Source organism: Panthera leo, chromosome C2, assembly GCF_018350215.1.
Source record: "Panthera leo isolate Ple1 chromosome C2, P.leo_Ple1_pat1.1, whole genome shotgun sequence".
In the NCBI taxonomy this organism is placed as follows: Eukaryota; Metazoa; Chordata; class Mammalia; order Carnivora; family Felidae; genus Panthera; species Panthera leo.
This window is the reverse complement of record NC_056687.1, coordinates 113,342,483-113,399,493: the sequence shown is the minus strand read 5'-3', so window position 1 is coordinate 113,399,493 and position 57,011 is coordinate 113,342,483. Positions and strand designations below refer to the sequence as shown.

General features: G+C 42.3%; 1 protein-coding gene and 1 pseudogene across 7 annotated transcripts; one reads left to right on the top strand and one right to left on the bottom strand.

Annotated features, from left to right (window-relative positions):
* Positions 1-10,300: 10,300 nt before the first annotated feature.
* ERICH6 (glutamate rich 6) lies at positions 10,301-46,021 on the bottom strand. Of its 7 annotated transcripts, XR_006207332.1 has the most exons (16): positions 45,539-45,783; positions 44,415-44,472; positions 40,094-40,185; positions 37,029-37,091; positions 36,698-36,753; positions 36,488-36,604; positions 34,028-34,141; positions 32,685-32,842; positions 31,482-31,552; positions 29,991-30,136; positions 27,417-27,502; positions 24,694-24,849; positions 21,347-21,575; positions 12,438-12,563; positions 10,873-11,133; positions 10,301-10,446 (listed from the first exon to the last, which is right to left on the bottom strand). XR_006207332.1 is itself a non-coding variant. In XM_042955889.1 (15 exons), the coding sequence occupies exons 1-14, from the start codon at positions 45,699-45,701 to the stop codon at positions 17,726-17,728; spliced, it is 1,530 nt and encodes a 509-aa protein (XP_042811823.1). In that variant the 5' UTR covers positions 45,702-45,783; the 3' UTR covers positions 16,941-17,025; positions 17,707-17,725. The 7 variants fall into 7 exon arrangements, 5 of the variants coding, with proteins under 5 accessions (XP_042811822.1, XP_042811821.1, XP_042811824.1 ...); XR_006207331.1 differs by lacking the exons at positions 10,301-10,446; positions 10,873-11,133; positions 12,438-12,563 and adding exons at positions 16,937-17,025; positions 17,538-17,706; XM_042955889.1 differs by lacking the exons at positions 10,301-10,446; positions 10,873-11,133; positions 12,438-12,563 and adding exons at positions 16,941-17,025; positions 17,707-17,746.
* LOC122199090 lies at positions 13,397-13,488 on the top strand (annotated as a pseudogene).
* Positions 46,022-57,011: the final 10,990 nt, after the last annotated feature.

Genomic DNA, 57,011 nt, shown 5'->3' with positions numbered 1-57,011 from the left:
AAAATGGTAGCCCAGTAAGTGCTGCCTGTGAATGAGTAGGTGGATGAATGAATGGGTTTTGTTAAGGCAGTGGCTCTCGACTGTGGGGGTTTTATTCTCTAGGGGACGTTGGTGAGGAGATACTTTTGATTACACAACTGGGAGGCAGGGTGTGTTGCTCCCGGCAGCCGTGAGCAGAGCCAGAGATGCTGCAGATTAACCCACAGTGTCCAAGGCAAGCTTCCACCACAACAGAGAATCTGGTCCAAAATGTCAGTAGGGCCGGTGTTGAGAACTCTGGGTTACAGTTAGGAGAGTGGGACAAGGGTGCTGGGAAATGCGAAGAAAAAGACTGAGCGACAGACTAGTCAGGAGACACGCTCGGGGACATCTGCTCGTGCAGAGTGACTCAGAATGGAGCCTCACAACCACAGCCTCCAGCTGGGACCTGGGAGGGGAAGTGCCTTAGCTCAGCCAGCCCCTTGGGGTGGGGGAGGACAGCCCTTTTCTAACCGAGCCTGAAAGGGATTTGCTGTCAGCGAGGCCTGGTGTGCTCTCAGAGCATCCCCTTTGCCTCTTTGAGATGTTTTCTGTGTTTACATTTAAAATTACCTTCACAGAGGAAGCCTTTCATTCCAATAATGAAATAAAGGCTAAATTGGAGGTGACAAACATTTTCATGGGAAAGACTGTCAAATGTAACAAGCCAACGAAGAAATTGCCCTTATTAAATCCTTTTTCTTTTTGAATAGGAAAAAATGTCACAGAACTTTGCTTACTGTTGGTAGTGGCCCACCCCGGAGGACAGAAGGGGGTACAGAAAGGCTTCAGTGTTTCCCATGGAAGTTCCTGTTTCCTTGGAATGTGTGCTAAAGCGAAGCTTTGAAATACATAACCTAAGGAGGTGGGGGGGTGGGGGTGCCCGTGGGCGGGGAGATTGATTTTGGGGAGGTTTCCCCCTCCTCCTCCCTGAAGTATTTGCATTAATTAGTTGGATGGTAAGAAGTGATAACATTCCATACCACTGGAGTCCAGAAATGTTTTCCAATAATTACAATGTATTTTAATCATCTGGGCCTCTACCTTTCCTTAGGCTGACTGAGGCGGGGGAAGTAGCTTTAGAGTCTGCACTGAGAGCCAAGCAAATCCGCACTTGTAAGTCAATCCTATTCTTGGAATTTTCCTGCTTCAGAATAACACTTCCATTTAGTCCCTTGAAAGCTCTTTTTGAAGGGGTTTCTGTGTGTTTGGTAACGTGAAGGATAAAAGTTGTGAAGATGTGTAACACAATTTCTACATTCAGGGAGCTTAGAACAGAAGACACACAAAAATGTTAAACATGGCAAATCCTGATACAAGAAGCCTCACAAGAGGGCCCCCGGAGCAGAGAAGGATGGGATATTGGATTTAAGCCCTTGAAGATAGAATTTTCAATACATGGGTGTGAGGGGGGGTGGCACAGAAGGAACAGCATTTTAGAGATCAGAAAGCACAGAGGCACAGGGTCTTTGTGGCTAATTCCTGTAGGGGAAGGGGTCCAGAGCATAGCATATGGAGGAGGGGCAGGGGACAAGGGATGATACAGTGGGAAATAGGCTGGAAAAGTGGGTTGGGGAAAGATGATTGAGGGCATTAAGAGCTGAGGAATTGGGCTGTGTTCTATGGATGATAGCCACGGAAGGTTTTTGTGTGGGTGAGCAGTGAGATCAGATCTGGATTTTAAGAAGTGAGTCTGGCTGTATTCCCACCAACAGTGCAAAAGTATTTCTCTTTCTCCACAAACTGACGCAGCCACTGTGGAAAACAAAAGTAGAACTACCAGGGCACCTGGGTGGCTCAGTCAGTTAAATGACCAACTTTGGCACAGGTCATGATCTTACTGTTGGTGAACTCACCAAAGCCCGCATCGGTTCTGTGCTGACAGCTCAGAGCCTGGAGACTGTTTCAGATTCTGTGTCTCCCTCTCTCTCTGCCCCTCTCCCGCTCATGCTCTGTCTCTTTCTCTCTCTCAAAAATAAACATTAAAAAAAAAGTAGAACTACCCTACAACCTAGCAATTTCACTACTAGGTATTTATCCAAAGGATACAAAAATTCTGATTCGAAGGGGCACGTGGACCCCAATATCTGTAGTAGCACTATTAACAATAGCCAAATTATGGAAATTATCGACTGATGACTGGATAAAGAGGATATGGTGACTGGATAAAGAGGACTGGATATATACTGATGTGTGTATGTGTGTGTGTGTATGTGTATATATATATATATATATACACATACACACACACAATGGAATATTGCTCAGCGATCAAAAAGAATGAAATCTTGCCATTTACAACAACATGGATGGAACTAGAGTGTAGTCTGCTAAGTGAAATAAGTCAGAGAAAGACCAATATGATTTCACTCATGTGGAATTTAAGAAATAAAACAGATGAACATAGGGGAAGGGAAGGAAAAATAAGAAAAACAGAGGGGAGGCAAACCATAAGAGACTCTTAAATACAGAGAGCAAGCTGAGGGTTGCTGGAGGGAAGATAGGTGGGGAGATGGGTTAAATGGGCGATGGGCATTACAAGAGGGCACCAGTTGGGATGAGCACTGGGTGTTCTATGTAAGAGATGAATCACTAAATTCTACTCCTAAAACCAATATTACACTGTACGTTAACTAACTTGAATTTAGATAAATTTTTTAAAAAAGGGATTCTGGCTGTAGTGAGGATACGGGGTGGGAATGGAGGGGAGGCTGGGAAGGGGAAAGAAATATCCAGAGGCTCTAACAAAAACATTATTCTGGCATTTTCTTAGCATCTCTTTAGACTTCTTTGACCTTGGAAATATATACTGTAATTTATTCAATTAAAAAAACCAGTGTGAGCTTTTGTGGTTACAGTCCCTTTGTATTCGAGTTTTCTTTTACTTTAGGGTTCCGTATGACACTGAAACTAGACTCCCTCAGAATTCTCCTCCTTTAAATCTAAAGTTTCATGTTTACAATACAGCTTTTAACCCTTGGGTATCATTTACATTCCTCTCGGTATCTATTTTCTGCTCATTGCCTAAGGAGCCTCCCTTCTTGCCCTGAGAGCATGAAATTCACTGTAATTAAAGTGCCTGGTGGTTTAGTGTGATTGTTCTTTCTTGTTTTTCTGAGACGTCATCCTTGCCCTCTGTGGCCCAGCCCAGGGTATAATCTTAATTAACATCTACAGTCCATGTCATGTGAGTACTGATTTCAGGAAGGACACTGAGCCTAGACCTTCACTTGGGGGGTTAATTTTTCTTATTAATTCCAAGGAAAATTGTATGATGGAAAGTAAACTGATTACTCCCTTGAACTGAATGAGAACTCCATGTCAATACAAGTATGAACAGGACCAGAAGTGTTATCTTGATGAAGTCTGAAATCTTGCTAGGACTCTGCTGGGCTGCCTGATACATTTAGGATCCTAACTCCCACCCCAATCAAAATGGCATAATGTACTTGTTTTTTTCCTGGAGAGTAGTGGGTGGTGACTGAAGATTTCTCAAGTGTCCCTCATGGTGGGGTTGTGACTCTCCATCTTTTTCTCTTCTCAGAAATTCATTTAATTGGGATTAACTGCAACTGAACCTTCCTGAATAGACTAGAGAAAGATGAGATATGTGAAATGACTATTTTCAGAAATTGGACAGCAGGCAGTGCAGGACCTTGATCCCTAAGAGGGAAATAACAAGGAACTACATACAATGGCGTAGGCTTTCTCTTGGAGGCCGTACTGACGTAGTCTGCTATAACAAAATACCATAGGCTGAGTGGCTTAAAAAACAGAAATTTATGTTCTTACAGTTAGGAAACTAGAAGGCCAAAATCGAAGTGCAATCAGGGTTGGTTCCTGGTGAGGCCTCCCTTCTGGCTTGTGGATGGCTGTCTTCTCACTGTGTCCTCACATGATCTTTCTTCTGTGGCCACATGGAAAGAGAGAAAGAGAACCCTGTGTCTCTTCTTAGGACACCAGCCTGGGCACCTGGGTGACTCAGTCAGTTGAGCATCCAACTCTTGATTTCAGCTCAGGATTGTGGTATCAAGCCCCATGTCAGACTGTAATGAGCATGGAGCCTGCTTGAGATTCTCTCTCTGTCTCCCTCTGTCGCTCTCTCTCTCTTTAACGGGGGGGGGGGGGGGGGGGGGGTGCGGAACCAGTCCTATAGGATTAGGACCCCACTCCTATGACCTCATTTAATTACCTTACCAAAGGCCCTGTCTCTAAATGTAGTCACATTAAGGATTAGGGCTTCAGTATATTGGAGGGAACACAATTGAGTTGGTAACAGAGGCACTTTCCAGACCAACGTGCAGAGATCCCAAGCAGAGCGCAGTCGTTTTACTAAGCTGAGGAGGCAGATTGGAGTTCAAGGAAGTGGCTAGAATTTTAGGAAAGAAACCACAGAGGTGGGAGCTATGTGAAGAAAGACCTCCAGAAGTCTCCATAGTTCTCTTGAGTGTAATGCTGAAACCCCATGAGGCTGTACAAAGAATGGAGGGTTGTAGGAGCATGATTCCCAGAGCTCAGAAAGGCTGAGAATCATTCATGTGCTGAGCTGCTAGAATGGAGATGTATACATGTAGGACATTCAGTCAAGACTCCAGAAGGTTACCCCTTGGCAGTAGGGCTGAACTAGCCCAGAGTAAAGACTGCCCTCAGCTCACACCAGTAAGCTTAATAACAAGCCTTGAAAGGCTCACCATGATCCAAAATTAACCTAATTGCCTCACAGAATGCTCCTAACGCCCTGTAAAGGAAACAATAAAATTTAACAATCCCCAATATAGAGTTTGTGATGCTGATTTAACAAAAAAATTACTGCGCGTGGAAAGACTCAGGAAAACGTGAGTCATAGCCAGGAGAAAAAACTGATAAACGGAAGCTACCCAGAAATGACTAACATGATGGAATTAGCAGACAAAGATTTTCATACAGTTTTTTTTTTGTTGTTGTTTTTTTTTTTTTTTTTTTACCATTTATTTATTTTTGAGAGACAGAAACCGAGAACGAGCAGGGGAGGGGCAGAGAGAGAGAGAGGGAGACACAGAATCTGAAACAGGCTCCAGGCCCTGAGCTGTCAGTACAGAGCCAGATGCGGAGCTCGAACCCACGAACCATGAAATCATGACCTGAGCTGAAGTCAAATGCTTAATTGATTGAGCCACTCAGACACCCCAATGCAGTTTTTATACACATGTTCAAATATTTAAAAACATGAATACAATCACAAGAGAAATTGGATGTATAAAAAAGGAACCAAATAGAACTTCTAGCAGCGGAACAATGCAATATCTTATGTGAATAATTCACTGGAGAAGCTTATAAGATTAGACACTGATGAAAAGGTCAGTGAATTTGACACAGCAAAAGAAACTAAACTGAAGGAAGAGACAAAAGACTGAACATCAGTGACCTGTGGGACAATATTATGAGAGAATTTTTGAGTAACCAAAGTCTTGGGGCAGAGAGAAGAAAATATTTGAGAAATAATGGTGAAAAATGTTCCCAAAAGTCTGTGTTTTGTTGAAATATAATTCACGTGCCACACAATTCACTCATTTAAACTATACAAGTTGATGTTATTTAGTATATTTACAGGCTTGTGCAACTATCATTGCAACCTAATTTTAGATCATTTTTGTCCTCCCTAAATCCCCTCCAATCACAGTCGGTTTTAGAGTAATTTCATCACCTTCGAGAGAACCTCCAATACGATTATAATTAGAACTGGCTGGAGCAGACATCCTTGAATATTCCTGATTTTGGTGGAAAGCATCTAGTCTTTCACCTTTAAGTCTGATACTAGCTGTGAAGTACCTAGAGATGTCCTCTATCAAGGTGAGGAAGTGCCCGTTTTTTCTGTGGTTATTAAAATGATATTTTCTCTTTATTCTATGTTATTGTCTGTTACATTAATTGATTTTCAGATGTTAAGCCAACCTTATATTCTTCGAATAAATTTCACTTGGTCACGATGTATAATCTTTTTTATATGTTGCTGGATTCGGTTTGCTAGCATTGGTTGAGAATGTTTACATCCATATTTCCAAGCCACATAGATCTTTAGTTTCTTTTCTTGTGCAATTTTTGTCCAATTGGCTATCAGGGTAATACTGGCCTCATAAAATGGGTTAGGAAGTGTCTATTCCTCTTCTGTTTTTTGGAACAACTTGTGAAGAATTCGTATTCTTCTCTGCATGTTTGGTAAAAATTTACCAGTGCTGCTCTTTTCTTTGGGCCTGAGCTTTGTAGAAAGTTAAAAATTACTGATTTGATCTCTTTACTTATTATAAACCAAGTCCTATTTTCCATTTCCTTTTTTGAATTTTTTTAATGTTTATTTATTTTTGAGAGACAGAGAGAGACAGAGTGCAATTGGGGGAGGTGCAGAGAGAGAGGGAGACAGAATCCAAAGCAGGCTCCAGGCTCCATACTGTCAGCACAGAGCCTGATGTGGGACTCAAACTCTTGAATTGCAAGATCATGACCTGAGCCGAAGTCAGACGCTTAACTGACTGAACCACCCAGGCGCGCCTCTTTTATGTCAGTTTCAGCATTTTGTGTATTCCTGGCAATTTCTCCATTTCATTTAAACTACCTGATGTTAGTATACAGTTGTTCGTAGTTTTCCCTTATAATCCTTTTTATTTCTGTAAGTTTGGTAAATGTCCTCTCTTCCTGTTTGAAGTAATTTGAGCCTTCTCTCTTTTCCCTTGGCTAGTCTAGCTAAAGTTTTGTCAATTTTGTCTGTCTTTTCAAAGAACCAAATTTTGGTTTCATTGATTTTTTTTTTCTACTGCTTTTCTACCTTGTGGAAACCAGTAATAAAGAGAAAAGTCTTTAAAACAGCCAGTGGAAAACAAGACACATTGATTACAGAGGAAGAGGTAGCCTTGCAATATAGGAGATAATATAATAGCACTACACTTAAAATGGATGCATTGATTCTTTTTAAAAGTTGATTAAACAAACAAAAAAATCACATTTTCTTTGAGTCTGAGGTTGTCAGTTTGATGTCTGCATGAGACCGTATGCTTTACCAGGAAAAACGCTTCTTCCGTCCCTGAATTCCTAGACAACCACTGTGTCCCTGAGTTCTTCATAGTAGAGGTGGTGATTTTTCTTTCCGGCACAAAGGGAGAGAACAGAACTAATAGGTCCTGCTGATACTACCCACAGTGTAGGCACAAGTCTGTGCTGATCATGATGCTTGTAAGGAAATTTTTTTCTCGCTTAGTTTAGCCCTAACCCAGTCATTATCAACCTTGGCTGTTCTTTAGAATCAGCTGGGAATCATTAAAAAAAGGCTGAAGCCCATCCACATACCAGACCAATTTAAATTTAGAATCTAGTGGTGGAACCAGGCCCTCTGGTTTTGTGCATGCATGTGTGTGTATAAATATAAAAAATATGTGTATATAAAATATGTATGTATAGGCATTTGTATGTTGTGGGGATTTTTTAGTGTTTTTATTTACTTTTGAGAGAGAGAGAGAGAGAGACACAGTGTGGGCAGGGGAGGGGCAGAGAGAGAGAGGGAGACACAGAATCCGAAGCAGGCTCCAGGCTCCCAGTCGTCAGCATAGAGCCCGATGAAGGGCTCGAACTCACAAACTGTGAGATCATGACTTGAGCCGAAGCCGGACAGTTAACCGACTGAGCCACCCAGGTGCCCTCTTTGTTTGTTTGTTTGTTTATTTATTTTATTTTTTCTATCACATGCGTCTTTTAAAATATATAACAAAGTGGAAAGAATAGTGATTTTCAAACAGGTGGTATGTTAAAGAAGAGTGAGTTTATGTATTTTTTTAAATGAATAAAGGTGGGCATCATATTGCCATAGCATTTAGAGTCCATCAGTCTCATTTTAGAAAGTAATGTTTTACTTCAAAATGTCCAGGTTTACAGTACATTATAGATTACATTCTTCACAACCACTTAAACTTATTATGAGTCCTTATAGATATCAAATGAAAATTGTGCAAGGGAGGACATGTATTAAAAACATTTTTTTAAGGGCAGGAGAAGGGAAGAGTTAGAAGATCACCAATCTGGATGGATTGCTTTCTTCCTTCTGGAGGCCCAAGGGCCATTCACTAGGATATAATTTATTTCAAACCTTGTCTTTATAGTTCAGTGAAGCAGAAATGGACCTGTGCTTTACAACTTCATCTGTTTTATGATTGATGAACAGTAAGCACTACAGAAACCTAAATGTGTGCTTGCAGAATTGTGTGGGTGTTTCGGACATGGCACTTTCTATATATAATCTGTGGGCAACGGAGAAACACGTATGTCTTTGTAGCACAAAGTTACTTTTACTATTGTTAAAATGTATTAACATAGCTTATTTTAATAGTAATAATCAAATCATTCTCTTCTAACGGCATCTTTCACTTCCCGTTAGTACTTTAAATTATCTTGTGGGGCGCCTGAGTGGCTCAGTCAGTTAAGCATCTGACTCTTGTTTTCGGCTCAGGTCATGATCCCACAGTTTGTGAGATCAAGCTCCATGTTGGGCTCTGCACTGACAGCGTGGAACCTGCTTGGGATTCTCTATCTCTCTCTTTGCTCCCACCCCCCCCCCACACACACACAAAATAAATAAAAACATTTTTAAAAATCTTAAAAAAAATAAAATTATCTCACCTAACTGATCTATTTCTAGTTCTGTTAATCCTCAGAAGAGAGGTGAGATCCTTTCCTGGTTTGGGAAGGACCATGTGAATGGACTGCTGGGATCTGTGCACGTTTAATTCTGGGTCTTTGTAACAATCACGGTGGCTCCTTCCCATCACTGAGCACAGCTTACCAGCAGGCCGGGTAGCTGTACCCACGTTCTCTCTAGTGGTCACTACAGCCGTGGGAAGTAGATTCTATCCTTTTCAGTTTATAGCTGAGAGAAGTGAGGCTTAGAGAGGTTAAGGATCTAGCCCAAGGGCACAGAGCTACTTGTGGGGAGGTGGGACTTGCCCCTGGATTGTCTAACTGATGATTTCCACTTCAGCACACACCTCTCTGGGCTCTGGCTCTTGGTGAAGAGCATCCAGGTGAGTAACAGAAGGAAGAACATTGGATGGGATCTAAAGACCAGGGCTCGCTTTCTAGTCCCAATGCCTGGTTAGCTGTGAGACCTAAGGAAGTCACTTAGCATCTTGCAGGCCGTGTTGTTCAAAATTTGCAGCATCATGTGAGATTTAAACTGTAATCAGTACAAGAGTAAGACAGAGGATTCATTTGTCCTGTTTCCTAGTTCTTATTTTGTTGTAGAAATAGTGAAAAACCATCATACCATCTTTTGATTACAGAAGAGTTCATAAAACATCATTTGATTTTGTGGAATTGGGAATGAGATTGTTTTTCCCCGTCTCTGTTGAATGGCGCAGTGAGTGGATTGTCAAAGCTTGCAAGCGCATGGGTGTGTGTAGCATCCCTGCCTGATCTTGGCATTGGGCAAATGAATCAGGTGGTATGGGCACAGGAAAATGTAGCACATCTTTTTAGATAGAAAAATATCACCTGCGTGCATTCCAGACAGTCCACGAATTGAATGAACTCGAGTAGAGAATGCCTAAATTGTTCACGTTAAGCTCTGAATCTGGTCTCTGTCTCTGGAGAGTCGTGTAAGGGTTGAGTTAAAGAAAAAACAAGAATACCATTTGTATTAAAGGGACATCACTTATTCTGATGAGGAGAGAAGAAATTTCTAAGTTCCAGCTTACATGGCCTGATTCCCTACTCTAATTTCAAGAGCCCAGCTAAAGCTTCTGCTGACTCAAAGAATTGTTGCTTCTCCTAAAAAAATTGCTTCAAATGCCTTCTGTGTTTGCTCACCTGCTTCTGGTTAGTCTTGTAAAAAAGTGAAAAAGATCAACTTTGGCTATTAAAAATATATATAAAGAATAATTAACGAAGGCCTATGAACTTATTAGCACCTTGCTTGAGAGCTAGTCAAAGCTCCTGTCCCCCCTGTCCCCATCACATACGCTTCAGTGGTAGCACCAGCCTGAAACTTGATGTCTATCACTCCCCTGCCTTTCTTTATACTTTCCTGCATAAGTAGGTGTGTCTACCTAAAGGATATATGGCATTGTTTTGCATGTTTTGAGACTTTATATAAATAGAATAATACTGAAGTATTCCTCTGCCCTTTTGATTTTTTCCTTCAAAGTGAGACTGTTTTTGAGGGTTATTTGTGTTGATTCAGATAGTCTAGTTCATTCACGTTCAATGCTGTTTGATATTCCACTGTATGAATACACCATGTCTTAGTTGAAGCTGGTAAAACAAGCACCACAGACTAGATGGCTTATCACCAACATGAATTTATTTCTCACAGTTCTGGAAGCTGGGAAGTCTGAGATCACAGTGTCAGTATGGCCGGGTTCTGGTGAGAGCTGTCTTCTGGGTTGCAGACTGCTGATTTCTCCTTTCATCCTTACATGGAGGAAGGAACGTGAGCTAACTCTCTGGGTTCTTTTGATAAGGGTACTATTCCCATTGTTTTGTTTTTAATGGTTATTTTATTTATTTTTGACAGAGAGCGTGGGGAGGGGCAGAGAGACAGGGAGACAGAGGACCTGAAGCGAGCTCTGTGCTGACAGCTTAGAGCCCAACGTGGGGCTGGATCTCATGAGCCATGAGATCATGACCTGAGCCAAGATCAAGAGTCAGACGCTTAACCAACTGCACCACCCAGGCGCCCCAACTATTCCCATTCTTAAGGGCTCTCTATCTTCATGACCTAATTATCTCCAAAGCCCCCACCCCCACCCCCTCCAAATACCACCACACTGGGAATTAGATTTCAACGTATGAGTTTTGGAGGAACACAAACATTCAGTCCATAACAACACAGTTTACCTGTTCTTCTGTCGGTGGACATTGTGTTTTGTGATTACAAACAATGCTGCAAACACAAGCTTGTTTTTTGTCCTCTTGTGTAAATGTGTGTTTCTCTAGGATTTATCTGTGTAGGGCTGGAACTTCCATGTGTTGGGTTCGCACATCCTCAGCTTTACCAGGTAGTGTAGATTGTTGTCCAGAATGATGCCACCAATTTACATTTTCTCCAAAGGTATTTGAGTGTTACTGCGTTTCATCCTTGCCCCCAGCTTATCATTACTGGGTAGGACAGAGAAAAAGTACAGGGCGATGAGCCGTTAGATCAACTCTGCAGACTTGAAACTGTCCTTAAAGAAAAGGACAAGTGTTTGCGGAATAAAATCCAAACTCCTTACCATGGCATACACAGCCCTGCCTTATCTGGCTTCCTCTTACCTGGCCACCCTCCCCGGCCTCCCCTCATTCAGGGTGGCCTTTTTTCTATGACTGGAACATACAGGCAAACTCATTCCCACCTCAGAACTCGTTTTGTCTGCCTGGAACACTGTCTTCCCAGTTCATTGCATGACTGGTTTCTTCTTAGCCTTTAAAAATCAGCCCTTCTGAGAGGCCTCCTCTGACCACACAATTTAAAGGAGTCCCCCTCTTTGTCTTCCTAATTACCCCATGGCTCTCATTCACATTACTCTGTGTGTTTTTTCATTGTATTTATCACAATTTGAAATTGCTTACTTTGTTTCTGTCACCGGAATGTAAATGCCATGAGAGCCACAAACAATGCCTGACACGTGCCAAATCTTTACTGAGTGAATGAATTGACGCTTTCTCTACTTGGTAACTTGTTATCCCTTCCTATCGCTTCTCTCGCATTCACTGTCCCAGTATTTTGCTGACCACTGGTGTATAGATTGGGGTGAATGTAGAGGACCCTGATAGTATCCTATATAGACACCCTGTCTAGTGCTATTTATGTCCTTCTGAGACGTCCCAAGATCTCATGCGTTGAATCTATCCACAGTTGAATCTTTCTCCTTTTCTTTTTTTTTTTTAAATGTTTATTTATTTTGAGAGAGATTGAGATAGCGCTAGCAGGAGAGGGGCAGAGAGAGAAGGAGAGAGAGAATCCCAAGCAGGCTCCCTGCTCTCAGCATGAACTGTGAGATCATGACCTGAGCCAAAATCGAGTTGGGACTCTCAACCAACTGAGCCACCCAGGTGCCCTTGAATCTTTCTCTTTGGAGTAAAGTCAGACCATCCCCCTCTAGCCTCAGTGCCTGGAACCGATGACTATCATCCTTCTCTCTCCGTCTTTCTGGAGGTCATTGTGGCTTCCATAAGTGCTTGGTAGAGGATGGGGTTTGCCTTAGTCATCTCTGGCCCTTTCTTGCCAACTGATGGTGTGGAAGACTCCTCAAGGGGCCGAGCATATATGCATTTACTCCTCATCTGGGTAGTGGAGACTTTGTGAGCATCACTTGAATCAGCTGTGATTCCTGAATCCAGCTGACCTACTAAAGGATTACTTGTTGCTTCTGGGAGAACATACGATGATTATTCTGAGACTGACCAGTTGATTCACTCACCTTTGTGCCCTCCGCCCCTCGTGACACCTCGTTCCTGGGCTGGGACAGGCGGTCTCTTTGGCGTTCTCCCTGTACCACTTCCAGTCACTGCCCTTAACCTCATTGTTTGTCATGGTCTCTTTTTCCCTGAGGAGAGGGAAATAGGTTTTCAAGCTTTGTATCATTAGTGCTTGGCACAAAGTAGTCATCTAATAAGTGTTTATTAAGCAGATGAACAAATAAGTAGATGGAATGAATTCTAGACCTGTAATGAAAACCTGGTTTATTAAGACATTCAGGGTGTAGAGAGACAGTGCCAGCCGTGTGTCTGCCAGGAATTTGTAACCCATGGCCGCTCAGCTCCAGAGAAAACCAGGTTTTCCACAGACTGTTGAGGTAAGAACCAGACTTTGAATGAGGCACCGTTAGTCTGTCCTCATCCCGCACTATCAGGCATGGATAGAGCGGCGACCAGGCGCCCAGAATTCTGCTCCACCCCCGTGCATATCCCCGGCAGAGATTTCACTTTGTTTATTCAGTCAACATTTGTTAAGTGTTTATATGTTTTCACGTGAACAAGGGAGCAAGAAGCAGTGTGTTGCCACTTTGCTTCATAGTGTAACACAGAGAAAGCGTCTGTGTTATTTGGACAGTGATTCAACTGAGCATCATCTCTGAAGAATATGGGTAGACGTCGCACTGTCATCTTCGTTTCCCAGGGCCAGTCCTGTAGAGCGGTATGTCAAGAGTGGATGCAAATAGCGGTGTTGTTTTCCGCCCACACTCTTGTGTGCATTGTCTACTGCTGGGTCACCACGAAGCGTGACAGAGAAACTTCAAGGGTTCTCTTTCTGGCTGTGGACACACATACAGTCTCTTTATCACCTGCTTTTGATTTGCTAGTTTGGCTCAAATACGGGTATTCCTAATTTCTGGATTTCACTCTGTGCTGTAGTGGAAAAACTGAAAAGACAGTCCCCATCGCTTCTCAGCCTTTTGGCTAAGATCAAGTGTAGTGTCTGATAAGACCCTCCCTCTAAGGAAACGCATAATTTGAAGAGGGTTATCTTTTCATTACAGATTGTCTTGTGCCAGCTTTAGCAAGGGGATTAGGGGAGGTGTCTTTGAAACAGTTCAGCTCATTCCATATTGCCTCAATCGTATTTATGTTCTTTAAAATGATTTTATTTTTCTATGTTGAATATATTCCTGAAGGATTCCACACCTTGTGTCTGGAATAAGGTAGAGCATGAAATACACACACACAATATTTGTTGTCTTGTAGGAAAATGAAGCAACAGAATAATCATAATAAATTAATTTGAATGAAAATCTATTGTTAAATCTTCTTTTGTGTATTATCTAACATAGTTGGAGAAAAATGCAGTGCAGTTCTGTGTTTTTAAAAAATTATTAAGTATAACATTTGCTTGTAAATATGTGATTGGCATCCCAAATGTTACCAATTTTATTTAGCACCTCCGTGAAAAGTTAGACTCTAAAAGATTTTGCTTTATTTGTTCATTTAGTTTTTTTATAAGCTGGTGGAAAATTTGTAAGTGAAAATGGAAATACTAACAGTTCCAGAAGATACTTGTTTCTTTACTAACAAATAATGTGCATTTAATTTAGTTGGCTTATTTGGTGTCTCTCTGTTAAATAGAGTTTAATTTTCTATAACTTTCTTTGGGGAGTAGAAATTTAGTTTTCTTCCTATCTTTCAAAATTCTTTTTTTTTTTTAATTTTTTTAACGTTTATTTATTTTTGAGACAGAGAGAGACAGAGCATGAACGGGGGAGGGTCAGAGAGAGGGAGACACAGAATCTGAAACAGGCTCCAGGCTCTGAGCTGTCAGCACAGAGCCCGACGCGGGGCTCGAACTCACCGACCGCGAGATCATGACCTGAGCCGAAGTCGGCCGCTTAACCGACTGAGCCACCCAGGCGCCCCATATCTTTCAAAATTCTTATTGGCAATGACTGATTTCTCTGCTTGAATTTTTTTTTTCTTCAAAAACACACCCATACATGAATACAGATAAGGGCCTAGAAATAAATAGAGCACAATATTAGAGATGGCCATCACCATGTGGTCGGATTATGAGCACTTTTAAAATCTTTATACTTTTCTGTAATCTCCCAAATTTTCTACAAGGAGATGGTGTTACTTTAACCATTTATGGTGTTAGCATAAAAGGCCACCAACAAAATGTACTTTAAAATATTTGGCTCATACAGTGGGAAAGGTTTGCTTCGGCTAATACTCTGGACATGTTTTTTTACATCTTGATCCCAGCAGGGCTTTGCTGAGCACACTTTGCGGCCAGCTTTACCTGGAGCAGAGTGTTTTCATCCCTTTACTTATCAGTTTCATTGAAGTGCATATATGTATCTTCTTAAAAGGTGATCATTTTATCTGTCAAAAAATGTGTAAGATCTGAACTGTGCATAAACAAAATAAAAAAGTAATCCTGAGGTCAGGAATAAAGAGAGACACAGATTTGAAGTACTGCTTTAAGCTCTAAGTACATCAGTAGTTTCTTTAACATTTACATCTGGAGAAACCTACACATTTAAAGTGTTTTCTTCTCCCTCAATTTAGGCAGTACTAGTATATGACAACCTTGTGGCCCCAAGAGTTTAATTTTTTTGAAGAGGCTTTTATTGTGAAAAACTGAGAAGAGAAAAAACCACCCATGAGTTAGCAGAATGGATTATTCAAAACTGAGATTGCCTAAAATAGACATATAGAAAAGCTGACACCGATACATAAAATGTGTGGCATACCCCAATATATGTAGATACTCAAAATAAGATTTATTATTATTTTTAACAACTCAATCCTTTAAATAAAACTGCCTTGAAATATGACCCTAATAGAATAGTAGATACAGATACAACTATTTTTCACTTGGAAACATTTTTATTTTTAATACATTTTTAAAGAAGCAGCATCAATTTCTTTATTACATGTAATTATCATTTTTAAAGTAACGATAATTTTTTTTTTGAGAGAGAGAGAGAGCATGAGTGGGGAAAAGAGGCAGAAGGAAAGAGAGAGAATCTTTTTTCATTTTTTTTAATGTTTATTATTTATTTTTGAGAGAGAGAGAAAGAGTATGAGCAGGGGAGGGGCAGAGAGAGAGAGAGAGAGAGAGAGAGGGAGACACAGAATTTGAAGCAGCTCCAGGCTCCGGGCTGTCTGCAGAGAGCCTGACGCGGGGCTCGAACTCACGAACCGTGAGATCATGACCTGAGCTGAAGTTGGAAGCTTGACCGACTGAGCCACCTAGGCGCCCCCCAAAAGAGAGAGAATCTTAAGCAGGCTCCACACTCAGCAGGGAGCCCAACGTGGGACTTGGTCCCCTGAGATCGTGACTTGAGCTGAAATCAAAAGTTGGGTGCTTAATGGACGGAGCCACCCAGATGGCCCTAAAGTAAAGATACTTTTAAATAACATTCTGTCACTAAACATGAAGCGACGAGGGAAAAGATGGGATCTCGTTCTCTCTCCAGTCTCCAATTAACCAAGGCTTTATTCAGTATCCACTATGGGTTCCGCACCCCAAAACAGTTCTTACTGTCGTACAAAAACAGATTCAGTGAAGGCTTTGTTGTCACTATTAGGCGTTGTACTGTTGTGTGCTATTTTTCCAGAGCTATATGGATGCATATTATTCCAATTAGTTTAATATTTGTCTCACTTGATAGAAACTGAAAGTTCACTCACGAGTGAAAAGAGAGGGGAAAAGACAAAAGTTAAAAAAAAAAAAGAGAGAGAGGCATCTAACACTGATCAAGCCATGAGTCTAGGTACCTCTTGACTTCTGGGGAGAGACCTGAGGTTTGCTAGGTGGGAGAGAAGCAGCAGCCTGGCTGACGGCAGGCGGGGCGCCCGTGGGGTAAATGGCACTTTGTGACCCTGCGCTCCTGGGTGAGGCTGTAGCCCGCCCGAAGAGCTCCTGCCTCTCACTTTGGTGCTGTTGGCTTCACGGCTTCCTGAGACTCCTTCACTCCCAGATTGCCCGGAGGCCAGCAGGGGTTCTCCTTGACCTTCACTTCCTGAGGCTTCCGGGAGGTTTGGGAGCCATCGGATCCTCCTGCTCTCTGTCTTCCTGACAGAACTCTAACCTAGAATGGACACTGATGCTCATTTGCTCCTCCTCTGGCGTCCTGAAGAGCGGATTTCGTTTTCCAGCTACAGATGTAAGCCAGTGATGACTCGGGCTGTATTCTAAATGTGTAATAGAGCATATTTCTTGGTATTTCCTGGTCCTTACACTTACTTGAAATCTTGCACACACCCCCTCCCCCCCGAAAAACAAAACAAATGGGAGTGCCGGCATTAAATATTTTCGTTTATTATAGCCGCTATTGTTCTTACTGTATCTTGCTTTACACCGGAATTGTGACAAAGGGCAATTAGTTTTAGAGAAAGTGAAGACAGGTAGGAAGGTAGCTTCAACTTTTCCCAAACCTGGCTGGAGGGGAAATTCACACATCCTTCAAGTTTGTGAAACAGGCGTCGAATCTTTATTAAATGGGCCAGCAGAAGAAGGTCATCCCCATTCAGGTATCGGAGAACTGGAATCTCCTCAGGGTTAGGTAGCTTTTCAGCACAGAGAAAGAGAAGAGAAGCTCAGGGTCCATCTGCGGAAACTGGGAGGCAGGAGGAGGTGTGGGGTGGTACTAATTTGGAGTTGGAATCCCTCGAGTCTCGTTAGCTACACAAGGGGGCTCTGGTGGTGTTATTCTAACCCGGAGGAGGAAGGGGCTGAAATGCCGTGGAGATATGAGAGACCAGAGCAGGCCAGAGCACATAGAATTTGGATACTTTCAAGGGCTTACAATTTATGCAAGTAACTTATGAGCATATGCTGAGGGGAGCACAAAGATGCCGCAAACACAGTCCCTTCCCCGGGAGATGCCCCGTGGGGAGAGCATGGTCCGTGCTGGACTGGAGCTAGGAAAGGCACTGAGTGGGCAGCCTTCCTCAGAGAAGGTAGCAGCTGAGCCGAGTTTTCAAGAAGGACCGGGATGGCTGAAATTCCTTTCCTTCCAGAACGTGCCCCTCCCACCAGGAGGCCATTCCATGTTAATCTCTCCATGACCCCTCCTCACAGCCTTTGGTGATTCAAGCTGATGGTCTCCTTGCAGCTGCAGGTAGGGAAATGGCTCTGCAGGACGGTCTTGCCTGAATGTTTCCAGAGCGTGGATTCAGGGCCGGCCTCAGTGGGTGGGCTAAATACAAGCTGAACTGCTACGTTCTGCAAGCAGAGTGACCACTTACCTGCAAGGGATACAAGAACTCACAGCATTTTCATCCCTCCCTGCATCAGAAGGTAAGGAGGGAGGGAGGGACAGAGGAATATGAGATGGATGAATAACAGGAATGGACCAGCATTTTTAACTTCCCTTCAATCCCAAATTCCAGAAGATGACAGAAAACTTTTTAAGAGAGTAAATCGACAATGGCTATAGGAAATAGGAAAGATTTTTGGGGCGCCTGGGTGGCTCAGTCGTTTAAGTGTCCGACTTCAGCTTGGGTCATGATCTTGCAGGTTATGAGTTCGAACTCCGCGTCAGGCTCTGTGCTGACGGCTCAGAGCCTGGAGCCTGCTTTGGATTCTGTGTCTCCCTCGCTCGTGTTCTGTCTCTCTCTCTCTCTCTCAAAAATAAACAAACATTAAAAAACGTTTTTTTAAATAAAAAAATTTTTAAAAAGGAAATAGGAAAGAATTTGATCAGCAGGAATAATCTTATTGAATTCCTGAAAATCATAAAGCAAACAGGACCATATCCACAGAGAGATAAATGACCAAATGAAACCACTAACCCAAAACACACAATCTGAGATCAACGTTAATAAAAGTGAGAAGCAGGAGGGGCCCTGAGGTAAATATTAGGATGACCAGTTGGGAGCCAGCCCTCACCTCGCCCTCCACGTTGAACCATGGCGCCCCCAGGCTGGGGCTGGAAGTCTGGCACTGGGGCCAGCCTTCTGCCCCTCTGCAGTACATACTACTTTCCCACAGTCCCCACAAACTAACTTCAGTAAGCAGAACATGCGGGAAAGCCAGGATCCTCAGTTACAAAATGAACACATGGCCAGGAATCACCAAATATCTGAGGAAAATTGAGGCCGTGAAAGAGAGGACAGATTTACTTATAAGGGATACTAATACTCAAGGAGACAGCATTCGTAGCCAGAGGGAGGCCTTGGAATATATATGGTTAATATTTTCTGAGGACTTTGAGAGAACAGTTGTCAAAGAGAAGAAATAACTAGAAGACTTGGAAATTAATTCTATGCACATAGAAAAAAAAAGATGTGTTAATTTTAGAGTGACCATTAAAATACAATGTATTAAAAGATTGAGTCTAATAGGCTGAGGAAAACAACGAAATCCAGTTATATACTGTTTGCAAGAGACACGTCTAAAACTATATAAAAACACTGAAAATCAAAGAATGAAAAAAAAAATGTACCAAGCAAATGCTAACTAAAAAGAAAGCAGGTGTGGGAATTTAACACCATGTAGAATAGCATTTAAGGCAAAGGTCACCAGGAGGGAAATTGGGAATAACACCTATTGATAATGTTATAGTTTTGTTGTTGTTGTCAAAAAGAAAAACCTTCACTGATACACTGACTCACATAATGGGTGCAGCTGAAGAGCGAATAAGCGAGGAAAACCCCAGGAAGATGGTCAGCATCTGTAATTTCCTAGCCTATATTTCTAAAGATACAGAAAGCAAAACCTGATAGGAATAGTGGGAGAAAGGAACATGTTCGCAATCATCTTTCATAGGTTGCACAGAAGTAAGCCAATAATATAAAAAGAAAAGGATAGAGAAGTGTCAATGGGACCATTAGACATACACAAGCTTGTGACAACAGTGCACTTTTTTGGGGGGTCGAATATACATGGAACAGTCACAAAAATTCTGGACTCGGCCACCAATAAAAATGATCAATACATTTCGAACAGCAGGGAAAACAGTGCAAGCCATATTCCTTGATCATGTAGAAATGAACAAGAGAAGGATGGCAAATTGTAAAAATCTATTTGAAAATGCAATTAACTACGGAGTTGAAGAAACCAAAGCAGATAGGACAAACTATTTAGAAGGGAAAGAAAACGAGAGGACTCCATATGGCCAGAGAGGCACAGAGAGGGCAGGGTGGGGGTGGGGAGGAGGCGCTACTAGTTTAGATTGGGTCCTGGAGAGAGGACTCTGAACAGAAACCTGAAAGAAGTGGCGCAGCAGCTGTGTGCTAAGTGGGGGAGGGGTGTTTTAGGTTGAGGGAAGAGCAGGTGCAAAAGCCCTGTGGCAGGGATATGCCTGGTGTCGTTGAGGAACAGTGAGAAGGCCAGCGTGGCTGGAGCACGCCGAGGGAGGAGAGAGCAGAACAGAGGGAACATTAAGGAAGTCCAGAGCCTGTACAGGATTGCAGGTCTCTTCTAGGACCTTGGCTTTTACTCTGAGTAGGATTAGAAGCCGCTGGATAGTTGGGAGCCTGAACAGCTGACTGCGGTGGCCGGACTGATGGCAAGTGGCGGGGATAGTGCTGAGCACTTCGTAGATCCTGAGTCCCTGTTGGCTGGATCTGAAGTCTCCCTTCTGTTTGGTGTGTATGAGATAGGCCTGCCTGTACTGAATATGGAGGTCCTATTTCCACTTACCGAGAAGTGTAGAATTTTTAGAGGTTGACAACACCTTTGAGGTCTGGAGCAATCTCTTCCTTTAATCATTGATGAAATGAAAGGCCTCAGAGGTGAAGGGGCGTGTTTGGAGCCGCACACTAGATATGCTACATAGATCTCTCTTTTTTTAAATACATACTTTTGAATGTTTCTTTTTGGGAGGGAGCGAGAGCCTGGGAGCACACACCAGTGGGAGAGGGGCAGAGGGACAGAGGGAGAAGGAAGATCCCAAGCAGGGCCTGCACTGATGCAGGGCTCAAACCCACAAACTGCAAGATCATGACCTGAGCTGAAGTCGGATACTTACCCAACTGAGCCACCCAGTGTCCCCCATAGATCTCTCTTTATATCTATCTAAATTTCAACTTTATTGAGGTATAATTGACTAACATAGAGAGCTATCATTTACTGAGTACTTTGTCGGTGCCAAGCACCACACCAAGTACTTTGCATTCCCTTTGAATCTTCACAGCCATCTATTTGGTAGGAAGCATTATCCACATCTAATAGAGAAGGGCCGTGAAGTTCAAGTTCACCCAGTAAGCTAAGTGGCAAAGTTGAGGTATGAAACTACATCCCCGTAACCCGAAGACCAGGATATTAACCATTGCCAGTCGCTGAGCATGTCCTCTAAGCTGTGCCTTGGGTGGGATAGAGGAATCAGTAAGGCAGAGATTTTGTGCTTCCGGAGCTCACCATCCAGTAGGAAAGGCAGCCATAAGGGCAGGTAAGGCAGCATGGTTCAGTGAGCATAGGGACCAAGGGCAGTACGTGCACGACCCAGAGAAGGCCGTGATTGGGCAAAGGACTAGGAGGTCTGGGAAGTGTCTCCAAGGAGATGGCACATATGTGTGTTCTCGCACATGGTGAGAACCCAGGTCTCCTGACTCAGTCCAGGGCTTTCTACTATAGCACAGTGGAGAAACAAACACAGTACAAAACCCTAAAACCAAACCCCCAAAGCAGCACTACTTGGTGTCAGAGTAAACACAGTCAATGTTAGTTGGATCTAAGTGTGAACTAAAAGGAATTTCTGAAGAACAAACAATAAGGCTGCCTCATTTCCACCTGAAATTTTCACTATGTGTTTTTTTCATTGAATTCCAAAACTCTTAATAGGCCGTAGATTACACGCAAGTATAATCTGAGTAATAACACCGACAAAAGCCATTTACTCTTATTATTCTAAGTGCTTTGAACTGTTTTCAAAAATGTACCTACCTTCACTTTGGTCCCGACACTGATTCTTGCCTGTTGGCCCATTGCCAGAAAGGCGATTGAAATCTTGTCTTGTTCTAAGATGCGAATTCCAATGTAATGATTCAAAGCCAGAAAGACAGGTTTAAATGACACAAAGGGTGAGGTAGGGGCAGAACTGGACCAGTTCCAAGCCCTTACTCTGTTGCCAGCTTGATCTGAATATTGACCTCCCAAGATATTGATGTATACCCTGGGCAGAAAGGAAATTAAAAATTATAAACGGTAACGTTATGATCCAACCTTGAAATTAGCCCTGTCACTTGCTGGCCAAGGGGAGCTACAGTTCATGCTAGCCAGTAGCGTATGGAGAGTGCGAAACCGCAGGTAACCTTTGGCATGGTGATACCGCCACTGAATTTTATGCTAATTTGAAGTAGTGGGTCCAGACTGGGTCCAAAAGGCACAACCAGGATGGTAAAGGGGTCTGGAAAACTATGCGCTGGGAAGAATGAAGGGGAAGCAGAAAAGGATTAGTCTGGACGAGCAGACATACAGGACACCAGGCGATCCCTGAAAGAGGGGAGAAGAACAGTGCTTGGATTTTCTCCAGGACAAAATGCAGAGCAGCAGGGGAAGGCCTAGTTGGCCTCAGTACAGGATGGCGGTGTTTTCGTAGCACCCAGCAACTGGGAGCCCGGAGTCCTTCCAGGAGGGCTCTCAGCAGGGCCGGGTGTGGGCAGGGGTGGCTCGGGGAACATCTCTGAGATGGCTCAGAGCGCTGCTGAAGAGCCCTGTGATGGAGCACAAGGTGGAAGTTAGACTAATGGGGCCTCTCCAGTCTCTCAGCATAGCCGACACTACATTTTACGTCATTACATACATATCAAGCCTGACCAAGTGTGGGGATCTGGTGGCACTAATGACTGCCCTTCTACCTCATGCTCTCTCACCTAATTCCAACTTGGATCACCACCCCTTTCTTGAGCTCTGGGTATTTAGAGTTGGCTGAATTTGATAACAAATTATTTTTTTAACTAGACGAGTTGGCCATGATGGCCCCTAGAGTAAGATAACTAACATCTTCTTTCCCCACTGTTGATTAGTGGTAGTGATCTAATAACAAAAGCGCAAATGAGAAATTGAGGTAATTATCTTACTGTATCTGGGAGGAGGAAGGCTTGGTTTCATCTCGAAATGTGGATGAAAATAATATTTGGCCAAAATTATTTACATAGATTGTTCATTTGATAAATATTCTGTGAGTGCAGACACATGCTGGTAGTGGTAAGGATTCAGAATGTGGCTTCAAAGAACATCCGTCTAGGGGCACCTGGGCGGCTCAGTCAGTTAAACGTCCAACTTCCGCTCAGGTCATGATCTCATAGTTCATGAGTTCGAGCCCCACGTCGGGCTCTGTGCTGACAGCTCAGGGCCTGGAGCCTGCTTCAGATTCTGTGTCTCCCTCTCTTTCTACCCCACCCCTGCTTGTGCTCTCTCTCTCTCTTTCTCTGGCTCTCAAAAATGAATAAATGTTAAAAAAAAATTAAAAAACATAAAGCAAAGAACATCGGTCCAGCAGGGGGATGGGCTTGCTGCACAAGAGGCAGCTAGAAGGGGTCTGTGAGAGTATGTGGAAGTTCCATCAGAGCACCAGGAATTGAGCTGCTGGATCAGGGCTCTTCACAGACAAGGGAAAAGTCCTAGAAACCAATGAATATTTATTTGGTGACAATACAGTACCCCACCAAACGTAATAAAGCATCGCTATTGAACCCGGAAGGATGAGTAGAAATTCTCCAGTAATACAAATAGGGATAATGGACTGAGTGCTGCTTTGGACTTAAAAAACACAGGGGCACCTGGGTGGCTCAGTCGGTTGAGCGTCCGACTTCGGCTCAGGTCATGATCTCACAGCTCGTGAGTTCGAGCCCCGCGTCGGGCTCTGTGCTGACAGCTCAGAGCCTGGAGCCTGTTTCAGATTCTGTGTCTCCCTCTCTCTCTGCCCCTAACCCACTCGCATTCTGTCTCTGTCAAAAATAAACATTAAAAAAAGAATTAAAAAAAAAAAAACACAAATGTCCTAAGTTTCTCAAATACTGGCAGAATGTCCAAATTTTGTCAATTACTGACAGAATTTCTCAAGATGAGATTGCTATTCCTGTAAGCAATTTAAAGGGGGGAGAATATCTCTTTCTGAAAACTCAAAGAGTTTGAACTGCATTTGAAGGTCAGCCCGGGTGGCTCAGTCAGTTAAGCATCTGACATCAGCTCAGGTCATATTCTCCCAGTTTGTGGGTTTGAGCCCCATATCGGGCTCTGTGCTGACAGCTCAGAGCCTGGATCCTGCTTGGGATTCTGTGTCTCCCTCTGTCTGTGCCCCTCCCCTGCTCGTACGCTTTTCCTCCCTCACAAATAAATAAATATTAAAAAAATAAAAATAAATGAAATTAAGACCCAAATTTCATTTTTTCAGGTTAAATGAAATAATGTGAAGTCATAGAGTATATAAGTTAGTAGGTCAAAATTGGATCAGGATCTTAATTTCTCTAGAGATTGTGTTTGTATGTTATTGTTGGTTGTGGCTATAGGAATATAGGAACAGTTACAAATATATCTCAAATTATGATAACACACACACACACACAAACACAAACTATAACAACACAGTGTAGCAGCTATCCATTGTAAATTATTTCCATAGATGAGTCAGTATAACATTATCAGGGCACAGGCTCTAGGAAGATCACTAGATTCATATCCCAAATCCTTAGGGTGACCATATAGTTTATTGAGAGTTTTTTTCTAATATTGAAATCATATAGTTCGTGTTTCTTGCTGTTTATAGAAAGAATATGATGAGCTTTGTTTTACATAGTTGCCTGGGATTTTTCCACTGGGAAGCAAATGGAATGACATAAATAAAAAATTTCTCTGAGTTGAATATTACTGCCAAAGACTAACTTAAATAAATCTTAAAGCCATTTAAAAGGAAAAAGAAAGCTTCTAGTTATAAGATGAATAAGTTCTAGGGATTTAATGTACAACATAGAGATTATAGCTAGTAATACTGTATATATACTTGAAAGTTGCTAAGAGAGTGTATCTTAAATGTTCTCAACACAAAAAAGAAATGGTAATTATGTGATGTGATGGAGATGTTAGATAATGCAATGGGATAATCATTTTGAAATATATCAAGTATATCAAATCAACACATTTTATGCCTTTAATTTACACAATGTTGAATGTCAATTATATCTCAATAGAGTTGGAAAAAATAAAAGAAAAAATGAAATTTCACAACACCCCCACCGCCCCCCTCCCCCCCCCCCCAGCCAAATGGCAGCAAGAGAAACTTAGAAGCCTACCAGACATTTCCATTGGGATGATAGCAGGAAATTCTGCCAGAAGAATCTAGCAATGCTAAAATTGCAGGGTCAGTGGGCATGTCTTCTTGGACTATACAAGTGAAGCCATTTATTTTGTTGGGCACTCGGATGATGGCTAGGTTTCCAGATGGGTAGCTGAGATTAGATAAGGTTATTTGAGTTGTTCTAATGGTCCTTGACTATTCTGGGTATAAATTTATGAGAGAGCCCTTTGAAACCATCCTAGAATGGGAGTTACTGTTATTACAAAAAGGATTTTATGCTTTTTATGGGATCAAAGTATATTTACAAGACACAAAAATCCTCAACAAAATACTGGTAAATGGAATCCAGTGACATATAAAAAGGATTATATAGTATTAGATAAAGAGGAATTTATCCCAGGAATGCAAGGTTGGCTTAACATCTAAAAATCCATCAATGAAATATACTATATTGATAGAATAAAAAGAAAAAAAAATCATCTCAGTATACACAGAAAGAGCATTTGAGGGGCACCTGGGTGGCTCAGTCAGTTAAGCGTCCGACTTCAGCTCATGTCATGATCTCACAGTTGGTGGGTTCGAGCCCTGCGTCGGGCTCTATCCTGACAGCTCAGAGCCTGGAGCCTGTTTCAGATTCTGTGTCTCCCTCTCTCCCTGCCCCTCCCCTGTTCATGCTCTGTCTGTCTCAAGAATAAATAAACGTTAAAAAAAAAATTTTTTTAAGAGAAAAAAAAAGAAAAAGCATTTGACAAAAACTTACACCTTTTCATGATAACAACTCAGTGAACTAGGAATGAAAGGGAGACTCCTCAATCTAATAGAGTGTCTAACAAAAACCCACAGCTAACATCATACTTAATGGTGAAAGACTGATTTCCCGCTAAGATCAGTAACTAAACAAAAATGCCCATTCTTCTATTCAACATTACACTAAACGTTCTAACCAGGGAAATTTTATGCAAGAAAAAGAAATGAATGGCATCCAGATTGCAAATGAAAGATGTAAAACTTTGTTTGCAGATGACATGCTCTTGTATTTAGAAAATCCAAAGGAATCCACAAAACAATATATTAGAACAAACAAGTTCAGCAGGGTTGTAGGCTACAAGACCAACATATAAAAATAAATTGTATTTCTATATACTAGCAGTGAACATTCTGAAAGTGTAATTAAGAAAATAATTCCATTTACAATAGCATCAAAAAGAATAAAGTCTACTGAGGATAATTTACCGTTAATACTCAGTCCTATCTAAGCTGATCAGAAGCCCAGAGGTGAAGTAAACACAAGATTGACTCTGAATCATTTTGAAAAGCAGCCATGGCCTTCAAGAATTAAAGCCAGGGAATTAACTGATAATAATAATAAAAGAAGGGGGGATTTATTTAAAATGTACTGTATTTATTTACATGTATTTATTTAAAACAAAACACACTCTTTCTCATAGGGCCTACAGACTAAAACTTCATTATAATTCCTATGACATGAAAGTTATTTTTCTGGTTGATTATTGGGATTTGACTAGACTTTTAGGAAACTATGACTAAACATGACTTTCTCCTAAAAATTGGGGCCTTTAGTCACCAAAAAGCCCACCTCATTTTATAGTTTTGTTTGTTTTTTACTTTCCTGAAAGTATTAAATGGCCTTTATGTCAGAATAGCAAATGGCTTGGCCATCAGGCAGAAGTTCAAGTGATGAATCACTTAGCGTTTCATAAAACAGATACTGAATTTTTGTACTAAAAAATAATGTGCTGCTCACAGATGTGTAAATCGGTACATATTTTCTGGGGGAGAAAGTCTACCAAAGTTTTAAAATGCCTGTAATTTCTTTTTTTAATAATTTATTCAGATTTCTTTAGGTTTTTTGTTTGTGTGTGTATGTGTTTAAGTAACCTCTACACCCAATGTGGGGTTTGAACTCGCATCCCTGAGATACAGAGTCAAATGCTCTACTGACTGGGCCAGCCAGGTGCCCCAAATATCTGCAATTTCTTACCCAGAATTTCTTCCCCTAGGCATCTAGGCATTTAATTCAAGGAAATAAGTGATAAGTACGCAAAGAAGTCTGCACAAAGCTGTTCATTTAGCTGTTGTATATAGTAGCAAAAAAAAAAAAAAAAAAGAAAAGTGAAACAACCTTTGTGGTTAGGTTAAATGAATTATAATACATCCCCATTATTAAATACCTTATGGTTATAAAAATGGTGATGTATCTCTATATTTATTGCATATTATATACTCATAACATTATTACATATTATGCAGAAAGGGAAAGTTATAAAATATGAATAGCTAGTCGAAGAATTGACTTTTAAAGAATTATATAGGGGCACCTGGGTGGCTCAGTCAATTGAGCGTCCAGCTTTGGCTCAGGTCATAATCTCACAGTTTGTGGGTTCAAGCCCCACATTGGGCTCTGTGATGACAGCTCAGAGCCTGGAGCCTGCTTCATATTCTGTGTCTCCCTCTCTTTCTGTCCCTCCCCTGCTTGTGCACACACTCTAGCCCTCAAAAATAAATAAATAAAAATGAAAAAAATATATATATGCTCATAGAAAGAAATAGGAAAGTTATATAAGATGTTAATAGCTTTTCATTGGGTGGTGGGATTTGGGGTATAACTATTTTTTTCTTTATAGTTTTCTATATATTTTTTCTATATCATTTTTGTAAAGAAATAAAACTAATAAAAATAACTTGTTGAAAGGATACAATATTTGTGTTGTTCCATCTGGAAATGAAGTCAGAAACTTGCTCCCATGTTTGTAGTGCTTCTCTAAGAGCTCATTCCTCATGATCTGACCACGAAAAATGAAAGGACCCTTAACCATTAATTGTTCCAGATATAACACATCAATTATGATAGTAACAAGCATCCTTTGCTTGCTAGACAGTGATACAAAGTATTTCTTAATTTAAATTTTTGGGGGACACCTGGGTGGCTCAGCTGGGTAAGCGTCTGACTTCGGTTCAGGTCATGATCTTGTGATTCATGGGTTTGAGCCCTGTGTCAGTCTCTGTGCTGACAGCTCAGAGCCTGGAGCCTGCTTCAGAGTCTGTATCTCCCTCTCTATGCCCCTTTCCCACTCACACTCTGTCTCTCTCCCTCAAAAATAAAATAAACATTAAAAAAAATTTTTTAAATAAATAAATGTTTGGCCCTGCAACAGTGACCGGGAATAATCCTTAGGAATCATTAAAGAGTATTCCTAACCCCTGCAGATAACTTGATAAAAGTTTTCAGGCAGGGATCTGACATTACATATCTGTTTGAATTTTTTTTTTTTAATTTTTACCTTATTCACATCTTACTGTAAAAATAAAACAGGAGATTACAAACCAGCTCTAGCCCAATGGAAAGATTCAATATACTGATTGTAGTAGTGGTTACATAACTGCCAAAATTCATAGAGCTGTACATCCGAAAAAGGTGAATCTTACTGTATATAAATTATACTTCAACAGACTGCAGTTGCATTGGATGTATAAATCAATTTGGGAAGGATGTCATCTTTAAAATATTTAATCTTTCAATCCATAAATATTAGGTCAAATTTATTACATGGATTGTACAAATATTCTATTGTATTGCTACTTTTTTTATCTAATAGCCCTTGCAATTTTTGAGACAGGTAGGCTAAAATATCCCATTATAATTATGGATTTAAAAGTTTTTCCTTTTGTGAAATTTTGCTTTACATATTTTGAGCCTATCTTAAACTGGGAAAAATATTTTGTAATGTTGTATCTTCCTGGTGGATTAAAACTTTTATCATTATGAAGTAATCTTCTTTATCTCTAGTAATACTCTTTAATATTTTCATGATATATCATTTTTATTTATAATCTTCTTGTATCCTTATATTGTAGATGTGTCTCTTATAAACTATCTAGTTGGAATTTTTTCCCTAAAAAAAGAACTAATCTGACATTCTTTGTCTATTAACTGGAATATTTAGTCTATTTACATATAATTACTCACATTCCTTGATATTTTCTATATGTTCCCTGTTATGTGATTTTTTTTCCCTTATGCAATTTTGTCTTTTGGAGGGGGGGTAATTAAAATATATAATCCTATTTTCTGTTCTGTCTCTATGCATTTGGAACTTATACTCTCTGCTTCTGTTATTTTTTCTGGCTACTCTAGAAATTTCAGCAAGCAAACTTAATTTATCAAAGTCTGAAGTTAAGCTTTAATATTTGCCCTTCTCCCAAACCAAGGGCTTTATAGTACCATAATTACATTTAATCTATTTCCCATCATGTACTATTTTTAAATGTATTTTTATTCTTTTCTGTTTTTTGAAGTGCCACAAGCTATTATTATTGTTGTTTTATTAGCCAACTTTTAGTTTTATCCATAAAAACTATGTACCACTTTCTTTTCATCTTTCTTGAATCTCAGACCATCCAGTGACACAAAGTACATTCTTTAGAATTTCCTTTAATGAAGGGCTACTAGTGACAAATTATCTTTGACTTTACCAGACAGTGTTTTGGGGGGCCATATTTTCTTGAAAAATATGTTAGCTGGTTATCAACTTTCTGGATTGACCACTATTTTCTTTAAGACATTCCACTGTCTTCTGACTTCCAGTGTTGCTGTTGGGAGGTTATCTGACAGTTTCTCTATTTTTTTTTAATGTTTTATTATTTTTGAGACAGAGAGGGAGACAGAGTGTGAGCGGTGGGGCAGAGAGAGAGGGAGACACAGACTCTGAAGCAGGCTCCAGGCTCTGAGCTGTCAGCATAAAGCCTGACACAGGGCTCGAACCCATGAGCCATGAGATCATGACTGGAGCCAAAGTTGGATGCTTAACCAACTGAGCCACGCAGGCAGCCCTCTAACTCTTTTCCTTTAAATGTAAACAGAATTTCTTTTTCTGTGCTGCTTTTAAGGTTTTTTTTTCCTTTGGTGTTCTCCAGTTTGTTCATATTGAAATATTAACAATGATTTTGTGAAAGTGCTTGAAGTTTTGGTGATATTTCTCCCCTTCTTTTTAGTTTTTAAGCGTTCCAGACATTTTTTAATGTACAACAATCACATTTTAAAATAAAAAGGCTTTAGCCAAAATAGACTACCATAAAACATGTAAAAGCATTGTTTTAAAGTCTAGGAGAAGTTAAAAAGCCACATCTGTACCATTTCTTCTTGACAAAGAGTTAAATGTGTCATGTAGCCAACCTGTTATATTCATTATGACAGCTTTTACAACTTCAGGTAAAACTGATTTTAAAGAGTAGCAAGTAAAAAAAAAAAAAAAAAAAAGGCAAGATAATTACCTTTCCACATGCTATTCTAGCATCACAACAAACAATGGATATGTTTCTGTTTTCTAGTTGGAAATCAAGTAGTCTGTCATCAAATAGCTCTTTTTCTGGAATATCCACGGAAAGTTGGTAAGAAATTGTTTTTAAGTGCTTTGGCTCTAATGGGAAAAGAATCACATATTTGTTTTAAATTTTCCAAAACCTCTCTTCTAAAATGAAATTTCAAACCTTATTACAAATGTATTGATTCATCAGACTTCTTTTAATGGCAGAAAAATGAGGCTTTTCATTAAATTAAAGTGAGTGTGTTGTTTTGTTAAAAAATTCCCTTGTTAAGCAAAGACGTTGTTAAAAAGACATTCCCTTGTTAAGCAAAGAATGATGATTTTCATTAAGTGGAACTTTCTGGCCTTGTGTTTAGTAGGAAACACTTGAATATTAAGGAACTTTGTACCAGGGATTTAGTTTAAACCAAAACAAATGTCCGTCTTTCCTAAGTATCTTTTTTTGTTGTTGTTGTTAAAATTTTTTTAACGTTTATTTATTTTTGAGACAGAGAGACAGAGCATGAACAGGTGAGGGTCAGAGAGAGGGAGACACAGAATCCGAAACAGGCTCCAGGCTCTGAGCTGTCCGCACAGAGCCCGACGCGGGGCTCGATCTCACGGACCGCGAGATCATGACCTGAGCCGAAGTCGGCCACCCAACCGACTGAGCCACCCAGGCACCCCCTAAGTATCTTTTTTTTTTTTAATTTTTTTTTTGTTTTGTTTTTAAGTTTATTTATTTTGAGAGAGTGCATGGACGGGGCAGAGAGAGAGAAAGAGAGAGAGAATCCCAAGCAGGCTCTGCACTGTCAGTTGGAGCCCGATGCAGGGCTCAAACTCACGAACCATGAGATCATGGCCTGAGCTGGAATCAAGAGTCAGCCACTTAACCTACTGAGCCACCCAGGCGCCCCTCTAATACTTTTCAATAGCTCTGAGTGGTAGAGGAGGAGCCTGTGCTCAGAAAGATAAAATACTTTGCCCCAAATCGGACAGCCTATAAGGAGAAAAGCAAGTACATAAATCAAGAACTTGATTCTAAAAATCAGTGCTCTTTCCATTTCACCCACCCTATAGCCATACTGGTCCACGTATGAAGAAACAATTGTGATTTATTTTTTGACGGATTTTTCCATACCCCAGCTTGAAAACAGAAGGGAATGTGTGCTTAATAAACCAAGAGACAATGAATTCAGTAAGCTCTTTTCAGCTATCTGTAAAGTGTTCTATAGATGTTGCTAATTTATTTCAGTCAATAACAATAGTAAGCTGAAGACTAAAAACTTCGAAAGCCAGAAAGCTGAAACACCAGCCTTTCTGAGCCATTTTAACTGCTACATTGACTGAAATGAACATTTTAAATATATTTTTTAAAATACCAATTGTAGCTCTTTGGTCAAACATCTGAGCTTTCTGATGTACAACTGACCCATAACACCAGCATTGAGGAACTCACCGTCTTCAGCTAAATTAGTCTGTTCATTTGTCATTAGTGCAAATTGTCTGGCCATTTGTCGCTCCTGTTTTCTACAAAATTAAAAAATATGCTGTATAAATCCAAAATGTGTTTGAAGCTTAAAACAGAATTTTAGTACAAATTTTAACTGTTTACATACTATCCATTATTATTTTTATCTATTATTACTTGTGAATCCAGGCATTTAATCCATACATATAAGTTTCTACTCTTTTCAGGCAACAAATTCAACAAATTTCTCCAATATGGGAATTCCAAATTGCCCTGAGAATTTGCAATTGGTAAATTTCTTTTTTTTTTTTTTTAATATTTTTTTAATGTTTGAGATAGAGACAGAACATGAACAGGGGAGGGTCAGAGAGAGAGGGAGACACAGAACCTGAAACAGGCTCCAGGCTCTGAGCTGTCAGCACAGAGCCCGACGCGGGGCTCAAACCCAGGAACCGTGAGATCATGACCTGACTCAAAGTCAGACGCTTAACCGACTGAGCCACCCAGGTGCCCCACAATTGGTAAATTTCTGCTTTATTTTATTTTTATTTTTAAAAAATGTTTATTTATTTTCAGAGAGAGAGAAAGCACGAGTAGGGAAGGGGCAGAGAGAGGGAGGGAGGAGGAGAATCCTAAGCAGGCTCCATGCTCAGCACAGAGCCTGATGTAGAGCTTGATCCCACAACCGTGAGATCACGACCCCAGCCCAAATCAAGAGTCAGACACTTCGCTGACTGAGCCAACCAGGCACCCTGGTAAATTTCTACTTTGAATTGGTGAGTTTCCAGAGTTTCTGGGAGCTTCTGAATCTCAATAACATCTACCAGGAATTTTATTTTATTTTTATTTAACAAATTAATTTTTTTTCTTAATTTTAGAGAGAAAGCTCAAATTGGGGAAAGGGGCAGAAGGAAAGAGACAGAATCTCAAACAGGCTCCAGGCTCAGCTTGGAGCCCAGTGTGGGGCTCGATCCCATGACTCTAGGATCCTGGCTTCAGCTGAAATCAAGAGTCGATTGCTCAACCAAGTCACCCAGGCGCCCCCACCAGGAATTTTTATAGGTTTGCTTTGGCCAATTTTTATTTCATTACTGAGAACACATCTTCAAAATTAAATATTTTGAAAAAACAAGGTTCATTTACAAAAAGCTTAAGCGGGCCTGAGTCTCAATATCAAAGGCTCAATGTTACCTCCGCAGGGCTTTTTCCTTTGCTTTGAGTCTATCAAGTTCACTGCCATGGGCTGCATGAGGGTCGATACAGATTAATTCAGCTTTACAGCTTTGAATTTTTTGTTTTTCCTCATAGATGTAGTCAATCAGATTTTGAAAATAACTACAACAGGAGACCTGGAAAACAAAGAGGTCATGTTCATCTCATTAGTCCTAGAGGAAGATAATTACAGGGGGCAAAAATGGCTAATGAAATTTGGATAACAATCTATGGTAGCTTTTTCCTAGTAACAGCTTGATTGAGATAGAGTTCACATACCGTACAATTCATCCATTTCAAATGTACTAGTCAATGGCTTTTAGTGTATTCACAGAGTTGTGCAAAACCATCACTGCAGCCAACTTTTAGAACACGAACTCTTATCCGTTAACCCTCCCCATCTCTCCCCTCAGCCTCTGGAAACCACTAAGCTAAATTCTGTCTGCATACATTTGCCTGTTCTGTTCAGCTCATATATGTGGAATCATACAATTGTGGTACTTTGTGATTGGCTTCTTTTGCTTAGCATAATGTTTTCAGGGTTCATCTATGTTGTAGCATGTATCAGCCCTTCATTTCTTTTTATGGTTAAATAATATTCCATTGTATGGATACATCACATTTACTTACCCATTCATCAGTTGATGGATGTTTGGGTTGTTTTCATTTTTGGCTGTTAGGACTCATGCTGCTATGAACATTGTGTGTTAAGTTTTTGTGTAGGTGTATGTTGTCAGTTCTCTTGAGTATATATCTAGAAGTGTAACTGCTGGGCTATAGGTAACTATGTCTCTAACTTTTGGGGGAATTGCCAGACAGTTTCTCAAAGTGGCTACACCGTATTACATTCCCCCTTTCCAGTATATGAGAGCACCGGTTTCTCTACATCCTTGCCAACACTTGTTATTATCTGTCTTTTTGATTATAGCCATCCTAGTGGGTATGGAATGGTATCCCATTGTGATTATGATTTGCATTTCCCCAACAGCTAACATGTAACTCTTTTAAGACTTGCAGTGCGGGGGAGGAAACACTTCGTGTGTTTAAAAATAACACCATTTCCGGGGCGCCTGGGTGGCTCAGTCGGTTAAGCGGCCGACTTCGGCTCAGGTCATGATCTCGCAGTCCGTGAGTTGGAGCCCCGCGTCGGGCTCTGTGCTGACAGCTCAGAGCCTGGAGCCTGTTTCAGATTCTGTGTCTCCCTCTCTCTGGCCCTCCCCCATTCATGCTCTGTCTCTCCCTGTCTCAAAAATAAATAAAACGTTAAAAAAATTTTTTTTTAAATAACACCATTTCCTCAGTGAACCTGCATTAGAACTCACATCTTCTATTGGTTTAGAGCTATCATCGTCACAGTAAACATCCATATTGGAAAGAAATGATTTTAGATCGCCTCCACAAAATTCACACGTGGGCGATATCTCCTCCTCTTCTTCCTTCAGAGAGAGGAAAACAAGAATAAATGAGTGCCCACAAGAGGGTCCAGAGCCCCTGGGAGCAGAAGATGCTGCTGGGACTCTGGGCAAGGCCAGCAAAAGTCCAGAAGGAGAGCAGGGCTGGTGGGCTGTGTGCCAGCCTGCCTGAGAACTCCTGCCGGAATCCCTGGGGGCCCCCTGAACTAGCTGGTGGGGAACTTTCAGGGGGCTAAGATCCTCTACCAGAAGGCACCAAGCTAGTAAGATCTGTGTATTCCAGTAATGAGACATTATTTCTACTCAAGGGCTGGTGAGGACTGAAGAGGCTGAGGTGGTGTATTGAGGGCCTCTTTTTGGCACCGTTCACCAGAGCACAGCTGAGCCCATCAGGAGCTTGTGGATCCTTAGGATGTCTCCTCATCGCAAGAAGAAAGTTGCACAAATGACTTTACTATTGACAGCCGAGTTCCTCATGGGGGAGGGGCGCTATGGCGTGTAACTGGAGGCATGAGACAGAGGATAATGCGTTAGCCCCAGCTTGGGGCTCTGGATTCTCCTGACTGTGCTGTGAAGGTAATTCAGAAGGGGTGGGGGAGACCCGGAGAAGCAACAGGACACAGGGGAGTTAGGGGTTCAAGGGTTGGTGCACTATGGCCATGTTTATGATCTGAGGTCACGACTGTGACTGCAGGGGCTCTTGGGCAAGCAAGCAGCCTTAGCACAGGCCTCCAGGAAAAACCCACATCATGTATGAGTCGCAGGTCACGAACACTACCAAGCCAGCTGTAATTTGCCATTCTCTGGGACTAGCAAAATGGCCACTGTGGGGCCAAAGGGTGGCGAGGGGGCCTGTGCGGCCAGGCATTCACCACCAGAGTGATGGCCCGTATCTTGAGGTTACCGAAACTACCCAATGGCAAGTACTGCACATCGCTGACAGCAGAACCCTTGGAGAGTAAAGCCCCACCATAGAGAGATGGTGGTGACACATGTAGTTTGTCACCTAAGTGACAGAGCAGGCAGAAAAAGAGTGTGGCGATTCCAGGCCATCCACAACCCTTCCATATGAGGGTCTTGCTAATGAGCTCCTCAGCCCATGGTCCCTTCACCCCTTCACCTGTGGGGGAAGCAAGGTGGAGATTCTTCCAAAGACCATGAGTGGGGCTGGAATCTGCTCCTGGAGACAGTGTAGCTGGAGAGGAGAGCTGGCGAGCCAGCTACTGCCGCCCCTGAACTACACTAGTGTCAAAGCCCCATCTAGGCGGACCTGAAGGATCTGCCCAAGATCCAGGAGAAGCCAGCCCTGCCTTGGTGCCAATGCAGGCACAATTCCCTGGAAGAAAGGCTACAAGGCTTTCCTCATGTTTAGGACCATCTCCGGGTGTCAGCAGAAGAAAACTCGAGACACTTCCTTGACTACAAACTTCTGTGGTTCAGAAAGAGAAAGGAGCTAGGTTTGAATAAAAGAATTTCAGCCTGAAGAGTCTATAGGGTGGCCATAAAGTTTAGAAACATGGACAGATATAAAGAGCAAATATTGACTGATACTACATGACATTTAGTGTGCAACTCCTTGTGAGACTTGCATAGTTTAATGTGCTGCACAAAGCGGCAATGAGCAGCACGTTATTGTGTCCACACAGCGTTCCCATCGACCCTGCGTAACATCTGTGGGGCGCAGCCTCACACAATTGATGGCTGTTATTTCCAGTGGATAAGCCTGCACCGTTAGCAGACCCCAGAAGAAATAAGGGGGTGCCAATCTGGGGAGCATGCTGTTCTCTCCACATGGCCAGGTCACCCGAGTTTGCAAATAATCATACCACCATTCGGTCCCCCACTGCTCTGGTGTGTTGAATTTTGTCCCCTGAAAAGATAGGTTGAAGTTGTAACTAATTTACGTAATCTACATAATTTACATAATCTAATTTAAGTGGTGTGCCTGGAGAAGAGGGACATTTGGAAACAGATGCAGAGAACGCCAGGACAACTGAGGCAGAGATCGGAATGGAGAAGCCACAAGCCAAGGAAAGCCAAGGGTTGATGGCCACACTGGAACGAGGAAGAGGCAAGGAGGGATGCTCCCCTACAGGCTGGCCTCGCTGACATACTGATTTTGAACCTCTAGCCGTCAGAACGACGAGACAAGTCGCTACGGTTCTAAGCCACCCAGTTTGTGGTATTTGGATACAGCAGCCCCAGGAAACAAACACAGCCGCCCTAAGTGCTATTCCAAATAAATGAGCTCTTCGTGTATTTTTTAAAAAGCATGTTCATTGTCTTGTGTGCAAATCATCATGTGGCTTATGACATCATTTATCAATAAAAAACATTTTCAAATTTAAAAATAATATGAATTAAAATCACCTTGAAGTTAATGCCTATATTGGAACTCTCTTGTTTGAATTTCAGAATGGATGGTGGCCCAATGCTGGGCAGTGTTTTCAGAGCTGGCTCAAACAGTGTTATGAAGTCTTCTTTAAACTACATTTTTAAAAAGAGAGAGAGAATCGACGTTTGAATAAGTGATATTTACAACGAACCCTGTGTACTATTGGACCGATAAACATTTCTTACCTCCAACTCACATAAAACATTCAGTTTTCGCTCTTCTGGATTAATTACCCATTTTTCTGCAGAGAAAAGCATCAATTTAGAAAGGAAGTTTAAAACCTTAGTACAGTGTGTTCCATTTTCTCCTAACCCACTACCCCGTGTCAAACATACACACACACACACACACACACACACACACACACACACACACACAGAGTTTAAATGCCCTGAAACCTTTTCACCACCTTCTTGAGCATATTCTTAGGGGAGGGCTTTTCTAGAGGGGGTGTGCCCTGTCTGAGTTAAGGCTGGTTTGCCTTTGCCGGCAGAGGGAAGGACTCTATCTATTTACCTCTTAACTTAGAAGCCAGATTTTCATGTTCAGGTTCCTTAATTATAGAGGGTACTTTCTTCCCTGTAAAACGAGCATACACTTGTCATCAATCCTGACAAAGTAGAAAAGAAGTTTAATACAAAAGAAAATATGCCTTTTGGAAAAGTAAGTACCCTTATTTGTGTTTGTTTGACCTTTTACTTTTTTGCTCTTTCCAAATAACATTTTATCAACAATAAGGAACAGAGGGAAGGCACCACTGATCTATCACATCGAAAAAGGTTTCCCTGTTCCTTTCTAGTCCTAACATACTACAGAGATGCATACTTCACTTGACTATAAACATTGGTGCAGACTCTTATGTTTTCTGCTTTTTTTTCCAGCTTATTTATTTTGAGAGAGAGTGTGTGTGTGCGAGTACAAGTTGGGGAGGGGCAGAGGGCAAGAGAGAAAGAATCCCAAGCAGCCTCCACACTGGCAGCACAGAGCCTGATGCGGGGCTGGATATCACGAACTGTGAGATCATGACCTGAGCCGAAATCAAGAGTCGGATGCTTAACCAACTGAGCCACCGAGGTGTTCCCTTTTCTGGTTTTTAAAAGTACTATGTTGTCTACCTTCTACCTGTTACTTTGTAAAAGATTTTTCAGGTAGAAGGGTGCTAGAGGTTCTACCTCAAGACTGTTAACTCAACCAGGAGGATTATTCCCTCCACAGATTCCAGGCCAGTATTAGAAATGGGGAAGGCGGACATCAGCAACTTGGAATAACCGTCTAGGAGATTCAAGCTGATAGAATTGGAATGATGAAAACCAGTGAGATCAAACTACAGTGGGGCAGGGGTAAAGGGGGTGGGGGGGGAGCTGGCCCATTTCCTCCCAGAGCCATGGGCGGCAAGGACTGCTACTGGAGAAAGAGGTGGGCTTCAGAAAGTGATGTGCTTTCCTATGTGGAGTATCTGAAAAAATTTTGAATATGTTTTAGGCATGTTGTCCAACAGAAATGCCAGTATAGGTATGAAAAAATTAATGCACACAGATGTTTATTAAGGCATTATTTGTTATAGGGACGAGCTCAAAACATCAAACCACACCAACTCTGAAATACCTAGCAATCTGTTTTATTACATAAGCCATAATAACTGTATATAAGGGAATATTATGCAGTTGTTTCATTGAATTAGATCAATCTTTCCTGACATGGAAAGATATCCATGATACACTGCTAAGTAAAAGAATTAGAGAAGAGATAAAGTTGCCGTTACAGGAAATATAATTGTTTCCTAGACTTTCAACTTAGAAACTATTAGAATAAGAAATTTCAGCAAGGGGGTCCGATACAAGATTAATATATAGAAATGAATAATTTCCTTCTTGTTGACAATAATCAATTAGTAAATATAACAGGAAAAAAGTTTCCAATTGTTATATCAATACAAGACTATAAACTAGTAAGAGCTGCATGAGTCCTATATGGGGGGGGGGGGGGCTATAAAAGAAGGTCTGAAAGAAATGGAGAGGTACACTAGGTTCCTGCTGTTAAAGTAATCAAGTGGCCATCAGATGAGGTGGCCCTAATGCCTTCGTGTGTAGCCTAAGAAAGCAAACTGAAACCTGAGCCAGAGTCAATTTCTGTAAATGCCTCAAGGTTAGGAACAGCCAACCACGAACAGCCAACCAGGCTTTCCCAAGTAATACAACCCCTTAAGCCATGGCCAATCAAAAAATGTCCTCGTTTTGATCTGGTGTCTTCTCCGTAAAAATCTCCTTACTGTTGTCTGGGAAGCCCTCCCACCTATTTCCAGTTTGGCACTGCTCCATTCCATTCATGTTTGCTCAAATTTAGAAATCTGAAAATACCTCAGTTTGTCTTTTAACACTGTGAAGCAAGGGCGACAAATCGACTTGTCAAATTCCATTGAAACATCCCATCAGAATTACACTGTGTAGATTAATTTGGGAATTATTAGCATCTGCCTAATATTTGGTCCCTTTTTATGTTCGATTTTGTCACTCTTCTGTACAAATCCTCAGGGATCTTTCTACTTCATTCCCATTGAAAAAGATTTGGTCCTCATTTAGTCCTTTGACCTTATCCCCCCCTCAGTTCTCCTCCTGATGACTTTACCGCAACCACACCAACTGCCTCCTTGTTCTAGGGGGAGGCACCTGCTAGTCCGTGTGCCTGGAATAATCTTTCCCTAAGATCATCCTGGCTCACTGTCTCATGTCCTTGAGGTCTTTGCTCAAATATTTTAGCTTCTCAGTAAAGATTTCCCTGAGCACCCTGGGTAAACTTACCCCTCCCACCCAACATTTTCCATCCTTTCCTCTGCTTTTCCTCCTTAGCACTTAATGTATTATATATAATATATATAATGTATATATAATACATATATTATCACCTAATTATATATTATATATATTTCCTTATTTTCCTTATTTTTTATGATCTCTCTCACCATCACCTCCACCCTCCACACTTTCATGCCAGATCACGAGGACCGGCATTTTCGTTTTTTTTGTTTTTGTTTTTGTTTTCATTGCCATTTCCCTAGAACAGGGTTTGGACTATGATGGGTGCTTGGCATATGATAGGTGCTCAATAAACATCTGATGAATAGGTGACATAAAACAAATACAAAAGTTACCAGGAAATGCTATTCATAAATCCTTATACTGGGATAAATTAAAATTTTAATTTTTGTATTATCTATCTCTTGATGGTTGACATTTAGACTACAGCGTGCATGTTACTGCTTTGATAAAAAACGAAGATACGCATCAACATAGAATGGCAGATTTTTTTTTTTATGAGAACATAAACATTAGCATTTATTACAGACGAAATGCCAAAGGGCTTCGCTATTTAATCTCATTTTGCTTTTCATAAAAATTCTGTGACAGAAGTATTACTATTATTACTGACAGGGGAAGAACCTGGGACTCCATGAGGCCCTCATCTCCGTGTCAGTTTGTGTTGGGCTGGGATTCAAACCTGGCTCTCCCCCAGTGCCTGCAGCTAGGCTCTTTCTGATGTGCAATCCCATCTCTGAGCAAAAGCTAAGAAATCAAACTACTCACTTGGCCGCCTTTTGCCAGAAAATTTTTGAAGCCAGCTTTCTTCTGTTTGTACTGACGTTGGAATTCCTGGATACAAACTGTGATACATAGTCCTGAAGTTGAGACAAAATCTTAATTGTGAGTATGCCTACATAATTGTTAGCCATTCTTCCAAGTATAGCACATTTAGCCATCAAGTAACACACGTAGGTAGAAGATCCGGCTTTCTATTTTCTTTGAAATATTTTCCTCCATTCTTACCTCTCAGTAAAGTCAGGCACAGTGTGTTTGCATTATAGGGAAAGTACTCCTTTCTAAGTGCTGGAGTCTCCCGATACCATATTTTTCCCCCCAGAGAGTAAATTACGACCACTATGTCTGTGCATGTGTGTTGATGGTGGTGGTGATGGTGTGTGTGTTTAAACATATACTTGAATTTAAATGAGACATATTATTCATTTTATTTTTATGTATTTTTAAGTTTTATTTATTTAAGTAATCTCTACACCCAAAATGGGGCTTGAGCTCACAACCTAGAGTTCAAGAGCCCTATGTACCTCCGACTAAACCAGCCAGGCGACCCAATTAAGTAGCCTAAAAATAACCCAAACTTTTTTTTTTTAAGAGTTGAAGTGAAATGCGCTGTAATCAAACAATTTGTATTATTTATTCTTTCTGCAGGTAGTTCAGTTACTTGAGTTGTCATTGACATGATAGGAAGGCAGAAACGTATTGATTTTTACTAGTTACAATGACTGTTACTGGTAACAAGTAAGTAATAACTAGTGCTTCAAGTTCCTTTGCCTCTTTGAATTTCAATTATTTTGCACGATTAGCAAATTGTGATGATTTGCTGGATCTTCTAAAATTATCACATTTTTTCAAATGATTGAATCAATTTTAGGGTTGTCACTTTTTCACCTTTCTTAGTTCTTTCTCCACCTTCCTTTCTTGGTGCTTTGTTCCTTGGCACATTGCATCGGTGGGGTGCTTTAGTTCCAAAATGACTCTGTCTTGTAATAAGCGAAGAACGACTCAGCCAAAGCCACCTGTGCAAGTCTCTGGGGGAGTCCTGTTTGTCTAACTTCCCAAACAAGCTACAGGGACCGAGGGTAAAAAAGAATATTAAGGAGCAATCCCTAGACAACATTGAACGTTTGGTCTTTTTTCCAGTTCAGGGGTGAACAAAATCAGACCTACGTGGCTCCTCTAGGTCTCTCTGCCTTCCTTAAACCGACACCAAAGGTTGTTTCTGAAATTCTGCGGAAGGGTGGCAGATGACGAGATGACGGAGGCTAACAAAATGAACATTTCCTGAGAACTGACTGCGTAGTGGTACATTCGTAGTAGTTGCTTTATTCACATGATTTCATTGATATTAACAGAGACTAATCAAGGCATGTATCGATCTTCCCTCCTCTACAGGCAAGGAAACTGAGACTCTAGGGAACCCCTGAAAAACGGTATTGTGCCAGATGCAAATGGGGCCTGGGCCTGTTTGGCTTCAAAACCTGTGTTTCTCCGTATTTATCTGCCATGTATAGTTGGCCCCATTTTCAACCAGAATAGTAATAGGGCAATAAAACATAGAAGGTGAGCCAATATTGATTGATTTTTATGACATTTAAGGATAGATTTCCTTCAAAACACAATCTCACCAAATTCACCAGAGAATGCTTTGAAATATAAAAGAAGCATCTTAGGAAGATTTATGAGGAGAAATTAAGAAACTGATCAAGTAAGGAGAGGCTCCCATATTAATAGGAAGTCCAGGTCAAGATGGCAGTTGAGCACCCAATTCTCCTTCCCTTCCTTTCCCAGATCTTACTGAAATAACAAACACAAACAAATAAACAAATAGCCCTGGAAAATAAGAAAGGTGTCATTGGTAGACAAGTAATATTGAAGTCCCAAAAGAACGAAAATAAATGGCTTTAGTTTGATGGAAAACCAGGGTGGAGAACACCACAGCTCAAAGCAAGAGAAGTAAGTAAAATTCTTCTGGGAAGTCCCTAGCTCAGACTCAACCAAATGCAGAGAGGAGGGGACTGGAGACTGCAATCAGAGGAGTTCAGGGAGTCATCTCAGAGCAGCTGGCCAGGCAGCTGTTCTTTTTATTTCTAGATAAAGCCCCCCAAGCTGCTTCCTACAAAGAGTGGGCAGCCTATCTCAGGAGGTTGTAGGTGTGAAAGAGAAGCAGAGCATAGTATGAGGTTACACAGAAGCTGCCCAATAGGCCTGGATGAGAAAGGAGGAGGGGACATCCCGCCCAGAAGTGAAATGCGTGAAGAACTCCAACCACACAGTGAAGTGTCCTTATCCAAACTCCAGTAATAGTGGGGTATGCAGCTTGCCTGCCTCCTACCAACGCTCCACAAGCTGCCGCCTCTTACATCCCCCATCCACCCACGTAGGACACAGTCAACCTTCCAGATACACCCTGTTAAGAGCTACTCAGCTGCAGAAGGACTCCATTCTGGTTACCTACTGGCCATTCATTTGTAAATACAAATTGATAATGAAGGATTGCCAGTTACTTAAGGGCAATCAATAGCATAAAAGAGAAAGACCAAGACAAATAGAATTAATCCCGAAAAAAGAACTTCAAAGAACAACAACAAAAAAGAACCTTAGTATAAAAGTACCCTTAAAAGAGATTAAAAAATAACTATTTGAACAGAAAGAAATTCTGGGTTCTTGGGAATTACAAATATGAATACGAAAATAAAAACTTTTGTACAAGGGCTGCATGTTATCATAAATACAAAAAAATCTTGGTATCCAAGAGGGCCGATAGCCATCTAGTAGGAGTTCTAAAGAAGACACATGGAGGGGAGGAAATAAATATCAGAAGTGTTTCAGAATCAGACTGATCAGCAATACCGGATACTAGAAGGCAAAAAAGCAATGTCTTCAGAGCTCTGAGGAAAATGGTTTTAAATGTATTCTTTAATGCCAGGTTATGTTATTAATTAAGTATGATGGTAAAAATGAAGAAATCTCCAGACAGGCAAGAACTCAGGAATCTGACTACCCATGAGATCTACATGAAATAATTACCTGTGGAGTTTCTCCAGCAAAGAGAAAAGAAATAAAAGAAAGCAAGCAATATGGGAATCAGGAAAGTGTGGCCCTTTAACCCCAATCAGGAAAGCTGAAGACAATTAAAAACTGAGAGTTGAAAAGTTCTCCTTTTAGGAGTCAAGTTTTATGGACATAGGAATCTGGGGTTTTGTGCAGAATCCAATCACATTATTGGCTTCTTAGCATGAAATTGTGAGTATTGTTGATTGTTTTTCAATTTTCAGAATTAACCTGTATTGAGTTAATTATGATTATAAAATATAATACAAATACAATAAAACTTGGCAAAGTAATATGACTTTATATGAATTTATATGACTTTATATGAATATATAAATACTCATATATTTATAAAATATATAATTTGCTGTTAACTGGGAGAAGAAAGGGTGAGAGGAAAGATAGAAGTAGAAGTGCATTGGCTCAATCCGTAGAGCATGCAACTCTTGATCTTGGGGTTGTGAGTTCGAGCCCCATGTTGGGTGTAGAGATTACTTAAAAATAAAATCTTTAAAATAAATAAACATAAAATTAGAAACAAAATAAGCTGTTAACACTATGTTAACCCTGGTGGGTGGGAGTGTGGGGGTGAAGAAGGGCATGGAATTTTTTTTTTTATTTTACACCTTTGTATACTTTAATATTTTAACCATGTACATGTATTATTTTTGAAGTTGAATTAAAAGGATAAATAAAAACGTAAGAGCGGGACAGAACAATCCTGTTTATGCTTAGGACTTTAAAAGTTGCTTGTAAAAGCAAAGCTTAAGTGAACAGTAATTCAAGATCGTGGACTCAGCTTTATAAAGATTTATAAAGATGTTCCAAAAGGTATTTCTCTGGTGTCTTCCTGTGCTTGGCAGCTAATAGCAATAACAACAAGAAAAAGAGAGAGGAAAAAAATAAGACCATAATTTCCACTTTCCTTCACAGGAGGTGTGTCTAATCACGGTCTCATTTCGCCAATAGAGACCAATGTCCTAAATGTTCAGAGCACTTGCTATTGTACAGTGTTATTATTTCATGTTATATCAAGTGGGCATGTCTTCTCTGTAGGTAGATAATAAGCTGCAGATGGGCAGGGACTGTGTCTCTATCCCCAAAGTGTCTAACAGTAATAGATTTTTAAAAATCCTTTTTTAATAAATTGGTTGTAAGTGCCCTGGATTATTTTTCCTCTACTTCCAGACATATTATCCACGAGGTAAAAGTAATCATCAGCTTCAAAAAATTATATGAAAACAAAACATTTTCTTACCTATCTAAATCCGCTTCAGACATGTCTTTCCTAAATGTCTGGAATATCTTAGGAAAACCTGTTGAATGAAACGTTGACGAATTTAGCCACTCCTTCTACATCAGTGGTTCTCAAAAGGACAACTTCTGCCCCCCAGGAGACATTTGGCAACTCTGAAGATATTTTTTTTTCTTATCTTTTTAATGGTTATTTATTTTCGAGAGAGGGAGCGTGAGCGGGGAGGGGTGGGGGGGGGGACAGAAGATTGGAAGTGGGTTCTGCACTGATAGCAAAGAGCCTATGCGGGGCTTGAACTGAACTGAGTCGAATTCAGATCATGACCTAAGGTCATGACCTGAGCCAAATTCAGACACTTAACCTACTGAGGTGCCCAGGCGCCCCTGAAGACATTTTTGATTGTCCCAGATCAGAGTGGGGGCTCACGGCACAGCCAGGGCTAGAGGCCAGGGATGCTGGTAAACATTCTATAATGCCAGGGACACCCCCTCCCACCTTCTTCTACTCAACAAAGATGGTCCTGATGGAAATGTCAACACTCAAAATAAGTGCTGTCTTTCTTTTTAAGGAAGTGACTGAAGTGGTTTTAGCATAGGAACCTAAACACAATTTTTTTTTTTTTTTTTTTTTTTTACAGGACTGTCTTGGTAGCACAACACCCTGAAGGGACTGCTCTTCTGGGAGCGGCATGTTCCTGTGTGTGTTTCTGAGAAAGAGAGAAAGAGGGACTGGGAAGGGGAGACAGGAACAGAGGGGGAGACGCAGGGAGAGGGAGGTGTGAGAGAGGCCTAGACAGAGGGGAGGGGGTGGGGAGAGAGAGACGGAGGGAGGGAACAGCATCATGGCCCGAATGCACATAGAGGTATTGCAAATGCACTCGGTGAAGCACTACCCAAGTTTCCAGTCTCACCAAGCGTTACACCGATGTCCTAAATCGTGAGCCAACAGAACGCTCAGCCAAGATTTCAGTGCCTTTGAATAAAGGGACCAAGATAGACTGGGTTGTGTGTGGGGTGGTGCATGTGTTTAGAAACCAGACACTCAGGTAGACCAAGGCTCTGGAGTGGCGGGACCAGCGGTCCGAGGGCCAGGGAAGCCTTAGGGTAAGGGGCGGGCAGGGGATGTACTTTTCTGGGAGGAGACGCTCGAGTGTGAGCTCGAGATCGGTGTCTCGCTCCACAGCGTCCCGCTGAGCGTGGGGGTCGGGCTCAGGCTGGGGCTGGTGATGCTGGTTAATCGGGGAAGGAAGGCCTTTGAGTTTTCGTCACTGCTGTCATCGATGTCCATCATTTTCCAGAAGTACTCTTCGCTGAACGTCCCTTGGACCTCCAGCTTCTTCTCCTCCGCGTCCCCTGTCTTCCCCTCCACTGCTTCCCCCTCCTTCTCCTCCACCAACTCCTCCTCCTCCTCCTCCTCCTCCTCCTCCTCCTCCTCCTCCTCCTCCTCCTCCTCCTCCTCCTCTTCTTCCTCCGGGACCTCCTCCTCCTCCTCCGGCTTTCTGGAGCCGTGACGCGGGTGCGGGTTGGCCATGGCTGGGGGGAAGCAGGGTCGCCGCTAGCGCAGTGGCGGGTGCGGCCGCCAGTCCCAGTCAGGTGTCCAGCTCCCTACGGTGCGCGCGTCTCCCGTCTCCCGGGGCAACGGCCAGCGGCGCGACGCCAAGCCTCTGGGATTTAAAGCGGCAGCACAGAACCGGAGGGGTGGGGACAGGGGCGTCGGGGCAGAGAGCCGCTAAGGAGCCAGGACCTCTGCAAGCTTCTTTCTCACCTCCTTTCCGGGGTCACGGAGACCCCTCACAGCATGTGGCGAACTGATCTCCCTTTCCTCCTCCCTCCTTTGGAGCGTTGTTTCTTTGTTTGGGGTAGAGGCTACCAGAGATGGACGCTGTTAGGCCAGTTGGTATTGCTGACGCTGGACTTTGGTTTTTCAGTAGACACATGCTTATTCAAACTTAACGATAAAACTTTATAATAAGATCAGGCACGGGTGGGAGTTTGCTGATTTGATTTTTTAAGATATTGCCTTCATTATTTATCTTGATTAATGAGATTTTTGATGCCGTTTAAATTCTGTGCCCGAGATGGGTGTCTCCCTCTAGACCCAGTCGTGCTTGTTGCAAGGCCTGAGACATCTGGCTACCTAGGTAACACCTGTGTCTTTCTGGGTCTTTGTTTCCAGTTCACTGTATTTTTGTTAAAATGTTTGTACACACACAAAGAGGAATACAGTATAAGGTATAATGGACATCTGTTTACTTACCACCCAGGCCGGAATGTACATGTTCAGTGCAGAGTTCAGCTTCCTTTCAAAGGCCTTTCAAGACTGAGAAATGTTCCTGGCGGGAGGGATTGTGTTGCTGCTGTTTGACTTCTAAGGTAAAGAAAGCAAAGGTAAAGAAAGCAAAGATTTTCTGTGGCTGAAGATATCTGGGTGTTGTAAAAAGGGCCTGGACTGATTCTTAGGTTAAGTGAACAGTATGAGGCCTAGAAGTCTCCTTGTATGAGCTCTTAAATCACCTGACGTCTTTCAGCTTCGCTTTCCCTCTGTGTAAATTGGGACTAGTACAACTTTGCCCCTAACTTGCTTGTGGGTATCCGTGAATGTGAAATGACAGCCTACAACTGTCAGTGCATTTCAGCCAAAGACCACCAGGAACACACAGGTAGTTAAATAAGTTATCCCCTATTACAGCAAGGTGTCTTAGTAAGAAAACGGTAGAAAGAACCTCCAGGGTCTAGGCTTTGGTTAGATGATTTGGGAGATGGTCTAAGCAAGCAGGGTTCTGCTCTAAGTTGGATGCTGTCAAAGTGGGGGCAATTCTACGATGGAGTGTTCGGTCGTGGCACAGTGACCTTATTTTTATGCTTAGACAAAATTATGAAGTGGCTTTGTTTCATTTTATCATGGTGTCCCAGTAACCTGTGTATTGCTTAGTTTGGGCTGCTATAGCAGCCATAGGCAGTGTGGCTTATAAACAACAGAAATTCTAGGGGCTGGGAAGAACAAGATTGGGCGGACGTGATGTCTGGTGAGAATCTGCATCCTGCCTCATACACCTCTGTCTTTGGGCTCTGTCTTCAGGTTGCAGAAGGAACAAGGGAAACCCCTGGGGCCTCTTTTATATGAACACAAATCCCATTCATGAGGACTCTGCCCATCTGACCTAATCACCTCCCAAAGGCCCCACCTCTAAATACCATCACCTGATGGAAACCATACCAAACCTAATGGAAATTAGGTTTCAGCATAAGAATTTTAAGAGGACACATTCAGACTATAGCATCTTGTCTGAGGTTGTTATTCTTCAAGACTGTTTCTGTCCAACAAGAAAACCAAATGGCCTGGCTGTGTCAGACCAGCTTGTAATAATAATGAGATCTAGCTGTGAATATTGGGTCGGTTCATGGCATCAGGGAATTCTATGTGTGACCTTTCCGGCCCAGAAGACTTGTACTCACAGGGCTCTGTGGCTGCTATAGCATCTTTGCAATTGTGCAGTGAATTCATTTTTAAGGAAGCCATATGTAGACCCTCTGTTAAGGCCATTCTGAAAGTCATAGGAATCCCTTCCCTTGGATCCACTTACTCTACAAAGAACCATTTATCTTCTGTAATGAAACATCATTCCCTCTTTTGGCCAATCAGAGACAAGATGACACTGAGCCGTTATTGGTCCCCTCCCCCCTTTCCCCTTCCCCCCCTCCTCACTGGAGTTGGGGGCTTGGGATTTGAGAACTAGGCACCACCCCTCGCTAACTGACTCAGCTTATTCAGCCTTGGTCCCCTGATCTGAGATTTCTGATCTGCCTTATTCACAGAGCTATTTTGAGATAAACTTTAATTATTATTGTTATTATATTACATGCATGTCATTAAAATATTTTTCTTATTAAGAACGAATCTTGTATTTTACCTTCGGGCCCCCATAGTTTTGTTTAGAAAATACTGTCACTTTTATGTAATCTCTAAAATGTTTTAGGTGCTTCCAATGCTAAGTTGATTTAAAACTTTTTTTTCTCCTATCAAAAGTATATAGTTCTATGTAATTGTTCTCTGTTGTCATCAGTTGGTATATTGTTTCTCTTTCTATTTACCATTGTGTCTCTGAAGACTGCCATGAATACATCCACATTGAGAAAGGCAAGAGAGAGAATTTTTGCCCAGTGCAAACAATATTTGCATGCAAAGATAGCTCTCAGTTCAGAAAGAAAGCACAGAGTCTCTTCAGAATGCTTTTGGTAAGCATCGCTCTCATTCACAGTGAAGGAACAATAGCAAAGACCCACAGCCTTGATGAGGGCTGATTAGTGTCTTTGTCTATTTGGGCCGCTATAACAAAATACCACAGACTGAGTGGCTTAAAACAACATAAATTTATTTCTCATAGTTCTAAACATTTGCAAGTCCATGATTGAGGCAGTGAGAGATTTGGTGCCTGGTGAGAGCCAGCTTCCAGGTTTATAGACCTCTGATTTTTTTGCTCTGTCCTCAGGTGCTGGAAGGGGAAGGGGCTCTGTGGGGGTCTCTTTTATAAGAACACAAATCGCATTCACCAGGGCTCTACCCTCAGGACCCAAGCGCCTTCCAAAGGCCCTACCTCCTAATACCATCACATTGGGCTTTATTTAGTATGTCAGCATAGGATCTTTTGGGAGCACACAGCATTCAGACCATAATAATGAGCTATGAGGGGCATCTTTGTAAATGTCAGATCCCCCCTCCTTTCCCACAAGCTCCTTTCACAAGATGATTTCTGAAAGCATGTTTAATGCCTTTTAATTAGCAGTGACGTCTACTTTATCTTTCCCTTTAATATTTTATATCAAACACTCTTCCCAATTGCTATGCATGCTGCAGAGACTGCCTTTGGGAAATGTGCCGTAGCAAACACTTTCTCTACCCCTAAGTCCCTAAATCCTCCTGCCCTCTCCTCCCTGTCTTCATATCTTCTCACTGTGTTCTTTTGAGGTCAAGCCTGGCTTTATAGCCCTTTTGATTCCATCCCTTTCAATCTGTAAGCCTAATTCTATTTCTTGTTTCTTGTCTCTGGACTGTCCCTGCAGTTACAGGGCAGGAGACGCCCTTCCTTGGTGAAACTAACCACTCCTGGGCCATCCCTTTCCTTCCTGCCTCCTACGCAACTCCCCATTCATCCATTCATTCATTCTCATTTAGTATACTCAGTAATTCACTCATTCAAAAAATATGTATCGAGGGGATGCTGTAGAGTAGGCACTGTTTCAGGCCCTGGGGAAGCAGCGGTGTAGATGGTTTCTGCTGTCACTCATGGTGCTTAGATTGAGGAGGACCATACAATAAATAATATGTCTGAAGGTCATAAGCGCTATGGAGAAACATAAAGTGAATGTGTGTAGGAGGGGTGCAGAGTTGTGGGCAGGAATAGTTGCTTTTTTATGGAGGTGGGCACAGAAGACCTCTCTAGAAGGGCAGAGGCCTGAGGTAAGCGAGGGAGCTATCAGGGGGATCTCTGGAAAGAGGGGGAAGAGTGTTTCAGGCGTGGGGAGAGGGGAGGGGGGGCAGTGTGGCTGGAGTGGAGGAAGCAAGTGATCAATTGTTAAGGGCCTTTGTCTTTTTCCTCTGAGGAAGATGGGGAGCCGTTGGAGGCTCTGAGCAAGGCGTGGTTACATTTAGACTAGACTGCTAGACTCTACAGATTATGGGAGAGCAAGATCAGGAAGAAGAGAAAAAAGGAGAGATAAAAGGTTATGGTGATGGGCAGTATGTTTGAAGTACAGCCCAAGGGCCAAAGAACTACTGCAGGGAATACAGAAACGAGTAAGGAAGGCTTCTGCCTTTGGGAAGGAGAGACAGAGGGGAGATGTGACAAGTTCCCAAATAACTATACCAGAAGCTGAAACAAGTAGCCTATTGCCAGACAGGCACAGAGGATGTCCTAGAGCTTGACCAGATTGCTCCTGGGTAGGGATCAAGGGGAGGGGAATCAGGAGACACTCAGGAAAGAGGCAGCCGTTACCCGGTATGACCTGGTAGATTATATCTAACCCAGAGCCCCAGATATTTGAAAAGTAATAATACATGCTGCTACAGAAAAATCTGGAAATGCAGAAAATAAAAACAAAAGGGGGAACAAATCCTATCCATATTTCTAGCAACCTGAAACAAACGCTATTAACATTTAGAGGTATTTTCTTTCGGTCACCTTTTTTCATATATTTGTTTTACATCTTGTGAGTATACATAATTTTGTATCATGCTTTCCATCCTTTTAACATGATGTCGTAAACATTCTCATCATTTAATTTTTATATTACATCAAGCAGATGTACCTCAGTTGACTCCCTCATTTTTTGCATCCAGTTAGAGAATTATCCAACAAATACTTGATCTCGGTGCTTTAGTCTCTGAGGATACAGCTGGGAGTAAGACCGACCAGACCCTTGCCTTCATGAAGTTTACATTCTGGAAGGAAGTTACAAGAAGGCGTTAAAGAATGAAACAGATGAATAAGCAATTCCATCTGTACGATAGTAAATCAGTAGTCTTTTAAGCCAGTATGTTTGTGGTAATTTATTACAGCAGCAACAGGAAACCAATACATGAAGCTGTTTCCTCCTCTGGGCTCTTGCTCTCACCCTGCCCTCAGCGATCTGCACGTGTGGTTCCTCCTCGTTCGTGTCTGACCTCAAGTGGCACCCCCAGGCCTCCATCACATCATCCTCTTTTATTTTTGCCAAATTCTCCCTTAGAGCCTCTAGAAGGAACCAGCCCTGCCAACATGGCAGACTTTAGTCCCGAAGATTCATTTCAGACTTCTGACCCTGGGAGAAAGGAAAGCCTTCTCCTCTCACCTACTGGAGGACTAGGTTTTCCCACCATATCAGTCACTTAGAGCTGCTATAATAAAATACCACAGAGTGGTTGGCTGAAAAAACGGAAATTAATTTTCTCACAGTTGTAGAGGCTAGAAGTCATGACCAAGGAGTCAGCGAATTTGGTTTCTAGTGAGAGCCCTCTTCCTGGCTTGCAGATGGCTGCTTCTCCCCCGGTCTTCACTTGGCCTTTTCTTCTTGGCTGCGTGAGCACAGTGGAGTGGGTTTGGGCTCTCTGGTGTCTCCTCTTATTTTTTTTATTTTTTAATTTTTTTTATAATTTTTTTAAAAAAAAATTTTTTTTTAACGTTTATTTATTTTTGAGACAGAGAGAGACAGAGCATGAACGGGGGAGGGTCAGAGAGAGGGAGACACAGAATCTGAAGCAGGCTCCAGGCTCTGAGCTGTCAGCACAGAGCCCGACGCGGGGCTCGAACTCACGGACCGTGAGATCATGACCTGAGCCGAAGTCGGCTGCTTAACCGACTGAGCCACCCAGGCGCCCCTATAATTTTTTTTTTTAACGTTTATTTATTTTTGAGACAGAGAGAGACAGAGCATGAACGGGGGAGGGTCACAGAGAGAGGGAGACACAGAATCCGAAACGGGCTCCAGGCTCTGAGCTGTCAGAGCCCGACGCGGGGCTCGAACTCACGGACCGCGAGATCACGACCTGAGCCGAAGTCGGACGCTCAACCGACCGAGCCACCCAGGCGCCCCTGGTGTCTCCTCTTATAGGGACACTAATCCTATTGGACCCTGGCCCCACCCTTTTACCTCACTTAGCTTTGATTCCTTTGAGGCCTTATCTCCAGATGTCATCAGGAATTAGGGCTTCAGCATAGGGATCTGGGGAAGGCACAAATATTCAGTCCACAACATCTACCTTGAAGGAAACAAAGGAGCCAAGATTTCGGATGAGCCGTTGTGCCAGAGGTGGTGACCAAGGCCTGAGAAAAGACTACTGGATCTTGGTGACTAGATTACTGATGTTGTAAGGGCAGGTTCAGGGACATGGCAGAAGTGTGCTCATCCTTCAGGAGCTTTGTGTTCGTTTGGATTCTCCAAGAGGTAAACACCAAGATGGGGAAAGGTCTAAGAAGAAAAGGGGAGAAGGAGCCGGAAGAGGCTGGGAGAGTCATCCAATTATATTGCAGGTGTGAACCCTGTGCAGGAGATGGGGAAGGAAGGCAGGCAGGCTAGGTGGAAGACTGTTAGCCAGCAGTACAATTCTCTGGAAGTTCGGCAAAGCCAACGGGAGTCCCCGAGCCGATGTTGACTGTCAGGCAGTCTGCATCTTGCAGGAATAGGCCTGTCCTGGTATCCCTACTACACTCAGTCTTTGGCTGGGAGGTACGACTTACGGTGAATGTGGTATGGGATTCACAGTGCTGCAGCTGGAGCCATCAGTCTGCCACCCTCCACCCCTCCCTTAGCAGCAGGGAGTGAGCAGGGCATTTTCATGGCTGTCATGGCCGTGCTTAAGTCTGCCTTCCCTTCATAATACCCCCTGACTCCTTTCCTGGAACCTAGGCATGGCCTTCTTAGAGGACTCTTTGGAGCTCCGCAGAACACTTGGCAGGAGGTGTTACTGAGAAACACAATAGTAAAATGGCTAAGGGCATGGATTCGAGGAACAAGACTACTTGGGTTTAAACGATCGCCTTGAAGCTGACCAGCTGCGTGACCTAAGACACCTATCTTCTCCATGCCTCAGTCTGCACACGGAGACTATTAACTATTAACAGGAGCGATCGTTAATCCTCCTGACAAGCCCATGAAGTGGGCACTAATATGCTTCATACTTGTTTTATAGGCCAGTCATGAGGGTTCAATGAGTTAATTATGTAATAAGCTAGAACAGCTCCTGGCACATTGTAAATATTGCATTATCTATTTACATTTTTTAAATTTTTTTTTTTAAATTTATTACTTATTTTTGAGAAAGACAGAGAGAGAGAGTGAGAATCTCAAGCAGGTTCTGCACTGTCAGCTCAGAGCCCGGATGTGGGCCTGAGCCAAAATCAAGAGTTAGATGTTTAACTGACTGGGCCACCCCGGCGCCCCTCTATTTACATTTTTAGTCTTGCAATTAGAATGCAGTAACAGCTTGTGGGTGGGGGCAGTCATGTAGATGCCTCTTTCAAAGCTTGTCAGTGATCTGAAAAATAATTGAGGTCAAGAAAAGAGATTTAAAGGTACAGATAATAAATACTCAAGCATATTTATGGCCTGAGAAGGAAGTAGCAGGTTGAAAATAAACTGCTTGTTGGATCAGACTCTCATCCACTCGTTAGTTCCTTCCTGTCCCAGTGGTTTTTAGCAAATGAGCAACTTAATAAATGTCAGCTGACCCTAGATGAATGTTATATGCAGGAAAATTGTGGAGGTACAACATCTATGAGCAGGGGAGATATGGGCAGGTTTTCTCGTTATTTTTTGGATTACCGTTTTTATTTCATCCGTTGACTCAAGTAAGTGTTGATAATGCATCAGGCCTTACACATGCAAGCAGTAGCTTGCCATGGGGTTCAAAATCTTGCTTTATTTCCTACTGTGGGTTTAATGAGGGGGGGGGGGCGAGTAGGTCTCTGGGTGGTGTTTACATGTTCACTCTGTCCTGTGAGGGACTTTTGCTGGCCAACGGGTCAGCCAGGGTTCAGGTGCAGGCTGATCTAATGAGCTGCAGGCCCCTGCTTCTCCAGCTGTGTCTTGTAAGACCTTTACCCACTCCCGCATTCAGGTTCTACCCAACGTCTTTGCGTTCCTTAGATGCGTCCTGTCATCTCTCTCTTCTCGGACCCGTAGCATGCTGTTCCCACTACCCGTGTGCTCTTCCCCTGTGCCTCACCTAGCTCACTCACCTCACTCATCTTTCATGATTTCCACAAGGCTCCCCCACCCCCCCATTCCCCTGTGCTACTCCTTTCAGGAGATGATACGGATCACAGGCAGTTTCTGCTTGTGTACTTCTCTGTCTGTACTTACTAAGTTGTAAGTCCCATTAGGGCAGGAAACGTATCTGTCTTATCCTCCGATGTGTCCTGATGGCCTAGTAGGTTTTTAATAAAAGGAGGTGGATCACATAAAATTAAATGGGTTTCAGGTATGATTTATAATCTTTCACTTTACAGGTGAACAACTCTGGCTCCGAGAAGCTTGGTGGTTTCTCTTCTCCCAGAACTAGTTAGTGGCAACATGAAGGCCACAACTCAAGTCATCTGGCTCCCAGGGCAATATTATCTTCACAAAAACACAAAAATGTCCTTAGCGCTGTTATGCTCAACCTGGGGGCAATTTTTAAAAAATACAAGCTTGTAATTAAAATATACACATAGAAATGTGTACAAACGATAAGTGTACACCTTGGCAAATTTCTCAAAGTAAACCCATCAGGATAAGTTTTTTTTTTTTTTTTTAATGTGTGTGTGTGTGTGTGTGTGTGTGTGTGTGTGTGTGTGTGTGTTTTGAGAGATGGGGATAGTCAGAGACAGAGGGGGCAAAGGATCCAGGCATGTTCCGTGCCGACAGCAGTGAACCCAACGTGGGGCTGGAACCCACGAACCATGAGATCACGACTTGAGCTGAAGTCAGATGCTCAACCGACTGAGCCACCCAGGTGCCCTTAGGACAAGTTTTAATGATGAAAAGTCAACTAAAATATGTATAATTAGTATAAACTGCACAAACCTGGTGTGAAAATGGTCACATTTTCTTTTCCCAGTTAATCACTTAAGCCCTGAAATTAACTCACCTGACAGAGGCTGCCTCCCTGGGCTTTGCAGAGAGGATAATCCACTCCCTGGTTGTTAAATGCCCCTTACTTAAATTCATAAACATACAGCTCTTAGCCCCTTCGTTCCGTCATAACGGCCCCAGACCAGGTCCCAGGATCCACCACCTCTCAGACCCAGAACTCCTGTCAGCCTTCTCTCCTGAGTCTGGCACTTGAGGAAAGACATTTTCCAGAGCACAAAGGATCTCAAGAAGGGTGTGCTTTTCCCCTCAACATCGGAGCTGCTTGCGCTTCTGACCAGATGATCCAGCTTCCAGGAGAGACCTCTCGAGGAATTCCCAGGTACCCTCCACGTGCCCTCAGGGAGTCCGGTGGCTTGAATAGGCTGCAAAGTCCCTCCCTCCGGGTCCATACACTCCTTTGCAATGTAATTTTGCTCCTCCCAGCAAGCAGTGCGCCCATTTCTCCACTCCAGAATCTGGGTTTGGTCGTGTGACTTGCTTTGGCCAATGGGGCGTTAGCAAACACGATGTGCGTGGAAGGAAGCCCAGAGCCCTCGTTAGGCAGCTTGGCCCTTTTTGCCGCTGGGAACTCTGAGATCGCCCTGTGATGAAGCCTGGGCTAGCCTGCTGGAGGACGTGAGACCGCGTGGAGCTGGGACAAGCTGGTGCGACTGAGGGCCCTTGCACCTGCTAGCCCGCAAACCGGACAAATGTGAATGAGAACTTCAGGTCACCCACCAGCTGCCCACGGGGATGTATCGTCTGGCCCCGCACAGCCGAGCTACCGGGAACTAACTAAAATGGTGAGTTTGTCGTTGCTTTGAAGTCCCTAAGTTTCGCGGTGGTTTGTTGTATGGCAATAGAACTAAAAGTGGTTTTCTGTTGTGGCCTAATAGTGCAGTAGCTGGAACTTCTGGAAAGAAATAAGTAAACGCACGTTTGACACTCATCAGATATGGTAACATCGAGGTATGGTTGGAGATAAACACGTGTATGCACATACATATGGGAGAGGGCTTGTTTTTTTTTTTAATCTTAGAAACAAATACCCCTGAGGAGTAGGAATGAGTTGGGGGTGGGGAGAGTGAAGAAGCCCTTTAAACTTTAGCTCTGTATTCACCTCTATATAGATATTTTTGGAAGAAATATACATTTACAATACCACCTGGGTCATTTTTAAAGTTAAATACCCACATCATGCTGAGGAGCTTCTGTTATGTCCCCAACTTGTGGCCTGGGGGACCCAGTCCCCTTCCCTCTCAAGCACAGCCCTATGGGGTTTTCCTTCCCTCAGGAGATGGGAGGAGATCCTCTCCATAAGCCTAAATGTTAGAGGCCTCACAGAAGCCTTGGAAAGCTCTCTGCGCCCCTTCAGTCCTTGTGTCCCTTGGTGGGTGTGGGGCGGTGGAGAGAAGCAGTGGAAGAAAGGAGAGGAGGAGGAAGGAGTAGAAATGTGTTCTGCTCTTTCCAGAGGTGAGGAAATAACCTCAGATCTTTGGGCCTGGGGTGGGAGAGACTGCCCAGGGGCTTGTTCCATCAACCCATTTGCGGAGTCAGAAGTTCCTTCCACTGGATGACTCAGTGGGAAAGTTGTGGGAGCTTAGGTTTTGAGTGCACAGCAGTTGAGAGCAGACGGGGTCTGGGATTTCCAGAGACCAAAAAACTGAGAAAACAAAAAGCAGGGGCTGTGTAGGAAAAAAAACATGGCTAAGTAGAGAGGAAAATATAGGTCATTGAAGTTCTTTACTAGGGATGAGTTTAATTTGGAAACTTCCTGAAAGTTTACATGTCCCCTTATTTAATTTTATTAGCTAGCCACTCTCTGTCACTGTCATTATAAAGCTTTCGGGTGGGCAATGATTGTTATTGGTGACCCGACATTCCTTGTCTCTACTCGTCTTTCTTGAGGAGAACCCATGTCCTGGGATTTCGGTGGGGATGACCTCAAAATCTCTCTCCATGATCAGGAGTCAGCCCACAGTTTCCTAATCCTTGGAGATCCCGAATTCTTTTT

What these genes read in the sequence shown, in the direction of transcription:
- ERICH6 (XM_042955890.1), bottom strand. Translation starts at nt 45,701, where the DNA reads ATGATGGACATCGATGACAGCAGTGACGAAAACTCAAAGGCCTTCCTT. An exon ending in AAGGAAAAAGCCCTGCGGAG is followed by an intron (nt 31,553 to 32,684) that starts GTAACATTGAGC and finishes TTAATTTTGTAG; the next exon opens with AAAACAGGAGCGACAAATGG. An exon ending in GATGGAACAACACAAATATT is followed by an intron (nt 24,850 to 27,416) that starts GTATCCTTTCAA and finishes ATCTAATCTCAG; the next exon opens with CTACCCATCTGGAAACCTAG.